Raw genomic sequence first — 72,089 nt, 5'->3', positions numbered from 1 at the left:
AGGAATCTAATCTGTAACCAGTCATGGGTATCGCACATGACTAGGCAGCAATTCTTTCCGTTGTGCATGGAATTGTCATAAGCCAGTGGCCGACTGACTGCAGCTAACAACAAAAACAGGAAACTAAGACACCTTCAAACCAGAATGTTCTGTCAAGCCCTTTACCTTGTCAATGGGAACTGTATTTGCCTGCTAGGAAGAGCAAAAAACCTGCTCTCTCCATCTATGGAGTGGAAGCAGCTAGTATATTTATTTATTTTTCGACGGCAGTGGGTGGGTATATATTAAATATTTGAGAAGGGAAGAAAGAAATTTGCAGAAGGGCTTTTCCCAACATACATACAGGCTAGATTAAAAATGTTTAATAGTTCAAACCCTCTCTAACTGTCCACCCGAATTCGGTCCTGATCCCTTCCAGAAGCCTCTGTTTCAGAAGGCATTAAACATAGGTGCCTTTCATCTTAATGTAATGTAATATGTCATGAAATAATGAAAAGAAAATTGGCAAACATGCTTTGCAACCTATATTATTTTATCACACTTCGTTTTTAGCTATCTTTCTCTAAATAGCCAGTTTGCTGAAGTCTTGTTTAACTTTTTAAAAGGCCATTTTACGTTCTTAATAATGTATGCTAATCGTGTTCATTTGAATGTAGTAAATATATCATAAAAATATTCAAATGCATAAACACAGATTCAGCTAATCTCGCAAATTGCTGGCTTATGGTGCTTTAAAATTTCTCATTCAGTGAATTTACTAGCACAAGAAAATTTGTTAATAAGCCCTTTCCACATTAAAAGAAAACGTTAATAGTGCCTTATAAAGAATTTTGAATGTTACACGTCTATCATACCAAGTAGGTATTTTTTCAGAAGAACTTGATTTTTAAAAATTTTTATTGAATTAAAAAAAATGTGTTTTCTTGAATCACGTAATAACAGGAGCCAGTAAAAGACAGGAGCATCGTCAATAGATGGCGATATCGCTCTTCAGGAGCGCCCGGGGAGCGCCTTCACAGTTTATGACCGTAGCCATTAGCATGCTAAACATGGCAATATCCGTCAAGTTTTTTCATTTCATTTTTTTTAATACTTCATTGCACTCATGCTACATATTTCCAAAAAAGAAAAGTGGAAAAAAAATACGTAAGCCTTAAAGGCGTTATGGGTCCGTTTTCCTCTTTTTTAAGGATGTATGATTTTGGTGCTGGGGCTGTGGGCTGAAGTAAGAGATGTGACTGTGAACGCGTTAATGCAGGAGTCTTTCATTCACTATCAGGCGTCGAAATTTTAGTTTGATATAGTAAACTTTTAATAAATCAGCAATCATCTCTCAATGTGAACACAGTTTTAACAAAGTTTTTCAAGAAATTACTAAGAAGAAAAGGTATTTGACTCTTAATGTATCTCCTTTCCTAGGAAGGTGAGGTTTCAGTTTGTGACAGCAGGGTTTCTTCCCTGAAGGATTCGGATGTTAGGGGGAGAAAACAAAACGAACTTTTCAAAGCTCTTCTGTAAAATCATACATGGTCCAGGTAATGCCTTTAGAAGTATAAAACTCTTTATGAACTGTTTGAATTTTATTCAGTTGGCTGGAGATGCCGCTAAAGTTGAGGTTGATGGGGCTACTATAAAAAGCCAAAACCCATTGTCTTTGAGTCTGTTTCAACTCAGGGCTACTGCTATGTGCCACAAAAATAAGCACTGACTATAAAAACAATGTGCTGACAGACGTAGGAGTAGAAATACAAGAGGCAGTGTTTTTGTTTTTGTTTTGTTTTGTTTTGATGGACAATGTTTTCTGCCTGTAACTCTCTTAGCTATGAAGAACTATTAATCACATGATGCAAACAAATGGGTTAAAGAAAATAGTTGCCATTGAGTCGATTCTGACTCATGATTAACCATGTGTGACAGTACAACTGTGCTTCATAGGGTTTTCAGTGGCTGATTTTTCACAAGTAGATTGCCAGGTCTTTCTTCCAAGGCACCTCTGGGTGGACCAGAATTTCAAATCTTTCAGTTAGCAGTCAAGCACGTCAACACTTTGCACAACCAAACCAAAACCAAACCCATTGTCATTGAGTCAATTCCAACTCACAGCAACCCTATAGGAAGAGTATAGGGTTTCCACGGAGCAGCTGGTGGATGTGAACTGCTGACCTTTTTTTTTTAGCAGACAAGCTCTTTAACCACTGTGCCACCAGGGCTCCAGTGACTCCCCAAAAAACCTATGTTAATTACCAATAATTAGTTTTGACAATTCTGAGCAGTCAAAAGTATATCATTACCTTATTAATATTACTAAAATAATATGTATCAATTTCAAAGGGATTACTGAAAATTTTGTTTTTTTTTTAACTTTTTTCCTATTAATTTCCAAACAAAAACCAAAATTTACATCAGTCCTGCTCCGCGCCACTAAATCCGTGACAGTGTTCTTCCTATGACATGCATTCATCATATATGCAAAATATCCTCAGTGGAAAACACTGCCTATTTAAAAGTTCCTCTTTAACAGCTGTTTTCAAATATCATCTACTGCCTATGGTAGGTTTCTTTAAGTGGATCACTTCATTCATTCATTCACTCAACATCTATTTAAAAGAGTATGTACTATGTTTCAGGCACTGTGCTAGGCACGCTCTCCCACCCCTACAGGCACAGCAGAAATCCCTTCCTTTCTTTCACAGTCCATAAAGAGAGATACGTGAACTCACGTTATTAATGCCCTGTAAACGCAAGGACCAGACGTAGGAGTTACTCTTCTGACTTCCACATAAGCTTATTCCAAGAACAGAAAAGATCTGTATTTCCTTTGTAGACTGTACTGACTATTGCTCAAGGCAGGTCTCAAGTACTGTCACCAGTTTGCTAGTATGTTTACTAAGCGTCAGATTTATTGGTTTCGAGTTCTACTTATGCCAGCCACACCAGATATCATGATTATATCATTTGACTACTCAAAAATACATGAATGCAAAAAGACAGTTGTTGTTTCTTTGAAAACTACTTTAAAAACTAATTTTTTGAAGAGACTAAAAAAGGCAAGTTGGTTAAAAGAGTTGTCTTTATTAAAAATAGCCATGACAACTGCAAAAATCTGTTCAAGCAAAAGAAAGGTATGAAGATTTTTAGAAGAAAAAATCTAGAAACATTTTTCAGATGCCTTATTTATACTCTATACTTACAGAGGAGCTCTGGTGGGATAACAGTTAAGCACCCAGCTGCTAATCCGGAGGTTGACAGTTTGAACCTAACCAGAGGCTCCGTAAGAGAAAGACAGGAAATTTGCTCTGTATAGATTGCAGTCTAGAAAATGACCCCACGGCACCCAGAACAAGTTCTTTTTGTACCTCAGAGAAACTGAAACTGTACTTAGAATATATATATAGTATTTTATGCAGACAAGCTGATGGGAAACTCCCAGAAGCTGGTCCATGCTTGAAGAAAATGCGTTGGCCTATGTCAAAGACTGAAATATATGTACAAACATCTGTAAATGAATGTATCAATTTGTATTTTAGCACTTAACAACAACAAATCATGAAGTGGTTGGTAAAGGACAAAGTATGTTTAAAAAAGATTAATGTATGTCTGTGCTGTTTTGGAAAACCCTGTTGGATTAGTGGTTAAGAGCTGCATCGGATAACCAAAACCTCAGTAGTTCGAATCCACCTGGGCTCCTTGGAAAGTCTATGGAGCAGCTCTACTCTGTCCTGTAGGGTCACTATGAGTCATAACTCAACAGCATCTGTATGCTGATTTAAGCTACCTGGTATTGCAGTGGTTAAACACTAGGCTGCTAACCTTAAGGTCACCATTTCAAACTCACCAGCTGCTCTGCAGGAGAAAAATGTGGCAGTCTGCTTCTGTAAAGATTACAGCTTTGGAAACCCCATGAGGCAGTTCGACTCTGTCCTTTAGGGTCACTATTAGATGGAATTGACTCAAAGGCAATGGATTTTAATGCTGTTTTTATGATTCTTTTAGGTTAACTCATTATGAAGGTGAAGCATGAAAGATCGACCTCAGTATTATGTATACACAGGAGATAAGTTCCGCCCTTGTCAGGGAAGAACAAAACGAAACAGGAAATTGTTTTTTCCTTGTTGCCTGATTTTGTTTTGCTGAAACACAATGTCTTATTTATATATATATGAGTACATATATATATATATATATATATATGTGAAAAACCAAACACTTTGCCATCAAGTTGATTCCAACTCATAGCAACCCTATAGGACAGAGTAGAGCTGCCCCATAGTGTTTCCAAGGAGGGGCTGGTGACCTTCTGGTCAGCAGCCTAGCTCTTAATCACTAAACCACCAAGGTTCCATATACATAAGGAGTGAGGAAGTAAATATAAAAACTTCATTTCTAACCTGTTTTCAACCATTTAAGCCTGTATGTTATGTGTTTAAAACAATTATATACTTAAAAACAGTATACTTAGAGATGCCAAGCTGTCACTGAGGATAAAGGAATGGATAGGAGGTCCGTATCTCTAATAAGGTATCTAGGTCTTGTGCTTTGATATTGGAGCTCTCCAATATTCTGATGTTTAGCAAATTATAGTGACTAGCTTAACAACTATGGGCAATTTTCTAGGACAGGGAAGGGATACCAAATCTGATGCCCTTTACTGACAAACCTATATTAGTTATTTGTTTCATTAGTATGTTTTATCTATTTATCTATTTATGGGGCTGTTTTATCTAAGTACAATGGGTATCTAAGTACAACGAAAATGCTCCTTAGAAGCAAGGATGGTGAGACTAGTCTCACATACATTGGGCATGTTGTCAGGAGGGATCAGTCCCTGGAGAAGGACATAATGCTTGGTAAAGTAGAGGGTCATCAAAAAAGAGGAAGACCCTCAACGTGATGGATTGACACAGTGGCTGCAAGAATGGGCTCAAGCATAACAATTATGAGGATGGCGCAGGACCAGGCAGTGTTTCATTCTGTTTGCACCGGGTCAGTATGCGTCAGAACCAACTCGATGGCACCTAACAACAACAACAGTCTAAGACTCAGTAATGGTTATAACTTCTTATAGTAAATATTAAAAATATTCAGGAATACCATTTATTCATCTAGTCAACAAATATTTATTTTGTGACCAAAGTAGTAATAATCCCAAATTTCGGGAAGTTTATAGACTACAGAGGGAGAAAAGCATTAAAGAAATAATCACAAATACCTTATAATTTCAGAATTGCCATGAAGTTAACTCAGTGTCTAGTTAGCTATCTACACTACATTTAATTCTAGAATTTAAGATTTTTTTTATTATGCAATTTATTTTTAAGAATGTCTCCATTTTGCCATAGCTAAAATAGCAAATGGAAACCCTGGTGGCGTAGTGATTAAGTGCAAAGCCTGCTAAACAAAAGGTCAAAAGGTCAGCAGTTTGAATCCACCAGGCGCTCCTTGGAAACTCACAGAATCAACTCACAGCAATGGGTGATTTTAAAATAGCAAATAATAGGGGGAAATGACAGAAGAGCACAACTTTTTTTTAACGCTTCTTTTTGAGGTAGTAACTTTAATACTTTCAGCCAGTGAAAGAAATTTGTCTAGGCCTTTCCATGTGGCAAGTAATTGAAAACAATATTGAATGCCTTGTACGAAGTGCCCTGTAATTTAGGCAACTTAAATATTTTCACAGTAAATGATTTGCACTTTCTTCACTCATATAGTGGAAGAGTTTGAAAAACATCCTTGAATGCATTTTAAAAATGAAAGGGACCCTTATGTAAAAGAGTCAGTTTGTATAAACATTTGAAAGTTTAAGACATTTTAAAGTAATTTTTGATACAATTAAACTTAGGAGAACATATAATACATGTTACAGCATTTGAGTGTATGTATTTGATGTTTTCAACTGAATATTCTTAGATAGATTCCTTCTGTTTTCTAAATTAAGGTGAAGGATAAAGAGAAAAGAAAGGAAGAAATAATAGAAGAGAGAGAGATGATGTTATAATCAATTATTTTTCATTTGCATAATTAGCAAGATTTTTTGAAGGAATTATCTTAGTTCTGATCAGGTGGACAGGGGCAAGAATGTAAATATTTCAAAGGGCTTTCTGGCTGGTTCAGATTCTCCTGGAAGAAAAATTTCTTCTGTAATTAAAGATTATTTTCTATAAAAAATAATCTCACATTTCATTACGTATTTAGTTGAAAATTGGTATAATATTTTTGCACATACAAGTCAAGCTTAGATTAGTTTTTTTTTTTTTTTTGTAATTAGTAATGGTCACAGTAATACACCATTACAGTCAGCTTTTGAAAAATATGAGTCTATCAAGTGAAAATAAACACGATTTTTCTCTCTGCAAACCTCAATTTTCAATACTACTTCTCCCAAATTCAGTTAATAGTTGTCAGTGAATCCTATGTATTTGTGCAATTCATTTTATATATAAGTTAATGAATGTAAGTTGAGTCATACTATAAAACTGTAAAACAATACTATAAAACTGTAAAACACTGAGTTAACTTCATGGCAATTCTGAAATTATAATTCTATGTATTTCTGGTATGTAAAAATATCTTAGTTACAACGTTTATACTAATTTATATTTTTACAGAACATTCTTACCTAAATTATTCCAGAAATCAAATAAGCTGTGTAGTTAGAAAACAAATCAATCTAATTTATTTTACTAGGTGAATTCTCCAAAAATATGAAAAAAAAAATTGTTTAGGAAATATGTCTTGAATACTTACTCTGTAATAGGTAATTGCTACCTAAGTATTAAAGATTTAGATGTAAAAAGGGCAGACGTGATTATTTTCTATTATAGTCTACAGGCAGCTTTTGTTATTAACTATTTTCAAGGCAACCACCAGCTCATGGCAACTGCATGTACAATGGAATCAAAATCTGTGCGATCACCATGACCCATTAGGGATTGAACCATTGTGATCCAGAGGGTTTTCACTGACTAACTTCAGAAGTAGATCCCCAGGCCCTTTTTCCATACCCTACAGTCTAGAAAAAAAAAAAAAAAAGAGAAGTAAAATATATTTAAAAATGCCAAAGTTGACATTTAAATAGATGTATTATACTAAAGTCAAAAGCAGGTAGAATGATGATAGAGTAAACAATAACCTCTGTAATGGACTTAGCACTTGCTATATGTCAGGTGCCCTGGTGCTGCAGTGGTTGAGAGCTGGGCTGCTAATGGAAAGGTTGGCAGTTCAAACCCATCAGCTGCTCCACGGGAAAAGGATGTGGCAATCTGCTTCTGTAAAGATTTACAGTCTTGGAAACCATACGGGTCAGTTCTATTCTATCCTGTAGGGTTGTTATGAGTATGAATCAGCTGGACGGCATCCGGTTTTATTGCGTTTATGTGTCAGGTAAAGGAGCCCTGGTTGGACAGTGGTTAAGTTCTTGGCTGCTAACCTAAAGGCCAGTGGTTTGAACCCATTTAGCAATTCGGTAAGAGACAAGTGTGGCAGTCTGCTTCCCTAAAGATTTACAGCTTTGGAAACTCTATGGGGCAGTTCTATTCTGTCCTATAGGGTCACTATGAGTTGGAATTGACTCCATGGCAATGGGTTTTTAATGTGTCAGGTACTATAAAATTTCCTTATTTTAATTATCTCATTTAACATTCATAACATTTATATCTTTTTAAAATGCTCAAAGCATTTAATAAGAATTACTTGAGTCTTGAAATCATTCTATGAGATAAATTTAGCAGGCACTGCTGTTCTTTTACTAATGAGAAAACTGAGATCCAGAGTGGCCAGACGCCTTTACAATGGCCACACAGCCAAAAAGGAAAACAAATCTGGCTTAATTTCTTAAAAAAAAAAAAAAAAATCCATTCTTCCTTCAGGTCATTGACCTCACTTGTAAACCAAAATTTTTAATATTTTAATGACTCTGGCATAGTCTTAAATGTGCCCTTTTCCTCTATCTTTACTGTTTCTTTAGGACTGCCAGAGTCCTGAAGCTCTAATCATTTGAACCAAATCACAAAAAAAAAACATAGTAACACATTTTTAAAATATCTACCTACATATGTAATCTGACATTTCTGCTTAACAGACAAAAATGAGCTATTCTTTACAACATAAGTTTTGCAAATTTCCCTAATAAACCAATTGGCTGGTAACTTTAAATTACATTGCTGAATTATTTCCTCACTGTCTTTGACATGCTATCCCCCTCACCAGGAAAATAAAACTTGTAAATTACACTTTTATATATATATTATTGTTGAACGCCATAATTTCCCACAAAACTTAAAATGTTAGACTGGAAGAAACTGCTGAATAAGCTCACTGCTCATCTATCCATCCACTCATTCAACAATTAAACAGCATGTAGTTTCCATTTTAATCACATTATGGTCAGCTAATAAGATATAGATGATAGATTAGATAGATAGATGATAGATGATAGATGATAGATGATAGATAGATAGATAGATAGATAGATAGATAGATAGATAGATAGATAGATAGATAGATAGATAGATAGATAGATAGATAGATAGATAGATAGATAGATAGATAGATAGATAGATAGATAGATAGATAGATAGATAGATAGATAGATAGATAGATAGATAGATAGATAGATAGATAGATAGATAGATAGATAGATAGATAGATAGATAGATAGATAGATAGATAGATAGATAGATAGATAGATAGATAGATAGACAGACAAGATAGATAGGTAGGTAGGTAGGTAGATTGATAGGTAGGTAGGTAGGTAGATATACTTGATATACTAATATGTACTACAGTAGCACACACAACAGTAATTACAAATGTAATATTATTTTGACTTTTCTGTTCAGGAGGATACCCAGATATGGCTAGATAAAAATAAGTCACTAATTCTGAATAAAATATTTAATTAAAATTTTCTGCATCAAATGAGTATAAACAATAGTTTTTAGTCCTTTGTTAAGAACTATAAAATGTGTGAGATTTTACCCTGTTGTGAATTGAGCATATTATCCTGCTGCAGTTTTTCATATGTTGGCAGAACACATGAGATGCTTGGGTCAGAGATAAAGAACTTTATTACTCTCATCACAGCAGTTAGCATGAGCTTCATGGTCACATCAGTTCTTCTTGTCCCTCAGGTATCATGAGGGCATTGAGGAGGTGGTCCAGGTGAATGCTGAACACACAGTGGGTTTATGCCTCAAGCCAGGAACTCCAAGTTTTAGAAACCCTCAATCTAATAAGAAGGCTGCTAACACATCTGCCCTATGTTTGTCCTAGAAGACACATTATCTTTATTATACTGTTTATGATATTAATTCTATCCTTTACCCTTGAGGAGTCACTATTTCTAACTTCTAAGGCAGATTGCTGTAAAACATTTGGGATAATCTAGAACAAAACTCCCAATACCTCTTCTCAAGACATTTAGAAATCCAACAAAGAGAAGTGCCTCTGAACAATTTGTCTAACAGCCAAAAAACATTTTGAATATAAATACTTTAGTCATTCTACTTCATTCTAATGTAACAAGTTATTAGTTTTATTGTTTTTGAAAGTCAAATTGATTGTTCTATGTGAATTGAAAATAGAAAGTTAATTCATAACGTAGAAAAAATCATACATTTTAATGAAGTAAATACTATTTTTTATTGTCTATATTAATATAAAATTTAAGGTACTACCAGCTTTCATTTAAAACCCATTTATATACACTTGTAGAAGTGCATTAATTTACTATGAAATGGTAGCCTTTGAAAATATTGGTGTAAAAACTACAAACAAAAAGAATAACAGAATAAATGTAATACTAACATTAAATTGATAGTTGCAGCACAACAAAAGAAGGAAAGATAGGATTTTTATGGGATTTAGATGAGAAAGAGACCTGGAAATTCTGTTTTTCTCTATTTCTTCTTACTTAACTTTCATAAGAAGTATGCTTCTACTATTTCTACAAAATCTTGTGAAAAGTCTCAGTGTTTTTCAACTTCAGTGTAATGTGAATTTTATTTGCATGTTAGTGTTGACGAATATGGCTTTTAAAATGTTTACAATTCCTGTGGAGAGAATGAAGATTATAAGATAAAATACAGAAACCTAGCTATGCATCTAGCTAAGCCAGAGTTCTTCAACATATTTTAATGACTAACAAAACAACATTTTCTCTCTCCAGTTTTAACCATCTGTATATTCTAGCCCCAAAAGTATTGATTTAGATATTTTATTTAGAATATTGGCTTTACATTAGGCTCTCTATTTCACTTTAAAATATTCATTTTAAAACCATTATATTACTTAACACTAAACTAAAAGCCTCCTTGATGATTCAAAATGATAACTGTTTTTAGGAAAAGGAATTTGTTTACATTAAAAAAATATATATTTAAATTAATACACATACTCTTGAGTGTTACTGCATCGTTTGTGGTAAAATGCTCTTCATGGAACACCGATATATGTTTACCAAAAATCTTCAGTACATCAGATGTTTCTTTTACGTTAATACCTAAAATAGACACATGCATTTGGCCCCTGATCATTGGCAATTACTTATTTTATTTTTTTATTATTTTACTTTTTAAAGAAGAGGTGATTTCACTAAAAGAAAAAAATACATAAAATGTCTGCACATATTATTAAATATGATTCTGAAACAACATTGATATATCCATAAAACTATATATGCTACCAAAATGTTCATTCTACCTTTTTAAATCTATGTTCTATGTCTCTTGACAAAAAGATATATTTGGATATTTGTTATGCTAATAAAATTTTTACATATATATTCATATGTATATCTATCTATCCATCTCTCTATCATCTATCTGTTTATCTATCATCTATCTACCTATCATCTATACATATGTATATATGTCAGTATAATACCTGATATTTTTTATTGTGAGTTAAAAGTTTTGAAGCATCCATGAAGGGACACCAAATATCATATCACTCATAAGAAAAATAACCAAATAAATCAAAATATAGAAACATTAGCCTGGAGGCCCAAATAGGTATGTTGTGGACTATACATAATTATATATGTAGATCTATCTATATGCTATACACAATGAATATAACATAGATGGTCACATTTTGCAATCTCAGTTTTTTCATCTCTGTGCGTCATAGCTTTGTTCATAGGAATAAATGAAATAAACTGTTTAATACCCTTACAAAATGTCTAGCAGATACTTTTTTTTTCAAGACATATGCTGCTAATGATGATTAAGATGACTCTTGAGTGATTTTACTTCTTTTCTTAGCTGGATGAGTGATAAGTTGTGGGTCTATGAAGAATCAAAGAGGAGCTATAAAAGAGGTTCACTTGCAAGTTACATGCATTATGTGGAGTAAAATAACATTTGTGTCATAATATATTTATCCAGAAAGAGTCAGATATATATATATATTTTTATATCAGCCAGTGTTATTTCCAAAGCATGCTATCATTTCTTTTTTAAAAAACATTTTGAGGGCAGTGGAGAGACAGCTGGGTATACATAAAATGTCACTAATGACCTTATTTCTATATATCAATGTCTATAAAGAGTGACTCTAGGGTACCAAAATCCTGTTACCTAATTACTTAAATCAACATACAGAAGATTCAATAGACCTCCACTTAGGTAGTAATAGAAGCTCTAGAGTGTTTATCTTATCTTGTCTGCTTTTGTCTGAGGTGGATTAAACAGCGTGTGCTTTCTGATCTCTCTGGGTCTCTGGGAGTCACTAATGAACTGAAAGCCTCACTTTTGTCGAGAATCATCCAGAATAGGGTAGAAGGGATGTGGGAGGGAGGGAGTGATAACCAAAGACTGAAGGCGGTGCTGCTCTGAGGGTGGATTGATTAGTGTGTTGTTTTCTGATATGTCTGGGAGCCACTGAAGGATTAAAATCCAGTTTTTACCTGAAGAAGGAGCCCTGGTAACTCCGTGGTTAAAGTGTTCGGCTGTTAAATGAAAGATTGGCAGTTTGAACCCAGCAACCACTATGTGGGAGGAATATGTGCCAGTCTGTTCCTGTAAAGACTTATGATTTTGGAAGCCCTATGGTACCATTCTACTCTGTCCTATAGGGTTGCTATGAATCAGAATCGATTCAATGGTAGTGGGTTTGGACTTTGGTTTTATTACCTGAACCCAGGTTTTTACAGGGAGGGAGAGGGAGTAGTAAGCAAATTCTGAAGGCTGTGGCCATGTAAGGGATTATTGCAGAAATTAGTACTTTGGAAAGCACTATGTATTTAGAGGAATTCAGAAAGCTAGCCACTTGTAAAATTCTAATGTTCCAGCTTCAACTGCAACCACATGAAAGCATCATAAGGTCCAAAAAGAAATTGGGGATTATGACCTATTGACATGAACAAGACAAAGGGAGAGAAATGGCTATCATGGGTGCCCAAATAATGAACAAATTGGAAAAATATAACAATATTAAACAGGCTCGAAAAAAGAAAAAGCTAAATAAAAACAACAAAGAACTGAAGAGTATCAGTAAAACAATGCATGAACAAAACAATAAAATAGACACTCTAAAAAGAAACAAAAGAGAGATACTGAAAAGGGAAGATGAAATGAGAAAAAATACATTGGAATAATTTAGCAGGAGATTTGAGCTGGCAGAAGAAAGAATCTGTGATCTAGAGGACAAAATAAAATTATGAAGGCTGATGTACAACAAGAGAGAAGTGTTATTCTCTGTATACTGTTCTCTATAATGCTGAGCAGCCTAATGGAAATGTAGGATACCATCAAGTAAACTAACTTGTGGTCATGGGAATCCCAGAAAGTGGTGAGAAAGAGAAAAGGACAACAAGAATATTTGAAGAAATAATGGCAGAAAACTATCCAAATATGGTGAAGGACATGAATCTACAATATCCAAGAAGCTCAACAAACTCCAGGTGGGATAAATCAAAAGAGATCCAAATCTAGACACAGTATAAAAAAAGCTCTCAAAAACAAAAAGAGAAAATCCTGAAACACAAAAAAGCAAATATTCTACCTCCTAAGGATAACTAATAAGATGACTTAATCTTATTTCTTAAGATGATTTCTCCTCAGAAACCTTGGAGGTCAGAAGGCAGTGGAATAACGTATCTAAAGTCCTGAAAGGCAAAAACTGTCAGTCAAGAATACTATATCTGGAAAACCTGTCCTTCAAGAATATGTGCAAAAGTAAGATATTCCCAGATGAATAAAAGGTGAGAGAGTTTGTAAACACTAGACCTGCCCTATAAAAAATGCTAAAAAGTAGCCCTACAGATAAGAAAAAGGACACTAGATGAAAACTTGAAAATGTACATTGAAAAAAAGATCTGCAAAAGGTAATTAAGTGGGTAAGGTCTAAGGTATGTTGGGTTGGTAATTCCAGTTGTTATGTCCTCCATGCTATATAATAACAAATGCATAAAAATAATATAAATTTATATTACAGGGCACATGATAGATAAAGATGTAACAGGTGATAACAACATAAATGGTAGGATAAGAGTAGAAATGGTATAGGAATAGCGTTTTGGTATGTTACTGAAGTTAAGTTGGTATCAATTTAAACCAGGTCCTTATAAATTTAAGTTAAATGTTAAACATAATCTTCATGGCAACTGCAAAGAAAATACCTTTAAAATACACAAAAGAAGAAAAAGAGAAAGAAATCAAAACAGTTTACTACAAAAAAACCAACAAAACACAAGTGTTGTCAGTATTGGATAAAATGAAAGACAAATTAGTTATAAGACATACCAAAAGCAAATAACAGAATGGCAGAAGTAAAAAAAAAAAAAAAAAAACTAAAAAAAAAGAAGTAAATCCTTTTTGGTAATTACCGTGAATGTAAATACAATAAACACTCAAATCAAAAAACAGTATGACAGCAAGATTCAAAAAAAAAGAAGAAATTTTATTATATATTGTCTACCACAGGCATATCTTATGCCCAATGACACAAATAGTTTGAAAGTGAGAGAATGAAAAACATATATTATGAAATAACAACCGAAAGTGATCAAATATGACAATTTTAATATCAGACAAAACAGACTATAAGTCAAAATCTGTTGTAAGAGTCAGGAATGTAAAAAAGAACATTATATACTGGCAAAATGGTAAATTCACTGAAAGGTTATAACAATTACAGTTTATATATGCACCTGACATTAAACCAGCACCAGTCTCCACAGAGTGGATTCTGACTCACGGTGACCCCTGGTGTTTCAGAGTAGAACACGCTCTGTAGAGTTTTCAATGGCTGTGATCTTGCAGAAGTAGCCTGTCAGGTCTTTCTGTCAAGGCACTTCTCAGAGGATTTAAACTGCCAATTTTTGCGTTAGTTCCTGTGTGCAAAACTGTGCCACTTAGGGATGCACCTAACATTAAAAAAAAAAAAACCAAAAAATTGGTGCCTCAAAATACATAAAACAAACACTGACAGAGTTGAAGGGAAAAATAGACCGTTCTAAAGTAATAGATGAAGACTTTCATACACTACTTTCAATAATGGCCAGAACATCTGAAAAGAAGGTCAATAAAAAGAGGATTTTAACTACTCTATAAATCAATTAGACCTTACAGGCATATATAGGATACGCCACACAACATAGATTCTTCTCAAATGCATCTGGATCATTCTCCAGGAGAAGCCATACTCTAGGTCACGAAGTAATTCTTAACAAGTTAAAAAATGAAATCATACAAAGCATCTTCTCTGGCCACAATTGAGTGAATTATGAATTAGTAATTAAAACTACAAACCCACTGCTGTCAAGTCGATTCCAACTCATAGCGAGCCCATAGTGTTCCAAGGCTGTAAAGGTTTGTGGAAGCAGACTGCCACCTCTTTCTCCCACAGAGCCATTGGAGGGTTCAAAACACAGACCTTTCAGTGAGCAGTCATGTGCTTTAACTGCTGCATCACCAGGAGTCCTGAAATTAGTAGCAGAAAACAAAAATGGAAATGCACAAATATGTGGGAATTAAACGACGCCTTTATTAAACAAGTGAGTCAAGGACTAAATTGAGAGGGAAATTAAAAAAAAAAAAAAAACTACTTAGAGTCCAATAAAAATGAAAGCACAACATACCCAAATTTGGAGTACAGCAAAGGTGTGCTTAGATGGAAATTATAGCAGTAAATACCTACAATAAAACAAAAGATCGTTCTCAAATAAATCCTCTAACTTTACAACTTCAGGAACAAGAAAATGAAGATCAAACCCAATTCAAAGCTATAATAAGAAAATAACAAGGACTAGAACAGAGATAAGTCAAATAGAAAATAGAAAAATGAGACAGTGAATCAATTAAACCAGAAGTTATTTATTTTTTTAAAGATCAATCAAATTGGTAAAGTTTTGGCTAGACTGGCAATGAAAAAGAGAAAAATAGAAGTGGGCACATTACAACCAACCCTACGGAAATGAAAAGAATCTTAAGATAATACTATGATCAATTTTACTCCAACAAAATAGGTAGCCTAGATACCAAACGATCTCTATTTTGAGTGTGGTCATGAAAGAGAGGAATGAGTCATAAATTCCTACAAAAATCTCTGCAATGTGGAAGAGTTCTGACCCGATAGATCCAATGGGGTACAGATCACAGGCATTTGTAGAAGACATGTCACTGGCAGTGATATCCAATTCTCTACAACAGAGACATGATTTAGGTTGAAATGAATACTTGATTTACTTTGTCTATTATGGACCAAATGTTTTTTGATTCATCTCTCCACAATGTTGAGCATTCCTAGAAAAACTCCACTGTCGGTGAAAACGGTAAATTCAGAAGCGGATTCAGCAAGTCCTTTCAGGAGCATTAACTTGCGTTTAAGTATCCTGGAGTTCAAACGTGTCTTCCAACACGCCATGTTGCTGCTATGGAAGAGCTCCATCCGAAGAGTTCTGAAAAAAAAAGTGAAAGTGGAGCCTTCTCCAAAGGGGTAGAATTTGAAACAGAGACTCCTTGTTGGGACCTAGAATAGGAGATGATCTAATACGCTTAGGAAAAGGTTAAATTGGGCTGCTGTAATATTTTGGATTAATAGTTTGATTAAATTAACCAGTCTATTTGAATGTGATCTCTGTTTTGAGCTAAGAGTGACCATTATATTTTGACAATGCAAAGATCAAAAATATGCTAATTTATGCTTATCAACAGTCTCTTCGTCTTGATTATTTTCCTTCTTTTAGCAAGCTATTATTTCCTCAAGAAGATTTACAAGTAGCGTTCACTGGTCACGACGAACCTCCAATTATCTGGCTTTCATGCAGTGTGTATTATTATCTCATTATCAAGCTGTCTTTTTTGCTTTTTTTTTTTACTCGTTCAAGTTATTTGTTTATTACAATTAGGCCACTCCAAATTTCCTTAATTATTTTAAATGGCACTTTCATTAGCACTAACACATTTTCTCATAAAGTTATTATTATTTTTTTTAATTTTTATTAAGCTTCAAGTGAACATTTACCATTCCAATCAGTCTGTCACATGTAGGTTTACATACATCTTACTCCCTTCTCCCACTTGCTCTCCCCCTATTCAGTCAGCCCTTACAGTCTCTCATTTCGTGCCAATTTTGCCATCTTCCCTCTCTCTCTATCTTCCCATCCCCCCTCCAGTCAAGAGTTGCCAACACACTCTCCCGTGTCCACCTGATTTAATTAGCTCACTCTTCATCAGCATCTCTCTCCCCCCCGCTGACCAGTCCTTTTCATGCCTGATGATTTGTCTTCGGGGATGGTTCCTGTCCTGTGCCATCAGAAGGTCTGGGGAGCATTGTCTCTGGGATTCCTCTAGTCACAATCATACCATTAGGTGTGGTCTTTTAGTGAGAATTTGGGGTCTGTATCCCATTGGTCTCCTGCTCCCTCAGGAGTTGTCTGTTGTGCTCCCTGACAGGACAGACATCGATTGTGGCCGGGCACCAACTAGTTCTTCTGGTCTCAGGATAATGTAGGTCTCTGGTTCATGTGGCCCTTTCTGTCTCTTGGGTTCTTAGTTGTCGTGTGCCCTTGGTGTTCTTCCTTTGCCTTTGCTCCAGGTGGGTTGAGACCAATTAATGTATTTTAGATGGCCGCCTGTTGGCATTTAGGACCCCAGGCGCCACAATTCAAAGTGGGATGCAGAGTGTTTTCATAATAGAATTGTTTTGCCCATTGACTTAGAAGTCCCCTCAAACCAAGTTCCCCAGACCCCACCCCTTGCTTCGCTGACCTTTGAAGCTTTCATTTTATCCCGGAAACCTCTTTACTTTTAATCCAGTTCAATTAGGCTGACCTTCCTTGTTTTGAGTGTTGTCTTTCCCTTCACCTAAAGCAGTTCTTATCTACAGATTGATCAATAAAATGCCCTCTCCCTCCCTCCCTCTCTCCCCCCTTTGTAACCACATACGTATGTGTTCTTCTCCGTTTTTTCTATTTCTCAAGATCTTATAATAGTGGTCTTATACAATATTTGTCCTTTTGCAACTGACTCATTTCGCTCAGCATAATGCCTTCCAGATTCCTCCATGTTATGAAATGTTTCAGAGATTTGTCACTGTTCTTTATCGATGCGTAGTATTCCATTGTGTGAATATACCACAATTTATTTACCCATTCATCCAATGCCGGACATCTTGGTTGCTTCCAGCTTTTTGCTATTGTAAAGAGAGCTGCAATAAACATGGGTGTGCATATATCTGTTTGTGTGAAGGCTCTTGTATCTTTAGGGTATATTCTGAGGAGTGGGATTTCTGGGTTGTATGGTAGTTCTATTTCTAACTGTTTAAGATAACGCCAGATGGATTTCCAAAGTGGTTGTACCATTTTACATTCCCACCAGCGCTGTATAAGAGTTCCAATCTCTCCGCAGCCTCTCCAACATTTATTATTTTGTGTTTTTTGAATTAATGCCAGTCTAGTTGGTGTGAGATGGAATCTCATCGTAGTTTTAATTTGCATTTCTCTAATGGCTAATGATTGAGAGCATTTTCTCATGTATCTGTTGGCTGCCTGAATATCTTCCTTAGTGAAATGTGTGTTCATATCCTTTGCCCACTTCTTGACTGGGTTGTTTGTCTTTTTGTGGTTGAGTTTTGACAGAGTCATGTAGATTTTAGAGATCAGGCACTGGTCGGAGATGTCATAGCTGAATATTCTTTCCCAGTCTGTAGGTGGTCTTTTTACTCTTTTGGTGAAGTCTTTAGATGAGCATAGGTGTTTGATTTTTAGGAGCTCCCTGTTATCTGGTTTCTCTTCATCATTTTTGGTAATGTTTTGTAGTCTGTTTATGCCCTGTATTAGGGCTCCTAGGGTAGATTCTATTTTTTCTTCCATGATTTTTATCGTTTTAGTCTTTATGTTTAGGTCTTTGATCCACTTGGAGTTAGTTTTTGTGCATGGTGTGAGGTATGGGTCCTGTTTCATTCTTTTGCAAATGGATATCCAGTTATGCCAGCACCATTTGTTAAAAAGACTATTATTTCCCCAATTGACTGACACTGGTCCTTTGTCAAATATCAGCTGCTCATACGTGGATGGATTTATATCTGGATTCTCAATTCTGTTCCATTGGTCTATGTGCCTGTTGTTGTACCAGTACCAGGCTGTTTTGACTACTGTAGCTATATAATAGGTTCTGAAATCAGGTAGGGTGAGGCCTCCCACTTTCTTCTTCTTTTTCAGTAATGTTTTGCTTATCCGGGGGTTCTTTCCTTTCCATATGAAATTAGTGATTTGTTTCTCTATCCCCTTAAAGTATGACATTGGTATTTGGATTGGAAGTGCGTTATATGTATAAATGGCTTTTGGTAGAATAGACATTTTTACTATGTTAAGTCTTCCTATCCATGAGCAGGGTATGTTTTTCCACTTAAGTATGTCCTTTTGAATTTCTTGTAGCAGAGTTTTATAGTTTTCTTTGTATAGGTCTTTTACATCCTGGGTAAGATTTATCCCTAAGTATTTTACCTTCTTGGGGGCTACTGTGAATGGTATTGAGTTGGTTGTTTCCTCTTCGGTGTTCTTTTTGTTGATGTAGAGGAATCCAAGTGATTTTTGTATGTTTATTTTATATCCTGAGACTCTTCCAAACTCTTCTATTAGTTTCAGTAGTTTTCTGGAGGATTCCTTAGGGTTTTCCATGTATACGATCATTTCATCTGCAAATAGTGATAGCTTTTTTTTTACTTCCTCCTTACCAATCTGGATACACTTTATTTCTTTGTCTAGCCTAATTGCCCTGGCTAGGACTTCAAGTACGATGTTGAATAAGAGCGGTGATAAAGGGCATCCTTGTCTAGTTCCCGTTCTCAAGGGAAATGCTTTCAGGTTCTCTCCATTTAGAGTGATATTGGCCGTTGGCTTTGCATATATGCCCTTTATTATGTTGAGGAATTTTCCTTCAATTCCTATTTTGGTGAGAGTTTTTATCATAAATGGGTGTTGAACTTTGTCAAATGCCTTTTCTGCATCTATTGATAAGATGATGTGGTTTTTATCTTTTGTTTTATTTATGTGATGGATTACATTAATGGTTTTTCTGATATTAAACCAGCCTTGCATACCTGGTATAAATCCCACTTGATCAGGGTGTATTATTTTTTTGATGTGTTGTTGGATTCTATTGGCTCGAATTTTGTTGAGGATTTTTGCATCTATGTTCATGAGGGATATAGGTCTAAAATTTTCTTTTTTTGTAATGTCTTTACCTGGTTTTGGTATCAGGGAGATGGTAGCTTCATAGAATGAGTTGGGTGGTATTCCGTCTTTTTCTATACTTTGAAATACCTTCAATAGTAATGGTGTTAAGTCTTCTCTGAAGGTTTGGTAGAACTCTGCAGTGAAGCCATCTGGGCCAGGACTTTTTTTTTGTTGCAAGTTTTTTGATTACCATTTCAATCTCTTTTTTTGTTATGGGTCTATTTAGTTGTTCTACTTCTGAATGTGTTAGTTTAGGTAGGTAGTATTGTTCCAAGAATTTATCCATTTCTTCTAGGTTTTCAAATTTGTTAGAGTACAATTTTATGTAGTAATCTGATATGATTCTTTTGATTTCATTTGGTTCTGTTGTGATGTGGTCCTTCTCGTTTCTTATTCGGGTTATTTGTTTCCTTTCCTGTTTTTCTTTAGTTAGTCTAGCCAGTGGTTTATCAATTTTGTTAATTTTTTCAAAGAACCAGCTTTTGGCTTTGTTAATTCTTTCAATTGTTTTTCTGTTCTCTAATTCATTTAGTTCAGCTCTAATTTTTATTATTTGTTTTCTTCTGGTGCCTGATGGGTTCTTTTGTTGCTCACTTTCTATTTGTTCAAGTTGTTGGGACAGTTCTCTGATTTTGGCTCTTTCTTCTTTTTGTATGTGTGCATTTATCGATATAAATTGGCCTCTGAGCACTGCTTTTGCTGTGTCCCAGAGGTTTTGATAGGAAGTATTTTCATTCTCGTTGCTTTCTAAGAATTTCCTTATTCCCTCCTTGATGTCTTCTATAACCCAGTCTTTTTTCAGGAGGGTATTGTTCATTTTCCAAGTATTTGATTTCTTTTCCCTAGTTTTTCTGTTATTGATTTCTAGCTTCATTGCCTTGTGGTCTGAGAAGATGCTTTGTAATATTTTGATGTTTTGGATTCTGCAAAGATTTGTTTTATGACCTAATATGTGGTCTATTCTAGAGAATGTTCCATGTGCACTAGAAAAAAAAGTATATTTTGCAGCAGTTGGGTGGAGAGTTCTGTATAAGTCAATGAGGTCAAGTTGGTTGATTGTTGTAAGTAGGTCTTCCGTGTCTCTATTGAGCTTCTTACTGGATGTCCTGTCCTTTTCCGAAAGTGGTGTGTTGAAGTCTCCTACTATATATGTGGAGGTGTCTATCTCACTTTTCAATTCTGTTAAAATTTGATTTATGTATCTTGCAGCCCTGTCATTAGGTGCGTAAATATTTAATATGGTTATGTCTTCCTGATCAATTGTCCCTTTTATCATTATATAGTGTCCTTCTTTATCCTTTGTGGCGGATTTAAGTCTTAAGTCTATTTTGTCAGAAATTAATATTGCTACTCCTCTTCTTTTTTGCTTATTGTTTGCTTGATATATTTTTTTCCATCCTTTGAGTTTTAGTTTGTTTGTGTCTCTAAGTCTAAGGTGTGTCTCTTGTAGGCAGCATATAGATGGATAGTGTTTTTTTATCCAGTCCGTGACTCTCTGTCTCTTTATTGGTGCATTTAGTCCCTTTACATTCAGCGTAATTATAGATAAGTAAGTTTTTAGTGCTGTCATTTTGATGCCTTTTCATGTGTGTTGTTGGCCATTTCATTTTTCCACATGCTTTTTTGTGCTGAGACGTTTTTCTTAGTAGCTTGTGAGATCCTCATTTTCATAATGTTTAACTTTGTGTTTATTGAGTCGTTACGTTTTTCTTGGCTTTTTTCTTGAGTTATGGAATTGATATTCCTTTTTGTGGTTACCTTTTTATTTACCCCTATTTTTCTAAGTAAAAACCTAACTTGTATCCTTCTATATCGCCTTGTATCACTCTCCATCTGGCAGTTCAATGTCTCCTATATTTAGTCCCTCTTTTTGATTGTTGTGATCGTTTATCTATTGATTTCCATGATTTCCTGTTGTGTGTATTATTTTATTTATTTATTTTTTAGAATTAGTCTTAATTTGTTTGTTTTTGTGCTTTCCCTATTTGAGTTGCGTTGATATCAGGACGTTCTGTTTTGTGACCTTGTATTGTGCTGGTACCTGATATTATTGGTCATCCGGCCAAACAATCTCCTTTAGCATTTCTTGCAGTCTTGGTTTAGTTTTTGCAAATTCTCTAAACTTGTGTTTATCTGTAAATATCTTAATTCCTCCTTCATATTTCAGAGAGAGTTTTGCTGGATATATGATCCTTGGTTGGCAGTTTTTCTCCTTCAGTGCTCTGTATATGTCGTCCCATTCCCTTCTTGCCTGCATGGTTTCTGCTGAGTAGTCTGAACTTATTCTTATTGATTCTCCCTTGAAGGAAACCTTTCTTTTCTCCCTGGCTGCTTTTAAAATTTTCTGTTTGTCTTTGGTTTTGGCAAGTTTGATGATAATATGTCTTGGTGTTTTTCTTTTTGGATCAATCTTAAATGGGGTTCGATGAGCATCTTGGATAGATATCCTTTCGACTTTCATGATGTCAGGGAAGTTTTGTGTCAGGAGTTCTTCAACTATTTTCTCTGTGTTTTCTGTGCTCCCTCCCTGTTCTGGGACTCCAATCACTCGCAAGTTATCCTTCTTGATAGAGTCCCACATGATTCTTAAGGTTTCTTCATTTTTTTTAATTCTTTTATCTGATTTTTTTTCAGCTATGTTGGTGTTGTTTCCCTGGTCCTCCAGAAGTCCAGTCTACATTCTAATTGCTCAAGTCTGCTCCTCTGACTTTCTATTGCGTTGTCAAATTCTGTAATTTTATTGTTAATCTTTTGGATTTCTACATGCTGTCTCTCTATGGATTCTTGCAACTTGTTAATTTTTCCACTATGTTCTTGAATAATCTTTTTGAGTTCTTCAACAGTTTTATCAGTGTGTTCCTTGGCTTTTTCTGCATTTATCCTAATTTCATTTGTGATATCTTTAAGCATTCTGTAAATTAGTTTTTTATATTCTGTATCTGATAATTCCAGGATTGTATCTTCATTTGGGAAAGATTTTGATTCTTTTGTTTGAGGGGTTGTAGAAGCTGTCATGGTCTGTTTCTTTATGTGGTTTGATATGGACTGCTGTCTCCCAGCCATCACTGGGAAACTAGATTTTCCAAGTAGTCGGCTAAAAAAAAAAATGCAGTCAGATCCCTATCTGAATTCTCCCTCTGGCTCCGGGTATTCGGATGTTAATGGGGCCGCCTGGGGAGGGTGGGGGAGGGATCTGAGAGCTAGAAGTGTAGCACCACAGAATATAGAGCTGAACACCGTTCACGCTCCGCCCCCGTTCGCCAAAATCCAGGCGGGATGGGTCCCCGGCTAGGACACTGCTTTCCTTGCTCGGAAACCAGTCACTTCCTCCCGGGCACTTCTCCCTCCGGTGCGCGGCACTGCTCGCGGGCACTGGGTGGGCGTTATCCGCACGAATGGGTGGGCCCGCCCCCAGGGTCTATTCAGGCGATTATAATTGGGCCCCGCGGTCACGCCCCGCCCGTGCGCGCGCCCAAATCCCAGTAGGACGACTTCCGGGTTGGGACGCTGCTTTTCCCGTTCCGGAACCAGTCACTTCCTCCCGGGGACTTCTCCTTCCGGTGCGCCACACCTCTCGCGCGAACTGGGTGGGTGTCACCGGCACGGCCAAGTGGGCCCGCCCCCTGGGTCAATTCAGGGTAATAAAAATGGACCCTGCGCTAACGCCCCGCCCACGTTGGCGCCCAAATCCCAGCAGGACAGCACCCTGTCTGGGATGCTGCTTTCCCCGCTTCGGGACCAATCATTTCCTCCCGGGGACTTCTCGTTCCGGTGCGCCACACCTCTTGCGCGAACTGGGTGGGCGCCACTCACACGACCAGGTGGGCCCGCCCCCTGGGTCAATTCAGGGTAATAAAAATGGACCCCGCGCTCACGCCCTGCCCGCGCGCACGCCCAGATCCCAGCGGAATGGCTCTCCGTCTGAGATGCTACTTTCCCCGCTTTGAGACCAGTCACTTCCGGGGATTTCTCCCTCCGGTGTGCCGTGCCACACACGTGGACTGGGTGTGCGTCCTCCTGCACGAACGTGTGGGCCCCGCCCCGGGGTCACTTTAGGGAAATATAGTTGACCCCCCCCCGCTTGCCCCCTGTCGGCTTCTCGCCTAACTCCTGGCGGGACGGCACCCCAGCTGGGATGCTGTTCTCCCCACTCCCAGGTCAGTCACTGCCTCCCGGGTGCTTCTCCCTCCGGCTGCGCCGCTACGCTGCGCGCGCCAACCAGCTAGACTTCCTCCCAGGATTGGTTCGGGGGAAAGGGGTGGGCCCCCTTTCTGTGCCGTCTGCCCCCCTGGGTTCTGCCCCAGATCAGGCTCCGAAGGTCACCTGCCTGGTACGCTGGCTCCTGGTTCTGAAAACAGTCGCTGTCTGCCCATATTTGTTCGTTTTCCGTCTCTAAGTCTGTGCTTGTTGTTCAGAGTTCGTAGATTGTTATGTATGTGATCGATTCCCTTGTTTTTCCGAGTCTTTGTTGCAAGAGGGATCCGCGGTAGCATCCACCTAGTCCGCCATCTTGGCCCCGCTCCTCCCCATCTCATAAAATTATTTGTGAAAAAAAATCAAACTTGCTCTTAAATACCATATAGTCAAAGAAACCAGATTTAAGATGGTAACCTGCCAATCTAAGCTCTTGGTTTATATCTGTCAAATGCACTTCTTAAGAGTCTTGCTTTCCTTATCTGTAAAATTAAATATTTACTCTACAAAGTTTTTAAGCTCAAAATATTGTGGATGTCTCTTTGGCCACGTTGTTATATACAGAAAATAGGTAGGTAGGTAGATAGAAAAAGAGCACTGGTGGGACAGTGGTTATGTACTGGGCTTCTAACCAAAAGGTTGGCTGTTAGAACCTGCCAGTTGCTCCACAGGAGAAAGATGTGCCTGTCCGCTTCCGTAAAGATCACAGCCTTGAAAGTCATATGAGGCAGTTCTATTCTATTTGGTCATTATGAATCAGAATCGACTCAACGGCAAGATGTTAGGTAGATAGGTCCAAAAAACAAAATCATTGTAAATTCCAACTCATAGAGACCCTCTAGGACAGAGTAGAACTTCCCCATAGAGTTTACAAGGAGCACCTGGTGGATTCAAACTGCCAACTTTTTGTTTAGCAGCCTAGCTCTTAACCACTATGCGACCAGGGTTTCCAGGTAGGTAGGTAGCTGCCATCGAGTCTTGATTCATGACGTCCTTATGATAAAACATAACAAAATAGCATAATTGAGCACTGTGTCATCCACACGCTCTCCAGCACATTTGAGTTCATCGTTGTAGTTATTGTGCCAGTCCATCTTATGAAGGGTCTCATTCCTCCTTTCTGGCCCTCTACTTCACAAAACATCATGTCACCTTTCAGTGTTTAATCTCTTCTGGTGACATTTCCAAAGCAAGTGAATTGGGCAACACTCTGTTGTAATTCATAGAGTTTTTATTGACTGATTTAAGCAGTAGATCCCTAGGCCTTTCTTCCTGGTCTTAGTCTGGAAGTTCCCCTGAAATTTGTACACCATACGTGGCCCTGCAGATATTTGAAATACCATTTGTATAGCTTCTGGGATCACAGCAATGCATGAACACCTAGGGTACACCAAACTGACAGATAGGTGGAAAATAATGGAAATCTAAAAGGGTTTAAAAATTAAAGTTTTAGTTCATTAAATGATGTTAGGTAGCTGATAGTTCTTGTAAAAGATTAGCCCCTGTGGATATCAATTTCTTCATCCCTGGTGAGTCAGTGATTCTAAATGTTATTATCTTTTTCAGAATGTATGATGATGGTTTCTGCTGCAATCTTAAATACTTGTACCTTATTTCATATCTGCAGATACCATGATTAACTTTCTGACTGATTTGCATAGCCTCATTTTAATATAATTTTAATGTCATTTTTTTTTTTTTTTTACTAATTAACGAAAATCACATAATGAATTAGACAAATTCAAGATCTCAGTGAGAATCAGGATATCCTCTATAGAAACGTTAGACTAAAAAAGAGTTTTGCAGCACGCATAGAATTTGGATATTTAAAGAGGATGGCCAAGTTATTTAGGCAGTTTGGTTAATGAAGCTGGGGATAGGGGTGCAGTGAATCAGAACAGACTCTTACATTCTGATTTTTGTTGTTAGGTGCTGTCGAGTCAGTTCTGACTCTTAGTAATCCTATAGGACAGAGTAGAACTGCCCCATAGGGTTTCGAAAGAGCGGCTGGTGGATTTGAACTGCCTACCTTTTTTTTTTACCTTTTGGTTAGCAGATTACTTGGAGTTTATCTTCACAGATCAGAGAATATTTCCTTTATGATTAAAATATTTCCTCTTAAAGTAGGTAAAGTACAACTATCTAGCCTATTTCTTTTCACCTAACACTTACTGTATAGCCACAATACCCATCACACAGGAAAAGCCATCAAAAGTTTTGTTCTTGGAAATAAAACAAACCATATGTTCCAAATATGATCCATTCTATTGTGTCTTCCAAGTCATTGCCAGAATGAGAAAGGCCAGGGACATCACAAACGCAATTTACCTAACTATTCTGATTTTTCAAACCATATGTCATTACTCTGTAAGATAGCATAAGTCTCAGCAACTCCATCACAACTTCTCTCATTTTTCATAATCAACTCTAGATAATAGTGTTAACACAGTAATCACTTTGTCTTTTAAGATTTTATTACCAATTATTTTGCCTGTTAGGGTTATATTTAATTATTTGAAAGCTTCAGTATTGGCCATATTTTAAATATTTGTATATATCTGTCACTGCTTTATAGGTATATGTCTTAATAAATTCTAAACATCTCAAACAAAGAGAATCCCTTCTAGTTTCTGTGGAATTCTTATGAGTAGCTAAAAAGCTCAGCATTTTTCTAATATTCTGGGTTTTCAGGAAATGTTTCCAAACGTCAAACTTCTAGTTTGCCTACCAGTAAAGGGGAATATTGCCCTTGCCATGCACTTATTTTTCCTCACTAAGCTTTAAGAGTAGTTAGTCAAATGCTACTCATGGCAACACCATGTGACAGAGTAGAACTGCCCCCTAGGGTTTTTTTTTAGCTATAACTTTTATGGGAGCAGATTAACAGGCCATTCTCCATGGAGCAGCTGGGTAGGTTTGAACCACCCAGAACTGCCAACATTTTGGTTAGCAGCCAAGCATTTAACCCTTGTGCTACCAGGGCTCCTCACAAAAAAAAAAAAAAAAAAAATTTTCTGTAATTATTCACAGTTATGAGCTTTGGGAAGTGAAGCCCAGATTCCCAGGACTCCAGGGGATCATTTTGCAGTACACTGTACTGGGGCAGCTTAGCCACTATGAAGAGATTATACTTTGTCCTAAGGACTAAGTTTACAAGAATCCCTTGAACCACTTAGTTCAGGTACGCAAAATACAGGATTTGCAGAGTTGTGGGTATATAGCGCTTTATTAGTAAATGATTGATGAATGAATACAGAGTGAATCTATGAGCCATAGAAACCTTTTTTTTTTCTTCCTAAAACACGTTTAGAAAAAAAAAAAATTCATGATTTGTGTCTACATGGATGCCTTGGATAACTATTTATATATTTGTTTTTCTATAAAATGAGAATAATGTTGACTCGAGGGCAACAGGTTTTTTTTTAATGGGATATCTATAATGAAAAACTTATAATTAACATTAGAAACAAAGCTCATAATGTATGGCTACTAAGGTAAGCAAACATAGCTCCCAACTGCTCTGTTTAACACTCCCATTGCCTTGGAGTTGATTCTGACTCATAGCGACCCTATAGGACACAGTAGATCTGCCCCCATAGGGTTTCCAAGGAGCAGCTGGTGGATTCAAACTGCTGACCTTTTGGTTAGCAGCCAAACTCTTAATCATTAAACCACTAGGGTTTCCTCTGTAACTCTAAGCATCTCCATTTATCAAAATGAAACACGATTAGCCTTCTTTCTTTTGTCCAGCCCTGTTTGTATTGAAGTGACAAGTTACTCTTTATTTTTTTTATCTCCTACTGCTGGCTTGGAAGTTATATATCTTACTTTTATTATTAAATTATTGCATTTTTTATTTTTAACATGCAATCTTGATTTATCAAAGTCTGAAGTTAATCATTACTTTCTATCTTCCTTGTGAAAAATTCAACTGGCTTCGTTTTTTGTTATAGATATTATGCTAATGCTATTCCTGTCTAGAACTTTAAATCTAAATTATTTTTTAGCTCCTGACAATATTTTTGTAATCAATGTATTTTTTTTATAGCGAAAGCATATATCACTTCATTCTTTCAGTTCCATTTTTTTCTCTGAAGTACATAGTTTAATATTTTACAGCAATGGTGTGTCAGTTGAGAAAGAAATAATCTTCCATCTTGTTTGAATCACTGTGTATCTTACCCTATTTATGTCAGTAATTTTGCCTATATCATCATGTTATAAAACCAGAGCCCCTGCATACATAGCATGGCCCTGGCTAACTGCTGCTTTCCTGTCCTCTTCTCCAATCACAAGGCCCCATCCATTCCATTGCAACACCATAGGAATCTAGGCTGTTTCCGGACAAGTCAACACACATTTCCATTTACCAGGGTTTTGCACTTGCTAAAAAAAAGTTCTTCTCTCAAATGTCCACATGGCTCACTCAGTTCTTTCAAACCTCTGCTCAAATGCCACTTTATCAGAGAATCATTCCCTGCTCATCCCATATATACTGTACCCATTCCGTTACTCTCTCTTACTTTGCTTTTATCCACTTTACACCAATTTCACTACTTGTTTTCATTATATTTGTATTGATTTTGTTGTTTTAAACCACCAGAATGTTAAAAAAAAAAAAAAACTCAATAGAGTAGAAAAATCAGTTTGTTAACTGATGTATCCTAAGTGTCTAGGACAGTTCATGGAACATGGTAGAAAATAAGTATTTTTAATGAATAAATGAATTTGAAAGAACTCTAAACACAGTAAAATGCAAGGAAGAATTTAAAACCTTATCCGAAAGATTTTGTTTCTAGACCACAAAATTAACTGCATGAGGGTTTCTCTGATCTAAACTTTATCTTCCCACATATATTCACACAATGAATAAAAATTTTATTGTTTCCTATTTCATCAGATGTGGAACATTACCCTGGGTATCTTCAATTGACATAGAATTATATTTTCTAACTTTTCCAACTCCTACATTTCTCATATTCAAAGTAAATTAAATAGAGTTATGGCTAATTTATATACCAAAAACCAAACCTACTGCAGTCGAGTCAATTCCAACTCATGTTCATGGGAAACCCAAACATGGGTACCAAAGACGAAACAAGAAAAAAATGTCAAAGCACAAGGAATAGGAGATTATGATGCAAACTTATTGCAAAATAAGTATCATAGCAATTCCATTTAAAGCTCTGTGTTATAGAAATACGTAATTTTAAACAATGGCCTTTATTTTAAGCAATAAAATCTTAAGCTTAATGGTAGTTTAAAAAAGAGTTTTGAAATGATACCACTGACTGATTTAGAGGTTTACAGTAAAAGAAAAAAAAAGCAAAAATATATTTTAGGATCTCCGGTTTCCTGATGTAATAATGATAGTCCACTGGTCAGTTTGTTAATTTAAATCAGAGTGAGTATGTGCTATATGACTATAAATACATGCAGAGTGTAAGTTCTTAGAATACAGTGTATCTCTTTTTATTTTCATCAGGTTTAGAACAACTTGTAAATATGTGATTATAGTCTTTATAATTAGCATTCGGCTATTCAAGAGTCCATGTCAAAATTCATTATTTATAACCTATGGGTTTTTTAGATTAATATTTAAATGACTTTCCCTGTTTTTAGAAATAAGTAAAATGTAACTGGGAAAAATAACCTGGGTTTCTTTTTGACTTCTTTTTTGTCATTAACATTTTAAATATTACAGTTTATTTTCAAATGCTATAAGACATGATTTCTCATAAAAAATAATTTTAATAGTCTTTTAATGAAAGGTGATCCCTTTGTATTTATTACCAATAAACTAGAAAATATATTTTCAAAACGTATACAGTTATGTTTTTCTTGTTATTTGTTGTCAAACCAGCTCCAATTCATAATGAATAGGGTCAAAGCTTTGAATGGTACTGCACCGTCTTCACAATCATTGGCATCCTTGAATCCATTGTTTTGGCCATCATTTGTACCTTCCAACCTCGGTGACTCATCCTCCAGCGCTATACTGGACAGTATTCTGCTGTGTTCTAGAAGGTATTCTTTGACTAATTTTCAGAAGTAGACTGCTAGATCATTTTTCCTAGTCTGTCTTAGTCTGAAAGTTCTGTGAAACTGTCCACCAGGGGTGACCCTGCTGATATTTGCAATACTATTGACAAAGCTTCCAGCATAACAGCAACAAGCAATTGCAAACCACCACAGTAGGGCAAACTGACAGATGAGTGGTGGATACAGATTTAGGGAGCAAAAATAAATTCCTGAGTGTGACACACATAGAATAATATATAAATATGTATTTGGAGAGATGTGAACAGGTATATACTTTTCTTAAAGCTAAAGACTGAGCCAAAAAACCAAACCCAGTGCCATCGAGTCGATCCCGACTCATAGCGACCCTATAGGACAGAGTAGAACTGCCCCATAGAGTTTCCAAGGAGTGCCTGGCGGATTCGAACTGCCAGCCTTTTGGTTAGCAGCCCTAGCACTTAGCCACTACGCCACCTGGGTTTCCACAAAGACTGAGCAGTCCAATAAATATTTCGACTCAAATTTACTTCTGATCTGTTTGGTTTAAAGGAGGAGTTTATGTTGACATTTATAAGTCTTTCCAAAAACCAAGACTTTGAGTCGATTCTGACTTATAGTGACCCAATAAGAAGGGAGTAGAACTCCTCATAGAGGTTCCAAGAAGTGCCTGGTGGATTGGAACGGCAGACCTTTTGGTTATCAGCCATAGCACTTGACCACTATGCCACCAGGGTTTTCTTTCCAAAAACACACCTACCATAATTGCTAGGGAGTAGATTAGAAAGATTGCTCAGGTTTCTGGGCATTTCTTGGGAGAGATAAAGCATATAAATGGATTTGATGATAGAACTAGGAGTGCATAGAAATCAAAGGTTATAGTTAGATTCCCAGAAAGGCTATTTGTTCACATTACTGCCTATTTCTAACTTTTCTATTCTCTTTCCTATGTCCTTTTGGGATACATTTTGTTTTTTGCTTCATTTGCTAAACATATATAATTATATTTTAAACTTGCTTATGTCCTGGTGGGAAAAGTCCCAGATCAGAAAAACTCAATATTACAATGTTCACTTTAATATTAGATAAAATCTGAAAATATTCAAAAATATATGATGTTCGACATAAAATCTCACACTTCTTGTATTTTTTTTTTCTTCATATTAGGCTTTGACTCAATCAACTTGACCTGATTATGTTGCTAGAAATTTAAGTTAAACAGCCAGAGAAATATGTTCACAATTACACATTCTCAAAATTAATAACTTAAAAATGCATACTAAATTAAGCATTGGCATTTATCCCTCAATTGACTTATTTTTGCAAGATAAGTATTATTCTTTTACCCTAGTTGAATTGAGACTACCTGAATATATTCAGTTTACCTCATTATTTAGTATCAATATGTGTTAACCAATAAAGTCTACTAGTGTATGAACCTGGAAGTATTCCCTAAATGGTCAAATCAAAATGATAGTGAACGGTTGATAGCATCGATACTTTTTTCGTTAGAAAAATAGATCCAAATATGAGTGAATTTCCAAATAAAAAATATTCAGGTATCTTGTTAATTCTTTGTATATTTAATAGCAAAATAATTTAAATATGTAAAAGTAAGTTTACGTAAGCCGTTACTGACATAGTTGCATGGACTTTATTCCCATTCCTTTAAGCATGTTGTCATACTCCTAGCCCACAATTTCAGCAGATGACTTGTCTCAAATTTTACAGAGGAAAAAAAAATGAAGTTAATACTATAACTTCCCACAGTTATAGATACATCAGGAGAATCTAGCAATTCTTTCTGCTAGTTTCATGTTTGCTGTTTCTGCCTATATCTGAGCTACTGTTTTTTTTTTTTTTTTTTGGTTAATGCCACCATCGCATTTCTTTAACCTCACTTTACTGTATTTTCAAGGTTTCCCTTCTTATATCATCTTTGTGAATATACTCAATTCTGTGCCTCATTCTAGTCATCACCTTACTTCTTTATTTTACATCCAATTACTTTCACAAAGAAGACTCCACTCATTATCCATTCCTTTTTATCCATTCTCTCTTTAACACACAGCCAGTTGCTTTTCATTCAAAGCAATCCATCGGCATAACACCATTGCTTGACTATTTTGTAGAATGAGATATTGTTAAGCATCATGATTTTTTTTCCATGAACCACTGTCTTCCCTAATTACTTATTTTTAAAGCTTATCCTCTATTTTCTTACTGTTAATTTCCTTTGGAAAGATCTTCTGCCCAGAACAAAATACTGAGTCTGATTTTCAAAGAATCTAAATCCATGCTTTTCCTGAATCATCTTGTTTACTCTCCTGATTTCAAACAATGGAGCTACATTACTATTTGAATGATCATTATGGAGGTCACAGAAAAATCAATACTTTTGCAACTTCGAATATTTGATTCTGCCTTCTGTTCTTAAACTTTGTTTTTTTTTTATTTGATCAAAAATAGAGACATGAGCTCAGAGACTGCTAATTTTATGTAAAGCTGAATAAAATATCACTGAATCTCTTTTAGCTTATCTACTAAACGGAATAAATATATATTAAAAGCCATTGCCTTCAAGTCAATTCTGACTCATGGAGAGCACGTGTTAGAGAGTAGAACTGCTCCAAAGGATTTTCGTGGCTGTAATCTTTACAGAAGCAGATCCCTAGACCTTTCTTCTGAGGTGCCACTGGGTGGATTTAAACTGCCCACCTAATACCTTGAAAAATACTTTACAAAACCAAAACCAATCCCATTGCCATGGAGTCAATTCCGACTCACGGTGATCCTATAGGACAGAGTAGAGCTGCCTCATAGGGTTTCCAAGGAGCAGCTGGTGGATTCAAATTGCTGAGATTTTGGTTAGCAGCCAAGCTCTTAACCACTGTGTCCCCAGGGCTCCAAAAAGGCTACCCATAGCCATGGAGTCAATGCTGACTCATAGCAACCCTATGGGACAGAGTAGAACTGCCCCACAGGGTTTCCAGTGACTGGTGGATTTGAACTGTTGACCTTTTGCTTAGCAGCTGAACTCTTAACCACTGTGCTACAAGGGCACCAACATTAATGTAATCAAAGTAAAAATAATAATAGGACTTTTAATTATATTCTTTCTTTACCTTTGGAAGACAGACACCACATTATTTGACAAGGCCTAGGTGATTGTCTCTCCAACTAGTGAAGGATTAAAAATTCAACTTACATAAAATGAAGTAAATCAGAAAGAGGTTTTCTTAAAGGGGGAAAAAAAAATCAGTCTAAAAGCCTCCTTACTGAGTTTTGGCCAGGTTTACAAATAAAATTCTTTTAATTGTCTCCTGCAGTCAGGTAATTGCCTTTCTCATTTTCAAATTCTGTTCAGGTTGTTTCCACTGTTCCTTAAAATATATTCAACTAGAAATATTTTAAAATAAAAAAAAAGTCATTAAGTTTTATTTTAGGAGAAAATAAGAACCCATTTTTACTTTTTTACAGTTTAGAAGTTAATATTAACAATTCTAAATCATAAAAAGCACCCATTTTTCTTATATTTGGAATTTCAGAGTTAAAAATTCAATATAAGTCAAACTGAAATATTTTATAGATCTGAGTGTTTAGAAAGAAGATATATTTCTAGGTATTTTAATTTATTCCAGAATTTTATTAGTAAGAATACTGACTCCTAATTATAAATTATAATTATTTGTAGCTGAATAGCTAGGGATTAAAACATTTTTTGGAAAACATTTCAAAATGATTTCTGTCTGGTTTTCTTTCACAAACGTTTCCTCATACTCACCTATTTAGTGTTCTTTATGCAATAATGCAGAGTTGATTAGACCAGGCTAGATTATGGTTTTCTTTTTGAAAGGATATTTATGCTCATTATGTGAACATTTTTACTGTATTGTGTATTTCTGGTCATCTCCAGTGGTTAGACATCCGATCTTCCTGGATAGCTATCAGAATAATATGACTCTAATAAAAACTTAGTGTAGTTACAACTAAGGCAGCTTTGAGTTCTTCACTCCACATTTCTCTGCCAGACTCCAACCCTAAGAAGTTTGACAATTTCTTATTTTTTTTCTCTTTCTACTAATTAATTTTACATAAAGAAGAGGAAAATGTTTAACTAAACATAGGTTTACGAAGCTGAGATAGCCTTTCTTTAGAAAAATCATGTAGCTGTGGCTGAGACACAAAAACTTGTGAAATATTTAACAGTAAAATGACTCATTAGGAACAGTTAAAAGCGTAACACCTGACAACATACCAGGGCCCCTGCCCTGCACATCTGTGCTCTCATCTTCACCAGAGCTATGACAAGGTAAGTTCCTCACTTTCAGCACCCGTATCATCTGTTGTTTCTAGCCTCAACTCTGTGTGGTTTTGAAGATGATAACCCACCCAACCCAGTGCCATCGAGTTGATTCCGACTTATGGAGACCCTATAGGACAGAGTAGAACTGCCCCATAGAGTTTCCAAGGAGTGCCTGGTGGATTTGATCTGCCAACCCTTTGGTTAGCAGCCATAGCACTTCACCACTATGCCACCAGGGTTTCCTTGAAGATAGTGAGACAGAAATGGAAAAAAAAAAATTCTGTCCATTCATAATCAGGATTATTCTAATATGTCAGTTCTTAATACAATAATATTACTAATAAGAAGCTATATTTCATATCAAAAAATGATATGAAAATTGCTTTCATGTATATTAAATTATGTGAAATTCACAATAATCCTGTGATTTGCATAGTGCAGGCATAATGAATACCACCAAAAAGGTAGAGAGGAAGGATCAGAAATGTCTATGAACTTAGGTTGTAAAGTTTAGTTGCCAAAGAGTTTGTAGAAGGATCACATTGTCTTTTTTTAAATAAACTTTTATTTCTACTAAATAATGCTGTGTCTCAAATATTATTACTACTGATTGTATTTATAATAAATATAAATTTTAACTAAAGTTTCAAGCAGCTGATCATTTTAACAGTGTATCAGCTGAAATCACTGGGGGCAGATATGAGGAACTTTTTAAACATTTTATTTTAAATTTAATAAATAGTCATCCTTGACAACAATATGACATAATATTGAGAAACAAATAAAAATAAGGAAGATTATGAGAAAAACATAGAGAAATTATTAAATAATGCTAAATAAAACTCAAATGATGGTGAAATTATGGAGGGAGAAAGAGAAGCAGAGAATGAGAAAGAAAAAGGCATGAGGGAATTAAGAGCATGGAGTCCAATACCCAGGAGCAGCGGTTTAAATCCTGGTCCTGCCACTTACTAGCTATCTAACCTTACACTGTTGCTTAACCTTTCTGCACCTTAATTTTATTATTAGTAATATAGGTAACTATATTTCCTAATTCATAAGGTTGTTAGGTAAATTAATGAATTAACATTTGTGAAGAACATAACAATTTCTGGGTAACCAAGCAATTTAAATGTTTGTAAAATAAAAACAAAATAGATTAGAACTGTAATATTTGTAATGTTTATTACTGTGTTTTTATTGGAGTTCTTTTATTTCAATATTAAATCTGTGAAATACATCCATGTTGTATGATTGTTTGTCCATTTCCCTTTCCGCATAGTATTCCATTGCATGAATATATACCATTTTATTTTTAATCCTTTCTCCAGTTGATATACATCTATATTAAAAAAATCCAGTTTAATGTTATTATAAATAATGCTGCTATGAGAACAGAGAACCCCTGAGGGAGCAGGAAAACAGTGGGAAAACACAGACCCCAAATTCTCATAAAAAGACCAGACTTAATGGTCTGGCTGAGACTAGAAGAATCCCAGTGGTCATGGTCCCCAAATCTTCTGTTGCTCCAGGACAGGAACCATTCCCAAAGACAACTCATCAGACATGGAAGGGACTGGACAATGGGTTGGAGAGAGATGCTGATGAAGAGTGAGCTACTTGTATCAGGTGGACACTTGAGACTGTGTTGGCATCTCCTGTCTGGAGGGGAGATAGGAGGATAGAGAGGGTTAGAAACTGGCAAAACCATCACGAAAGGAGAGACTGGAAGGAGGGAACAGGCTGACTCATTAGGGGGAGAGTAAGTGGGAGTATGGAGTAAGGTGTATATAAGCTTTTATGTGACAGACTGACTTGATTTGTAAACTTTCACTTAAAGCACAATAAAAAGTATTTAAAAAATAAATACATAATGCCGCTATGAAAAAATTTTACGTATTTATTGGTGTTTATGCACACTCATTTTGCTGCATAAACAACTAAAAGAATTGCTGGTTCTTAATGTAAATTTGTACTTAGTTCTATAGGCACACTCAGATTTCTAAAAGAGTTGTACCATTTAACATTTTCATTAACAATATATAAGAGCTCCTGTTTGTTCCATGTTCTCACCAACAGCTCTTGGTGTAGCTTTTTAATTTTAGGTCTCTGTGTTTTGGTATTTTACTGTGGTTTTTAATTTGTGTCCCTAAATGACAACTTATGTTGAGTTCTGTTATGGATTAAATCGTGTCCCCCCAAAAGATATACTTATGTTCTAAGCATTGTACCTTTGAATGTGACATTTTTTGAAAATGGAGTCTTTCTTTAAAAATGTTATCTGTTAGACTAACAAAAATCATATTGAAGTAGGGTGGGGCCTAGTTCCTTTTGAATGATGACTTATAAAATGGGAGAACAGACATGGAAAAACATGGGGAGACAACACCATGTAAAGATGGATCTAAAAGTCAAGAAATGCCAAAATTGCTAGGAGCCACCAAAAGCCAGCAGACAGGCATGAAACAATTTCTTTTGCAAAGTCCACAGAAGGAATCAACATGACTGATACACCCATTTTTCTTCAGTTATTAAGTGCTGTCATGTGGCCCCTGACACCTTAGGATCCAATTTCCCATTGCATTTAGGTTTCCCAATTCAGTGTCTCTAGTTTCCACTGTAAGACCTGATGAACAGAGAAGAGCTCTTAAAGGATGCCAGATATTCCCTCCCAAATTTATTTCTCATGGTGAAATATGCCTCCCCTGTACTCTCCTGGGATGGGTAATCAGATCTTACATGATAAATAAATTCTAACATTAATATCTCCCTAATCCATTGGATATTTTCCTCTCCAGTATTCCGAGGTAGTTAAATTTCAACTTCATTTAGTGTAGATCTACTTTTTGCTGCATGTTTCAGCCAGCCAACTGCACAAACTGTTATAGTCCTATCTAGCTCCTCAAGCTAAAACATTAAATCTAGAATCACTGCTTATCAGGCCCATATCAATAAATTAGCCCTGGCCCAACATTAGGTTTCTTCCATCATCACTCTACACCTTTTATATATATCCATTCCCACATGCATTCCCTAGATTTCTGCCTATATTAAAAAAAAAAAAAAAAGCTAAAACAAATTTTTCAGGATGCAGAAAAATAATACTCAATGAAAACTCAAAATCATGGTGTTATTTTGAACTGTAGCACTCCTCATGCATCACACATTGTGCCTTACCTTTGGAGCTCATGTTGATTTCTATGTTTCAGTGTTGAGGCAGAAGTCCTTCCTTTGTTTGGAAAATATCAGTTTCTGTACTTAAGGCCTTCTACTGATTGGATGAGAACCACATCCTTTGGAGTGTAAACTGTTTTACTTAAAATCAAATGATTTAAATGTTAACTGTATGTAAATACCTTTATCTGAGCTAGTGTTTGACCAAATATCTAAGCACCATAGCCCAGGGAAGTTGACACATAGAAATAATTACACCCATATTAACCATCTGAAGATCTTAACTCTGCATGATTGGGAAAATTATCAGTGTATAAAGATTTTCTCTAGGACCATTTCTATTCATTCTATATAAATAGCAGTACCGTGGTGAGAGCTCCAAGGATGGAGATCCAGTTGGTAGATGAACAGTTCAGTTATTAGGTGATAGGTTGGACATATTTATAATTCCTATTGTTCTTCATTCCTACCTGCAGTTCTGAGCTTTCATTGAGTATCATTTTCCTTCATCCTGAAATTTTTTTTGGAGTATTTTCTATAGTGTGGGTTTTCTTATGTCCCAGGTGAGAGTAAGTAAAAATCTTAAGTATTTATCAAAGCTCTTCCACCTTGGATGACCCAGAACTCCAACTTCCGTCTCCCAGTACGCCCAACTGCTAAAGTGTTTCCTTATATCTTTATGATCCTAATTATTTTGTTCTAACAAAACAAAACAGCTTTCATGTAATGCAAGTTACTTCCATTAGTGTCTAGTTGTTCATTCTGTCACTTTCATTACTTTTGGCTCCCTTTTTGCAAAAGGAATTATGAAGTCATTCAAAGATTGTTACACGACTTTGTTTCAGATTCGGTTCTAAAGAATTAAGTTCAGCTTATAGGTATATAGATTGTTAAAAATGAAACAGAGTTTGTATAAAATAAAAGAGGATGTTTATTCAGATTCAAAGATTTGCAAATTGGGAAGCACCAAAATTAAAGCTCAAAGTGGTATTCTGAAGAGGTACCATATGCTCACGTATTTATCAGTTCTTTGTACAGGGTGAGGAAAGTCAGTCATGCATAAGATTGGTTGACATTCAATATGCTCTGTAAGATTCATTTACCAAGAATTTCTGTTGGCTGGATTACTCAATCTTCATAAAATTCATTCTGTTCAACATAAGCAGTCTCTGTGAGTCAGAACCAACTCAACAGCACCTATCAATAACAACACTCAATCTTAGCCACTGTTTCCTGCATTCTAGAGCTGGTTTCTTCTGTTTCTTGGAACATTCTGAGTGGGCGACCTTAAAATGTTACAGAACAAGTTATCTTCATAAAAAATGTGGTCATAGGTCACGTACTCTGAAAAATAGAAACAGGGACCTAGGACAAAATGGAGTCCAATTCAGACCCATGTCAGCAACTTTAGTTATGCCATGTGGCTCAGTTTTAGAGTGTTCTTTCATACTTCCCCCTTTTGATCATGAATCTATGTAGCAATTCATTGATCACCATTGTAAGAGCATTTTCTTCTGTGTGGACTTCTCATTGAATTAATCTTTTTATAAAGTGGATCTTTCATCAACCTTTTCACCATAATTCAGATGCTTTGCTTCTGGTATTCTCCAGTTGGGAAATGTTTGTAGCAAGACCACATTTGGAGGAACAACCTAACATCCAAAAAGACTAACTCAAGGTGTGAGGTTGCTTTACTCTAAGAACTTAGTTTCTTCAAGATAGATAACCCTGTGCATAGAATGGGGAACTATAATTTGGTTACAGACATTAGACAGGCATTTCACACAACATATAATTAGACTCACAATAATTATTATAGCAATTAAGATTAACCTGATTTTTAGTGCAGAGGTCAACCAGGAACCAATACTATCGGGTAACTAATTGAAGATACCTAAAAAGGGAGAATTAAGCATAAAAGGTATTGAATGTATCAAGTAGCCTGCTGTCAGATTTTTATAATATCTTATTTCCCTGGTAGTATTTATCCAGGTGCAACAAGAAATATTTGCAATGCAACAAATTCTTCCTTATTGGGCTAGAAGGAAATAAAGAGCTATCCTATTGTCCAATACAGCCTTAACAAGAGATTCTGAAGGCTTTTGTTGGGCTGACATTCCCCATCTGCAATATCATCAACAATTTGAACTATTGCAGCAGATAACTTGCAAATAGATTTTTCAAGCTGAGGAATGCCATAGTTGGGAAGAAGTGCTCAGAGTGATGCCCATACCATCTCAGGTCTTTTGGCTATTGGATTATGTTATGGCATAAAGTCTCTCTTATTCTGAATTAGGATCTTTATATCACTAGCCCAGTGTATACTTTCATTATAGGAGTGGACATTTAAAGGAACTCCTAAAAGATGAATTGTTCATTGAATCATCATGTTCCATCTATTTAAGCAGGGTAATGCTCAGCCATGAGGCTTGTCACTTGACTTCAGTTCCTTTATTGTGGAATAATTTGATCCTTCCACAAAAATACATACCCATAAGGAGCAAAGATCAGGTTGCTTCCAGTGTTATTGTGTGGAAAGGAAATGGTTTGACTGATTTGCTAAAGACAATTTTCTGATAAAAAGTAGTTACAAATGGACAAGTGTTGCATCCTTAGTGGCTGCCAGAGTCTAATACAGAGGGAGAACAAGTTGCTTAAATCTGTTTTATTTACCATTAGGCAATTTGGTAGTTTTGTTGCCTCTACCAACTATAGGCATTTTGACAACTATGATAAGGAAAGGTCTTTTGCCCCAGATCAATTCTGTATTTTTTTCTACGATTTACAGTAGATTAAAGCATGTTACCAGAGGTTGGGTAAACAATCCAAGGGGAAGCCACAGTCTAACATGTATGGCTCGTTTTAAAGGTAATGTTGAAGTTAAGGGTAACATTATGTATTAGACTATAATTTAAGATCTGAATTTTCATGCCCAGATCATAATCCAGCATCCAGTTGCTGTTACTACTTACCAATTAGGCTCATTTTTTTAAAAATATATTTTCTCTCCAAGCATTAGATGAAATTGTTAGGAATAGAAGAATAAGGCTTAAATGGATTTTCATGGTGAATAAAACTACCAGGAAATAAGGCTAATAGCATAAGTATAGCTGCAACTACTAGGCAAAGTCCACAAAATTCAGCAACAGCTGTTAAATAATTCCATTGGTATGCAAAAATTGAGTGATTGGAAAGATTTTGTAAATGTCTTTAATAATCTATGCAGTAAAATGTATCCTTCTGTCACTGCGGAGTGTGGTGGGGGTACCCCATTATATTATGATATTCTCTAGAACCTTCTTAACAACAAAGGTGGCAGCTTCTTGGTGAGTGGCATAAGCTTCAACCCAATGAAAGAACATACAAATCATTACCAAGAAGAATTTATATACCATAGAAGGAGAAAGTTGAAAGAAATCCATCTGGCATTCCAACATTGGACCTAGAGATGAAAAAATTCTCCTGGCGATGTCTCAAAAGCTTGTTTGAATTGTGTTTTTGACACGTATGACATTGTTCATAGACGTGTTTGGTTGCATAGCTGAAACTCCTCTACCAAAAATTTCTTTTTTCCATAATTAGGATAATTTTATCAATGGCATAGTGGCTTAGAGAATGAATTGTACACAGACTAGGCACATTTAAACTTTCTGGTAGTATAGGTTCTTCATTTGACCCATCTATAACTTTAGATTTTTGTCATGTTTGCACTCTTGTGATTTCCCTTCATTTAATTCCTCATTAGGTGCTTGTGATTGTTTAGTGGCCAATTAATAGCGTGGAATTTACATGTTAGGGGCAGTGACTTTATTCAACTCATGCATAGGCACAGGCTGAACAGTAACATTTGCAGCAGCTCTAGCAACATGATCTGTGAAAGCATTTCTTTTAACTTCAAGAGAGCTTTATAATATATCAGTGTAAGTAGTTACAGTATATCCAGCTTGGTAAGAACCATTGTTGTTGTTGTTAGTTGTCATCGGGTTGATTCTGACTCATAGTGACCTTATGTAAAACAGAATGAAACACTGCCTTGTCCTGTGGCATACTCACAATCATTGCTATGCTTAAGCTCATTGTTGCAGCCACTGTGTCAATCCATCTCGTTGAGGTTCTTCCTCTTTTTCACTGACCCCCTACTTTACCAAACATGACATCCTTCTCCAGGGACTGATCCCTCCTGACAACATGTCCAAAGTATGTGAGACATAGTTTCACCATTCTTGCTTCTAAGGAGCATTCTTGTTGTACCTCTTCCGAGACAGATTTGTTTATTCCTTCAGCAGTCCATGCTATATTCAATATTCTTCTCCAACACCACAACTGAAAGGTGTCAGTTCTTCTTCGTTCTTCCTTATTCATTGTCCAGCTTTCACATGCATACAAGGTGACTGAAAACACAATGGCTTGAGTTAGGCCCACCTTAGTCTTCAAGGTGACATCTTTGCTTTTCAATGCTTTAAAGAGACCTTTTGCAGAAGATTTACCCAGTGCAATGCATCTTTTGATTTCTTGACTGCTGCTTCCATGGGTGTTGATTGTGGAGCCAAGTAAAATGAAAACCTTGACCACTTTAATCTTTTCGCTGTTTATCATGATGTTGCTTATTGGTCCAGTTGTGAGAACTTTTGTTTTCTTTGCGTTGAGATGTAATCCATACTGAAGGCCGTGGTCTTTGATCTTCATCAGTAAGTGCTTCAAGTCCTCTTCACTTTCAACAGGCAAGGTTGTGTCATCTGCATAACGCAGGTTGTTAACGAGTCTTCATCCAATCCTGATGCCCCATTCTTCTTCATATAGTCCAACTTCTGAAATTATTTACTCAGCATACAGATTGAATAAATATGGTGAAAGGACCACTAGAAGTCCTTAAATGAGACCCATCAGTAAATAAAACAAGATCTGGATTATGTAAAATATCCTCTTTAATATTTGCCCTAGTAACTAACAATTGTTCAGTCAAATCAAGGCAACCATAGTCAGGAATTCTGCCATAAGGCAAAGGTGAGAGAGTAGCAAGATTAAGTAGTCTGCTGCAACACATATAAATGCACAGAGAGAATGAAAGAATTTCACAAGTAAGTCTGCTAACTGAGAAATGTTGAGTAACTAAGAATTTAATAAGGATTCTACCGAATATACAATGACCACATCTAAATCATTTTCCCTAACAATGTCAGCAGTGGCTTCAATCAGTTTAGCACTAGCTGCAACTGCTCTCAAGGAAGATGGAAAGTCTATGACTACAAGATCTAATTGGAGACTATAATATCCAATAGGTCTCTGTTGATTTCTATGTGATAGAGTAAGGATTCCTAAGGCATTTCCTTTTTTTTTTCATGAACAAGTAATGAAAAGTTTTGTCAAAGCTAGATAGGCTTTGGCAGTGGGTTTTTAGATAGGCTTAAAGCCAGGGGAATGGTTAGGGTCCTCTTAAGTTCATGGAAATGTTTTATTTGTTTGGAAGTCCATTGAAGAGACTCTGTGCTCTCGGATTTAAGCAAAGCATAGAGTAGTTGAGCAATCAAAGATGTTTGGAATTCAGTTGCTGCAGTAACCACAATGGCCCAAAAACATCTAAGATTTCTTTTTTGTTTTTGCATTTTTCAATACAAATGGCATGAAGTCTTTGTGGGTCTAATTGGATCCCCTGTGGAGTTAGAATATGATCTAAATATTTAACTTGGGTTTAAAAAAATTGAAGTTTATCTTTAGAGGCTTTGTGCCCTCTAGCATTCAATCAATTAAGCAAATACATAGAATCTTCTTCACAGTCTGAGGCATTCCTGGAACAATGTAGCAAATAATCAACATTTTGAATGAGGAGAAAATTATTTGGAAACATTAGGTCCTCTAAATCAGCTTTTAACACTAGGGGGAAATAGCTGGGAAATTCAGTAAAGTCCTGAGGCATGATGGTTCAGGTATATTGGCATCAGTCCCAAGCAAAGGCAAATAAATATTGACTGTCAGTGTGGACCAGGATACTAAAGAGAGCAGTACATCATCCTACTGGTGGCACAGTGGTTAAGAGCTCAGGTTGCTAACCAAAAAGATTGGCAGTTTGAATCCACCAGCTGCTCCTTGGAAATCATTTGTGGGTAGTTCTACTCTATCCAATACAGTTACGATGAGTAGAATTGACTCCACAACAAAGGGTTTTTTTGTTTTGTTTTTTAACTTAGGTCTACTACAGTAAAGACCATAGTCTCTGGGGGTATTCGAGACAACAAAAGATAAAGATTTGGAACTATTGGAAATCAGGGAATCACCAGATTATTGACAGTCCTAAGGCCTTGGAAAATCTCCATCTCTTTCCATAAGATTTCTTAACTGGAAAAATTGGGACATTACATGGACTAGTATAAGGTATCATTAAGCCTTTTATTAATTAATTCCTCAATTATAGGGCTTAACCGTTGAATTGTCCCGTCTTAGTGGGTATTGAAAAATCCTGGAATTGGTTTAATTAAGTCAATTTGAACTTTAATTGGTTGTGCACTATGTATTCTTCCCACATTTGTGGAGGAAGAAGCCCATAACAATGGGACAGAGAGAATAACTATAGGAGCTCTTGTTCTAAACTAGAGGGATCCTTATCCATTATCACAGCCTCTAGGTGACACAAGAGGTCTATTAGGGGTTTCTCCTGAAATTGTGGGAATATTTCTCCCCCTTTTTATCAAAGACTATAGAGCACTCCCACTTACTTAGTAAATCTTGGCCTGAAAGATTGACAACAGTAGGATCACAAAATAGGGAGGAGTGGCTTTCAGAAAATGGCCCTAAGGACACTGACACTGGCATAAATTGGGGTGTATGTTTCACAATATTAACGACCCTTACATTAGCATCTACAGCTTTATTATTCCGATGAAGAAGGCTGCTTAAAAGTGAGATGTTTATGGATGAAAGGGTGGCATCAGTGTCTATTAAAAAGACAGTGTTCTTCATTTATTTTTAAGGTGGTTTCACCTTTGTTGTTTAAGAGTAAGGCCCTAAGGCCTTGGAAAATCTCCATCTCTTTCCATAAGATTTCTTAACTGGAAAAATTGGGACATTACATGGACTAGGACCCCATCAATAGATGGGTTTTCATTCAGTCATTGTTGAGTTTTGCAACTTATTTTTCAATTTACAGCAGTCCTTTTTCCAGTGTCAAGGTTTTGTGCAATGATGGAACACTCCAGAATAGGGAGGTCTAGGATTATTGCCTCTAAAAGAGGTTTGCAGCTGTTGAAGCTGCAGATCCATGATGTGATTTTGTTTCTTTGATTTGTCAGACACTGGCCCTTCTCTTCAGCTATATTAATAAGTTCAATTATGGGAATAGTCTCTCAGTTCAGTTAATGGTGCATTACTAAGGCTGCTGATTCTGATTTGAGACTATTGATAAACATAGACTAGAAAGCTCTTCTGGCATTTGCAAGCTTTAGACCGGAGGACTCAGAAAGCCTTAGTGAGACTTTCTGTAAAGTTATACAGAAACTTACAAGGTTCTTGTTTGCATTCCTGAATCTCTTCCCAATAAATTTTACAGGGGAAAGCCTCTGGAATTATGACTAGTAGTTATTTATTTTATTTTACTTTTAGTGATAGCCTATGATTTATCATAACAGGCTGCTGAATTCATATGATTTTGGGGACCAATTGAATTATTGGATCTTTACAATCGGTGAAACAAATCCAAATTTGTGTCTCTTCTCATCTGACTAGCGTATGCATTAACTCATACAGATCAACCAGACTAGGATGTTAAGCCTGAATTAAAATGCAGAATTCCTCTTTAAATTTTTGAGGGTCCTCAATGGTTTTTGAAAACACCATAGCTATTGCTATTTCTCTTTAGAATGGGGAGAGAAAATAATCACAGAGAGTTTGTTCTCTCACCCATCAACTGGTTTGATCTTAAAGGGCATCTGAGACAAAATAGGAGGTTTAGTGTCAAAAGACCTATCATAATTTGCAAATGGCATTTGAGACAGACCAGGGCACTTTCCAGGATATATAGGGAGATTAGAGTACAAAGATAGAGGGATAGAAGATGGGTCAGAAAGAGTAAACTCAACTGTCTTGTGTGTTTCCTCCTTAAGAGACTTAATCTTGGTTAATTTGAGTACTGTATCATGTAAAGAGGAAACCCTGGTGGCATAGTGGTTAAGTGCTACAGCTGCTAACCAAAGGTTCGGCAGTTCAAATCCACCAGGAGCTCCTTGGAAACTCTGAGGGGCAGTTCTACTCTGCCCTATAGGGTTGTTATGAGTCAGAATTGACTCGATGGCACTGGGTTTGGTTTTTTGGTGGTTTATCATGTAAAAAAAAAAAAAAATTTTTTTTAATCATGTAAAGGAGCCAATTTTGAATCGTTGACATGTTTTATAAGCTTCTAAATACCGATCAATGTAAGCATTGTAAACCTTTTGTTTAGTTATATTCTCTAATTAAAATCCCAGGAATACCAGTTTTGTCAATTCAAATGAACTCTAAAATGGCCACCAGTCAGATGAAATGTCTTTGGTCAGGGAATACCAGAGTTTTAACTAGAAACACGATGGAAGCCCATAAGTCTTGGATATGTAGCAGAAGATGCTCTAGGGAAATTTGCAGGCTTAGATTCAGCAGAAACCACTACCCTGCAAAAAGACAGCTACAAATGCCTGCAGGCACAACCCAAAATCTGAATAAAAGGGAGCTCAGCTGCAACATACATAGATGGAAATCCAGAGGCAAGAGGACTCACAAAATGGCCTCTTAAGCTTCTCACTGAGGTGGAGAGTTTGAAGAACCCAGTGGGATCCTTTACTCATGTCTGATGAGGACTTTGAGGCCTTAGGCTGTCACTTCAGTCCCACTTCTGGCACTAAGTAACTAGTAAAAATGAAACACAATTTCTGCAAAATTAGAGTTTATCCAGATTCAAAGATTTGCAAATCAGAAATCATCAAAATTAAAGTTCAAAATGATGCCCTGAAGAGGGAGCACAAGTGCACGTCTTGTATTAGAAAATTTTACATAGATGGTGGGGAGAGAGATGGTGCATTTAATTGATTATATTCAACATGCTCTGTAAGATTCATTTATCATGAATTTATATTGGTTGGGGTACTAAAGCTTAGCCAAAATTTCCTGCATTCCAGAGCTGATTTCTTCTGTTTCCTGCAGCATTATAGGTGGACCACCTCAGAATGCTGCAGAACGAGTTATCTTGGTTGAAAATATGGTTATAGGTCATGTACTCCAAAAAGCAGAAGCAGGGGCCTGGGACAAGATGGAATCTGATTCAGACCTGTCAGCCATTTTAAATATGTCAAGAACCTCAGTTTTAGAGTACTCTTTTACAAAAAACTGCTGGAAAAAAATGCAGGCATCTTCATAATCTAGAATCTGAGTAGCAATAGATCAATATTTTGTATTAGAAATATAAAATAACCCTATTATCTTATACCATTGTTTTTTAGAGCACAAAGAATATTCATCAATCTACGGTAATATAAATAAATTTTTCCAGTTTTTGCTTTTAAAGAACATATTTATTGATGGTTTGTATTTTAATAGGGAGAATAACATGCAACTATCAAGCATTTAAAATTGAATTACTGTAAATTGTTTTCTTTAAAGCCAACATAAAGATGATTTCTAATGGGTAAATAGCATTTTTTCAGGTGCTTCATGCATCAAAGGATACCCTGGAAAATACATTTGACATGTGTAGGCATGCACCAGAGAAGATTTGAAAAGATAAGCGATAATGCATGCTGCTTATTTCAGAGTAGTCTCACTGCTTTACCAAAAATTGAAAATGGAAAGAACAATATTTTTTACACACATCAGAAACACAAACCAACTTATAGATTTCCATACAACTTTAAATGTGTTAATGTTTGCATTAATATTCATTAGTCATGCAGCACAAATTTCATAGCAAAGAGCTTTATTAGTGTATAATTGCACTATGAAAATGCAAACAGCTAGAAAAACCAGTCTCTCAGCTGAAAAAAAAAATTGCAACTGAATAATATTGCCTGTGACCCAAAACTTACAATTCATTTCTGTACCTGAGGTGTGTGAAAGTGCCCAATTTTTTCCCCAGCAGTTCATAGGAAATACTTTCAATCTCAGACTTTCACAGCTCCTTGAATTTTGAAAACCCCACCAGCACTTAAGCAGGTTGCTGTCAAGCTTTCCAAATATTTATAAAGCTGTGAACCTTGTAGTAAAATTTTAGGCTTGTATACCATTTAAAGTGGAATTTATTTGTATCCAGAGGACTAAAACAGTCACATATAGCTCAAAATGCTAACAGTCAAAACATATTAAAATTCAATGTTGACACTGAAAGAACCAACGCTTTTATAAAACAAATGCAAAAATGTTTGTTCTTTAATTCAACTATGGAAATTAAAATGGTAATTTTATATTTATGGTTAGAAATATTGAATAACAAAGCTGGACAGGGGCTTTAGAAGTGGTACCTAATATTTATACTCTAAGCAGCTAAAAGAAAAATAAAATTAAAAAAAGATTTAAATTAGTGAGCTTTGTCTCTATTTACTAGTAACAAGGAACGGTGATTTCATGAAATAGTAAAAACTATATATCTTTAGATTTTAATATAGTAACCATAAAATCAGTTTTATCTATCAAAATCATATTGTTATATTTGAGAGTTCAATTAAAAACATAGTGATTTACTTAAATTAAATATTTGTGTTAATCAAGCAAAAGGATGTTTGATGAGCTCAAATAGTAAAATAAAACAACGTAGAGCTGAGCTATCTGTCTTGGCCTAAAAGTTGAGACAGCATAACCATCATCTGTACGTTTCTTTGCAGTTCAAAAACTACTTATTGAAACCCTATCATCGTGATTTTTAATAACATTTGTTATTTTGCATAATTAATGATTTTGACATAACAGATTAATTTCTTAGAATATATTTTATGGACCCAAGTATGTTTGTGCTATACAATTTTAGAGGCCTTAATATAAAGTTAATTGAGTAAATTTTCAATTTAGCATAATCCCATAGCTTCCTTCCTGGATTTAATTAAGGATTTATTTTTATGATTAAATAAATTTTGCTGGCCAATTCCCAAATTAAAAAAAAACTAACACTTTAATATATATTTTTTCATTAAAATATGAATACATTCATATACTAGATTTAACATGTAAATTATATAACACGTATAGTTATATATTTTTCTGAAGAAATGTCGTTATCGATTTTAAGAAGATAAAATAAACATCAGGTATCTTTTAAATTTAGACCCTTTCTACACATGTAGGATCAATTATAATTGTTTTTTCAAGTAAACTATGTTCTTTTACCTTCTCTAGGTGTTGTTTTTTTTCTCTTCTCTAGGTGTTGTTAAATATAATAGGTTTTATACAATTAGGAATAAGTATTAACAATTACTGTTATTCCTCATATTTATACTCTGAAAAAGTTGCTGTTAATTATTTGCTAATCTGTCAATGTCATTAAGTGGAAGCTTATATTTATCCTCTGGAAAAGTTGCTGGTAATTATTTTCTAATCTGTCAATGTCATTATGTGGAAGCTTATGTATTATTTATCTAGATAATTTGGATTTATGTTTAAAATTTTTTTCTTATCATGATATAGTAAATCCGTGATAAAAATGAATTCTAATTTTCTCAGTGTTGCCTGTCTGATAGAGACAGCTAAAGCAACAAAAGCACTTGCTTAGTACCTGCAGGAAAATGCGCACACCCCACTGTATTTTATGGCAGATACTCTTTCCTTGGTATTTTCAGAGTCTCAGCTAAAGTGCCTAGTTCTGCGTTCATGCCTTTTGGTAATGCTTTGATATTGTGATATTTGAGATCATAGAGCTTATCTGTTCATGTTTAAAATCTGAATGTGAAAATGTATTTTGGGATATATTGCTCTCTGAGTAAAAAAATAAAAGGGATATTATAATAAATCCAACTTCATTAGAAGGTAAATGTAACTTCTGAATTTCTATTTTTATAAATAGGGAAACAATTGAAATTATATAAATTAATGATAAGAAATGCACAATTCAATATACTGATACATGACAGTGAAACAGCAGTATTGACAAATATGTTTTATATTTTTATAACTATTTTTAAACATATTAAGTATAATATGTAACATCTATTTTAGTTATAACTTAATGTGCTTCTTTACTAAATTCAGAAGATTTTCTGAACTATAAAAATATATTTATTTTAATAATAATTGTCTTAGATATTATGATAAAACATATCCTCATGGGTTTTAACTAAACCAATACTAGGTACTGTAGTAGGCTTAACAATGGTCCTCAAAACCCTGGTGGTGTAGTGGTTAAGTGCTATGGCCGCTAACCAAAAAGGTTGGCAGTTCGAATCTGCCAGGCGCTCCTTGGGAACTCTATGGGGCAGTTCTACTCTGTCCTGTAGGGCTGCTATGAGTCAGAATCGAATTGATGGTAGAGGGTTTTGGGTTTGAAATCCTGGAAATCTGTTAATATGCTACCATATACGGAAAAATGATTTTTTCAGCTGTGCATAAATTACAGTTTGTGAGATGGGGAGGTAATCCTGGATAATCTGTGTGGACCAATATAGTCACAAGGGTCCTTGTAAAGGGGAGGCAGAATTGTCAGAGTCAGAGAGAGAGAGATTAGAAGACATTACACTGATCGTGGCTGTGATCATGGATGATGGGGCCATGAGCTAAGAAATGCAAGTAGACTCTAGGAGCTAGAAAAGAAAACACATTACCTTCTACAGCCTACCAGAAAGATGCCACCTTGTTGATACTTTGATTTTAGCCCACTGAGATTTAAGTTGTACTTCTAACTTCAAGGGCTATAATTTTTGTTTGCTTATTTGTTTTGTTTTTCAGTCACTAAGTTTGAGGTTATTTGTTACAGCAGAGATAGGAATCTAAGACAAGTATCTTATTCATTCCCAAATTGGAGAAATACAGTTCGAATAATAAGTTGGATGAAGTCACTAAAAAAATAAATGAATAAACATGAAACAACAACAGGCCTTGAGATATGAGAATCCATATTTATTGTTATACATCATTTTAAATTTACATGTCTCACAGCAACCAAAAATTATAAGATTTGCAAACAAAAAAAAATTGTGGCATATACACAGAGAAAAAGGAAAAATAAAACAGGTAATAAGCACTACTTTGAGAAGATCCATATGTTGGAATTAGCAGAGATTTTAAAATAGTTACTATAAATAGGTTTAAAGAACTAAGGAAACTATGTTTATAGAACAAAGGGAAATATGATGACAATGATTTAACAAACAGAAAATATCAATTAAAACAATGGAAATTCTGGATTTAGTAAGTAAAGTAACAGAAATAAGAACTTTACTAGAAGAGGGCAATATGAGCTATTAAAAGAATCAATCAGAAAACTTGAAAAAATATCAATTTGAGTGTCTAAACTCAAAGACAAAAAGAAAAAAAATTAACAGAAATTTAGAGAAATGTGGGACACCATTAAGTACACCAATACATACATAATGGGACTGATAGAAGGATAGTAAAGAGGAAGGAGGCAGAAAAATTATTTGAAGAAATTGTGGCTGAAATCTTCTCAAATTTGATGAAAAACCTCAATATTCACATCCAGGAAGTTCATCAGGCCCCATATAGGACAAAAACAAAGAGTGCATCAAACTGTTGAAAGCCGAATATGAGGAGGAAATCTTTAAATGAGAAAGAGAAAAAAAAACTTGTCACATAAAATGGAACCCCAGTAAGATGAAGCGCTGACTTCTCATCATAACCAGTGGGGCCCAAAAGGCAGAAGAATGACATATTCAAAGTACTGAAAGAAAAATAAATAAAAAAGGAGACAAACAGATAAACAAATAGATACATAAATAAAACGAAAAGCCCATCAACCTAGAACCCTACATTCAGCAAAACTAGCTTTCAAAAAAATAAAGATGAGACGGAAACATTTCATATAAAGAAAAATTAGTTTGTGCCTAGCAGATCAACTTCACGAGAAATACAGAAGACCCCTCTTCATGCTGAAAGAAAGTGATACCAGACAGTAATTTGAATCCGTATGAGAATGTAAAGAATATCAGTAAAGATAGTTATGTTGATAATTATAAAAGGTGTTCTTAGGTGGTGCAAATGGTTAACTGCTTGACTACTAACTGAAAGGTGGTGGTATGAACCCACAAAGAGGTGCCTTGAAAGACAGGCCTGGTGATCTACTTCTGAAAAGCCACAGCCTTGAAAACCCTATGGAACAGTTCTACCCTGCACCCGTGTGATAGCCCTGTGTAGGAATCAACTCCATAGCAACTAACCACAACAACAACTACAATTATAAAGGACAGTTTAATTAAATTTTTATTCTCCTTTCTTCTATTAATGGATTTAATACAATTAAACGTTGCATAGAACACTATCCATGAAAATTGTCTCGTTGTGAAATGAATTAAAAAAAAAAAAAGATTTAACTATATGCTGTTGGATACATACCTTAGACCCAAGGGCACAAATAGGTTGAAATTAAAGGGCAGAAAAAAAAATATTTCCTACTAATAATAACCAATGAAGAGCTGGGGTAGCAATCTTTTTTTTTTTCTTAATTTTTATTGTGCTTTAAGTGAAAGTTTACAAATCAAGTCAGTCTCTCATACAAAAATTTATACACACCTTGCTGTATACTCCTAACTGCTCTCCCCTTAATGAGACAGTACACTCCTTCCCTCCACTCTCTCTTTTCATGTCCATTTGGCCAGCTTCTGACCCCCTCTTCCCTTCCATCTTCCCTCCAGACAGGAGATGCCAACATAGCCTATGTGTCTCTTTAATCCAAGAAGCTCACTCTTCACCAGTACCATTTTCTATCCCATTGTCCAGTCCAATCCCTGTCTGAAGTGTTGGCTTTGGGAATGGTTCCTGTCTTGGGCTAACAGTAGGTCTGGTGATCATGACCACTGGGGTCCTCCTAGTCTCAGTAAGACCATTAAGTCTGGTCTTTTTACGAGAATTTGGGGTATACATCCCACTTCTCTCCTGCTCACCCAGGGGTTCTCTGTTGTGTTCCTTGTCAGAGCAGTCATTGGTTGTAGCTGGGCATGATCTAGGTCTTCTGGTCCCAGGCTGATGTAGCCTCTGGTTTATGTGGCCCTTTCTGTCTCTCGGCGCATAATTACCTTGTGTCTCTGGTGTGGGGTGGAAATCTTAATATCAGACAAAGTAAACTTTAAGACAAATTATGTTAGAAGTGATAAAGATGGACAATAGATAGTGATAAAAGGTCCAATTTATCCAAAAGATTTAACAATCATATATATGCGTATATATATATATACACATACACATAAACATATATGTGCACACAATATTGAAGCATCTAAATATATAAAATAAACAGGGAAAGAATTAAAATGAGAAATAGGTCTACTATAGTTGGAGGCCTCAATATACCATTTTCAACATTAGGCAGAACATCTAAAAAGAAGATCAAGGAGGAAACAGAGGACCTGAATGACCCTGTAGACCAACCAGACTTAACAGACATACATAAAACATTTTGTCAAATGATGGCACGATATAAATTCTACTCCAGTGCACATGGACCATTCTTCAGTATAGACCATATTCTAGATCACAAATTAAATCTCAATAAATTTTAAAATACTGAAATCATAAAAAAAAATTTTCTCTGACCACATAGAGTAAAGCTAGGAATAAATAAAACTAAAAAACACAAAAACATATGGAAATTAACAACAATTAAACTACCAACGAGTCAAGGAAGAAATCACAAATTTCTTAAAATCAAATACAAATGAAAGCACAGTATACCAAAACCTGTGGGATGCAGCAAAAAAAAGTACACATAAGGAAACTTATAGCAATACATGACCTCATTAAAAAAAAAAACAAAAGATCTCAAATCAATAGCCTAACTCTACAACTTGAGGAACTAGAAGCATAAGAGCAAACTAGGCTGAAACCTACCAAGATAAAATTCCATAGAGCCTGCAAAAAAGCTTTTAGAGCGATAGAGGGATTTAGCAAAGTTTCAAGGATACAAGATCAATAAACAAAAATCAGTTAGATTTCCATACACCAACAGTAGAGATCTGAAAACAAGATTAAGAAAACAATTCCATTTACAATTTCTAAGAACAAATTTAACAAGGGATGTGAAAGACTTACACACTGAAGTTTTAAAACACTTTTGAAAGAAATTTGAGAAGGCTTAAATAAATGTAAAGATATTCCATGTTCATGGGTTGGGATAAGTAATTTTGTTAAGATGTCAATGCCACCCAAAGATGGCTATAGATTCAATGCAATCCCAGTCAAAATTCCAACAGCCTTCTTTATGGAAATGGAATCCTCCGTTTAATATGGAATTGCAAGAGACCCTGAATATCTAAAGCAATGTTGAAAGAGAACAAATTAGGACTCACACTTCCTGATTTTAAACCATAGTATATATTGCATTGAATAAGGGTAATGTTGCAAAGCCAATTAATGCAATTGCTGTCAATAAGTTGTACATCTGTACAAAGTTGAGCTGGCAAAGTTTATGTGATAGGTATATTTATAACAATGACAAAAAAAAAAAAAAAAAAGAGTAGCTGCTGAGGCTGATAATATACAACCTAAAACCTCCCGGGATTTGGTTTCTTATTTTTATGGGACATCTCAGCTAATTGGCCTACTATCATATTTCATGCTTCTGTTTTACCTTCTAGTTGGTTGGGTTTTTCATTGCATAGTATCTAGGGTCGTAAAAGCTTGCAATCAGCCATCCAAGGTGCCACAATGGGTGTTTATTTTTCTGGAGAAACAGAGGAAGAGAGTCAATAATAAGAGAAGGAAATGAAGTATGTGGCTAATCACCTATATAAACAATGGCCCCCTTTGCCATGGGACGAGAACTGGATTATGCCCAGATACCAATACTGAATATTTTGATCAAAGATTCTATGGTAAAATCCTGGTCACATGGGCGAAAAACGTAGTATATAATTCCAAATTTTCATAGAGTCCAGACTTTCTGAAGCCAAGGAGGCTGGATGAACTCCTGAAACTATTGCCCTGAGATAATTTTTAAACCAAAAAAAAAAAAAAAAATGCTTTCTTAAAACAAAATAATGGTTTAGCTTAAATAGTAAAGAATATATACCTTGAGAATTGTGCTATTTTAAGATCTATCTATACGGGATCAAACTGACAACATCATCTAGAAAGTTTGTTTATATAGGAAACTTAGAAAGCAATGTGTTTGTGTTCATGCTGTTGTTAGGTGCTGTCCAGTCTGTACCAACTTACAGGGACCCTGTGTACAACAGAATTAAACACTGCCCAGTCCTGCACCATCCTCATGATCTTTGTTATACTTGAGTGCATTGTTGCAGCCACTGTGTAATCCATCTCTTTGAGGGTCTTCCTCTTTTTCACTGACCCTCTGTTTTACTAAACATTTTGTCCTTCTCCAGGAACTGGTCCTTCCTGATAACATGTCAAAAGTACATGAGATGAAGTCTCATCATCCTGGCTTCCAAGGAGCACTGTGGCTGTATTTCTCCCAAGACAGACTTGTTCGTTCTTTTCGCAGTCCATGGTATATTCAATATCTTTTGCCAACACCATAATTCAAAGGTATCAATTCTTCTTTGGTTTCCCTTATTCATTGTCCAACTTTTGCATGCATATGAGGCAATTAAAAATACCATTAAATTAATGAGGTGATTGAAAATATCACTATGTTAATAAAAAAAATGTTAATAAGGGGGAACAATTCAGAAAACGAGGGTGAAAATATTTGTACAACTAAAAGAATATAATCAATGTCAGTGAATTGTACTTGTAAAAAATATTGAATCAGTGTATTTTCTGCTGTGTATATTCTCAACATCAACAACAAAAATAAATTACTAAAAAGGTAAATAAAAACTGTATTGTTGAGCCTATAAGATGAAATATATTGACAGTAACAGTACAAAGTGGGAGTTGTGGATAAAGCTATTTTGGAGAAAGAAAATTATATGAGAGTCAAATCCACAGGGAAATTGATATATATATATATATATATATATACCCTCTAAGTATGTGTGTATATATATATATATATATATACATACATACTTTGAATCTTTGGTAAAATTTCTATTTAAATAAATTCACTAGCTAGTTTCCTTCTTTCTCTTATCTTACTTCTAATATGAGATTGAAAATAAGATCTTCCACTTGATAAACAGAAAAAATTCTATGAGAATATACTGAAATGGTTTTACTTATACAGAAATAACTAATTAAAAAACTTTCTCATATAATTTAAAAATAATAATTATAGCTTCCAAATATAAAATAATTGAATTCATCACTTCAGGTAAATGTAAATCTCAGATATTAGAGCCTTTCAATCCATAACTTTTGTAAAAAATATATAACCAATTAACTATATACGTCGACTCCACTGCTCTGGATATCAGTGCCTCATTTTCTTTCATTTTAATATTGAAATTGTGGGTTGCTGATTTTCCTTGTTAACTTTAATATAGTTTTACTTAACTTACAGTTCTTTGTTTAGTATGAATGTGTGTTTGGTGAATTACAGTTTATAAAATACCTTGTGATCCTTGGAGGAGTACAAATCAGTAAACACGAAATAATAACAATAACTGACCTGATCATGTGATGAGCTAGTCTGTATTAACTACCCACTAGTTATGAAACAAAGAGCCCTAGTGGTGCAATGGCTAAGCACTTGGCTGCTAAGTAAAAGATCCATGGTTGAAGCCCACCAGCTCCTTCGTGGGAGAAAGTACCTGTAGATTTGCTCCAATAAAGATTTCAGCTTTGGAGATCCTATGGAGAAGCTCTACAGTGTGATATAGGGTCGCTACGAGTCTGATTCAACTTGATGGCACATACCAACAACAACAATAATTAATCACGCTCATTCAAAGAAATATTAGTCTCTTAGGCATCAATATTTATTTATAGAATTTCTTAATTCACTGCAATTCTAAGCACTTATGAATTAGAAATTTAAGCCTTAAAAATAAAAAAAATAGAACTTGCTATTTATTTTTTTCTTATTGCACAATTTTTCTAGGTTCTTCAGTTTACACACAAATTTAATATTTTCTCTGATCCTTTGACAATGTGCTTCATTTTAGTTCCTGTGAAAATGTTTATTAGCTTCCATGATACACTCCTCTCCCCATCCCCTTTTTGTCCTTTGACCTTGAATTTAGCTCCTGGTTATGGTTAGGACATCTTAAAGCATTATATACAAGCATCTGGCTTAATTCCATAATTAGAAACTTTTTAATTATATAATGTAATTATGATCATATATTATGTCTATCACTATTATTTGAGGTATATTTAACAAGTTCTATAATTATTTACAAATTAATAAAGATTGCTTATTTCATGTAAATTCAAGCAATCTGAAGCATATGTTATTGGATAAACATAGATAGGTTGCTTCAATGGACACTAATGTTTTACTCCACTCCATACCTTAAATATAATCACTCTTTTGCATGCTTGCTTCAATTAAGTATATAACACATATGTTAATTTTGTTTTATTTTTAAATTCATGGAAACATAATGCATATCTGTTGCTTCTTTTTTTTAATTTTAGTAACATCTCAGAAAACTTTCTTCCTTAATATATAAAATTATTATAATTTTGTACAATTTTCAATTTTCCACAGATACACAAAAATCTATTACTGTAAATCATCACAAGAAATATTCCTACAAGTACAATTGTTGAATCAAACAGCATAAGCATTTTTTCTATTTTGATAAGAATATTCATATAGTCATTCAAAAAGCTGTCCAGATTTTCTTTCTCATTACTGGCGCAGTGGTTAAGCATTTGGCTGCTAAACAAAAGATGGGCAGTTTGAAACCACAGCCACCCTTGGAAACCCTATGGGGCAGTTCTATTCTGTTCTGCAGGGGTGCTATGAGTTGGAATGGACTTGATGACAAAGGGAACTGATTGCATGATGATGGTTTTCTTACATGTTCCCTAAAATCAGATATTCTAAAAATTTAAATTTGTATCAATTTGATGAGCAAAAATACATTATTTAACTATTTCTACTATATTTTCTGATTATTACTGAAGTTGATTTTTTAAAATATGTTTATATGTTAGATCTGCTACTTAGTTGCTGGTTATCCTCAGACATGTCACGTAGTGTTTGTGAGCTCTAATTTCCTCATTGCTATAATGGTGGTAATGTGAATTTCTAAATCATCAAGCCTTCTTTAAAAATCAGTGAGATCAGGCAAGTGTCAGGGTCATAGGAGATACCCTGAGTTCTTGGTAACTTGTGGTTCTTATCTGGCATAGTTGGGAGATGCTGGGCTTCAGAATGCAGTCTAGATAGCAGAAACAAACGTCCTTCTATGACTGGGCCACTAGATGCAAGGTAGTTTGCAGACGGATACAAAAAATAAAGTAGATGACAAGAGCATAGCTACGAGTTTCTAGTTACTTAAACTAGGGCAGTGCCAACAAACAAGAAGATCACAGAAGATAGTTATTGGGGTAGTTAGCTGGTTGAAATAACTTTTTTTCTTACCAAAAATATGATAATAAAGAGATTCGTAAAGATTCTCTTGATGGAAACCAGCTCTTCTAGGCAATAGCTCTTAAAAGTACATTTGTATTTAGTGGTCTTGCTTGAATGCTTAGATTTGTTATTTTAATAATAATACTTTAAAATAATTTTTGATTTTCTATCTCATAAGTCCCTAGCTGTCCACCATAAAATCTTGAAGGAATAGGATATTAAATGAGTATGACATTCTCACAATGTAAGTAGGTATGGTACATTCTGTTTTATTCGTTTCAAACTCTGTAAGGTCATTATTTCCCTGATTTCTAGCTCCTGGCAGTAATGTATGTTGTGATACTAATAAATTAAAATTAACTCGAGTTGACTTAATAGAATTGAATCAAAAATTTAATGATGTTAGTTTTTGTTAAGAAAATGCATAGTAAAAATGAGTATTCTGTCTGCTTTCCTTTCTGTCAAACACTAGAATAAAAGGCCTAATTATTCGATGAGATTGAGAAGAGTTAACTGATTTAAGATTTAAAAATATAAATATTTAAAGAAAAAAATAGATCTATTTATCTGGACAGTAATTGAGTTAGTTAAAACAGTATGTAAATGTCTTTGTCTTAGAGTGGTTGATAAAAACCTGAGCTATAATGTGGTTGCCAAAAATCTAAATAAAGTTCATTACTACGTAATAAAACAGCTCAGCTTTAAAACTGGTGAGTTTATTGATTTTAGTGGCAAGGGATTTAAACGTATTTTCTTTGTTTGCAGTTAACTTCTTACTTTCTGAAACCAATATGTTTCTGCCAATAGAGAATTAGACATGCGAATATTATTATAATCAGACATAAAATGAAGTGTGGGCTCTTGGTGTGTTTATGATAAATTGCAGAAACAGCTTTTCTGTACTCTTTCAAGTGCAGAGGCTATCAAGGTAGGTTATTTTGAAACTTTTGTGATTTTTCTAGGCAATACACTTTCTTCAAAATGAGTGGACTTTAATTTCACTGTCAGTTAAATATCAGAGTCTAAAACTCATAGGTTCAATCTGGTCATGTTTTTTAACTTTTGCAATTTAAAGCAATAATAATAAAATCATACCTTATATCACAAGAAGCATTACTCTCTGTGCTTGTACATGAAATGAGGCAAGTGTGCAGAGAAGTTCTACAAATATATTTGTAGCTAGCAGTTTTCTAAAGGAGCCTTGGTGGTGCAGTGGGTAAAGCAATCAACTGCTAACCAAAAGGTTGGTGGTTCAAAACCAACAGGGCCTCTGCAGGAGAAAGATGTGGTAGTCTGCTTCCATAAAGATCGACAGCCTTGGAAACCCTATGAGTTAGAATCGACTCCATGGCATGGGTTTGGTTGTTTGTTATTGGGTTGATGGTGTTCTGGTAAATGTTTAACAACCAGCTCTCTGAGAAAAAAAGTCCTAGTTTATAGCAATTGCCAATTTCAAATACTAACACAATGCAACTGAACACAGAGTTGGAAAGAAATGTACAGTAACACATCATTATATAGTATTTACCCTAAACAGGTATACTTGACGTAAATAAACTCAAGTGCAGAGATAAAAACAAAATGTAGTAAAATAGTAGGAAGTGATGAGTTCTGAGTACTTATCACCTTTGTTTTTAATATAATTTATTTAATTTTAATTTTATAATGTAATTGTTAATAAAGGCTATATTTAAACTGGAAACCCTGGTGTTGTAGTGGTTAAGAGCTCAGCTGCTAACCAAGAGGTCAGCAGTTCGAATCCACCAGGCGCTCCTTGGAAACTCTACAGCGTAGTTCTACGCTGTCCTAAGGGTCGCTATGAGCTGGAAGAGAACCAACGGCAACGTGTACTTAAACTGAGTCAGAGAAGTCCTAGTAATTTAATTACCAGTGCTTTGTGAGTGTGTATGGCCCATTTCAATACATCATTGTCTGCAATCATAGTTTTCCCAAAACCAATGTAATAAAAGACTTTCATAACTTCAGTGTTTGCATTTGATTCTTCAAAAAAAAAAAAAAAGAAAACTAGGCCAATAAATAGAAGAAATTTTAAACAAATATTTCATAATTCTTTGGCAAGACTATCATTTAAGAGTTTTAAATATTGAGGAGACGTACACACAGTTATCTTCAGATGGATGAGATTGTATTTTTCCAACAAGGGTTTCTGGATAACCCAGATAGAATGTTATTAGGTTGCTTTGTTATATTGAATTTTTAAAAACTTGTAAACTCTTGTGCTCATAATTACACAAACACATTCAAGACTGATCATATGAATGATCAGGAATGAGAAAGAAAGGAACACAGAATTAACTGTAAAGTTAGTTTTCAAAGTAACTGGAGGGTGATTCTACTAACCAGGATAGGTAACCATGGCAGGGATGCTGTGTGTTAACCAAAACACATTTTCTTTTCCTACTGGCTGCTGAATTACACTACTCTTCCAGTCTTCCTTGTATGGCTGACTTTTGGCTATAAGAATTTGGGCAAAAAAAATGAAATATACCACTTCTAGGCCTTACCTAAAGAGGACGGTGGTAACGTGGTAAAACACTCAATTTCTGACTGAAATTTCTACGGTTTGAACCCACCAGCTGCTTTGCAGCAGTCTGATTCAGTAAAAATTTACATCCTTGGAAACCTTGTGGGACAGTTCTATTTTGTCCTGTAAGGCCACTAGGAGTTGGAATTGGCTCGATGGCAATTTTTTTTTCACCCTTACCTAGGCGCCGAGGTGGTGCAGTAGGTTAAGTGTTAGACTGCTAACTGAAAGGTCAGTGTTTTGAACCCATCAGCCCCTCCATAGAAGAAAGATGTAGCAATCAGCTTCTGTAAGAATTTATAGTCTTAGGAACCCTACTAGGCAGTTCTACTCTACTTACGGGGTCACTGTGAGTTGGAATGAGCTCCATGGCAATGGGTTTGTGTTTGTTGCTGTTGTCATTTGGTTCTATTAAGTTAGTTCTGACACTTAGTGACCCTACATACAAACCGAGGGAACACTGCCCGGTTCCGTGCTAAACTCCCAATCCTTGCTATGTTTGAGCCCGTTGCAGCCGCTTGTTAATCCATTTCATTGAAGGTATTCCTCTTTTTCACCGACCCTCTACGACTCAACGGCACTAGGGTTAGGTTTTCTACTTTACCTAGCATGATTTTGATCTCCCGGAACTGGTCTCACCTGATAACATGTCCAAAGTATGTGAGACAGTCTCTCCATCCTCACCTACAAGGAGCTTCTGGCTGTACTTCTAGTGGGCCATAGTATATTCAATATTCTTTGTCAACACTGTACTGCAAACACATCAATTCTTCTTCAGCCTTCCTTATTCGCTGTCCAGCTTTTGCATGCATATGAGGCAATTGAAACAACCATGGCTTGAGTCAGGTGGGCCTTAGTCCTCAGAGTGACATTTTTGGATTTTAACATTTTTAAAGGGGTTTTTTGCAGCAGAGTTGCCCAGTGCAATACATTCTTTGGTCTCTTGACTGTTGTTTCCACTGGCGTTGATTGTGGATCCAAGTAAAATGAAGTACTTGACAACTTCAATATTTTTTTTGTTTATCATGATGCTGCTTATTGATCCAGCTGTATTTTTGTTTTCTTTATGTTGAGGTGCAATCCATATGGAAGGCTGTAGTCTCTAATCTTCATCAGTAAGGTCTTCAAGTCTTCTTCACTTTCAGCAAGCAAGGTTGTGTCATCTGTGTATCATAGGTTGCTATTGAGCCTTTCGCCAGTCCCGATGCCTCATTCTTCCTCATATAGTCCAGATTCTCAGGTCATTTGCTCAGCATACAGATAGAAAGAGTATGGTGAAAGGATACAACCCTAACAATGCACATCTTTCCTGATTTTAAACCTCCAAATATCCCCTTGTTCTGTTTGAACGACTGCCTCTTGGTCTGTGTACAGGTTTCACACAAGCACAATTAATGGTCCTAGAATTACCATTCTTCACTGTATTGTCAATAATTTGTTATGCTCCATACAGTTGGATGCCTTTGCATAATCGATATAACACAGCTGACGATCTTTCTGGTGTTCTCTGCTTTCAGCCAAGATCCATCTGACATAAGTAAAGATATCCCTCATTCTGCAGTTGGTCCCTGGCCTTGTTATAACTGATGATATTGAACTTCTTCACCATCTCTTTCCACAGATGTAATCCGTTTGATTCCTGTGTATTCCATCCAGCCTGGTCCATGTGTATACTCACCATTTATGTTGTTGAAAAAAGATGTTTGCAAAGAATAAGTCGTTGGTCTTGCAAAATTCTATCATATAATCTCTGGGGTCATTTCTATTGCCAAGGCCATATTTTCCAACTACTGACCCTTGTTCTTTATTTCCCACTTTCACATTCTAATCACCAGTAATTATCAATGCATCTTGTTTACATGTTTGATCAGTTTCAGACTGCAGAAATTGGTAAAAATCTTCAATTTCTTACATTGAAATTGGTTTGGGTTTAGGCCTTAAACCTATTAACAAATACGTATGTATGTTTGCTTTTGAAATTACTGAAAAAACAGAATCATATTTTTCCATTCAACATTAAAGCACTTAAGGAGACAGTGCACGAAAAGATTCATTTGTCAGAATACTGGATATCAGTTGTATATAAATTCAATATGATGTCTTATTCTCAACCACTAAGGCATTTTCCTCCTATGTCATTAATTTTGCGACTATTTTTGGCCTTTTCATGTATACCATTTTGTTTACTTAACAATATCAGATTTTTTTTTTTTTTACTTTATATCTACTGTGGAATCTACTGTTATCTAATTCATAGAAAAAATTCCAATAAATGAATGTTTATTCATGGATTTTATAGGAAATCAACAGGACTTCTAAGAGAAAGAGCTCAAATAAAAAATCAAAGACCTAGGTGTTACTAGTAGCCCTAACACATACTAGATGTGAAATTCAGTGAATTATTTGATCTCTCAATCAGTTGTCTTATTTTATAAATATATTTAAATTCATATATCAAAAATTGAGTATTTGAGTAACCAATGAGGTAATTCTTGGGAAAATACATAGTTATAAAATGTTAATGTGCCATTATGATTATTTTAATAACAAATATTCTTATTTCAAGTTGAGATGGTGCAAATGGCTAATGCTGACCTGCTAACCAAAGGTAGGAGGTTTAAGTCCACCCAGAGTCATCTTAGAAAAAGGCCTGGCAATCTACTTCCAAAAGGGTCAGCCATTGAAACCCTGTGGAGCACAACTCTATTCTGACACACATGGGGCTGCCATGAATAGGAGTTGACTGAATGGAACAGGAATAAAGATCATTAGATAAATCAGATTTTCTAAGACTAATCACTTAATCAAAAATTTTTAGTCTTCAACAAGAAACATAACCAGCAGTTTCACTGTAGTTTAATTACCAAAATAACCTAAAATCTAAATCTATCTTTCTAAGAACTTTTTTTTAGCAAGTTGCTGCATTTCAAATTTTTAGGACACATACATATATCTGTGTATAACAATTAATTCTCTTTTGGATTTTGTCAATTTTTTCTTTATTAAGTGATATTTGTTGTCACTATTAGAAGTATAATGAACATGAAGCTAATGATTATTGTAGCTTACTTATGTCTCTAAAGAGGAACAGGTGACTTTCTTCTGACAAGTTATATTTCATTGGCTTGTATTTGAATTAAGATTATTGTTATGTACACAAATATGTATTTTTAGTACATGTTCTTATGACATCCTAGGAAGTGTAGAAATTCTTAAATTGTATTGCTTGTTATTTCTATTGTGGTTATTTTATAATTCTTACTTTAAAAAAAGGCTATGATCACCTAAAAATTAATGTAGTTGAAAACTAGTTATCTCCAACTGTCTCTGTGAACTCTCTCTATTGATTTCTATTTTTAAACATCTTTCTTGCTATTTGAAAGATTATCGCCTTAGGAGACAAGTTGGGAGGCACTTTGCACAGGGGTTATGGGCAGCACCAGAAGTTATATTTTGGAATCAGATAGGTCATGTCACCATCATGCCCTATATATGTGCCCCTGGCCAAATTAGTTAAGCTCTTAAAGCTCTCAGTTTCTTCAGGTGTGGTAAGGCTAAACTAAGCCACCTCAGTGGATAAATCAAATAATATAGTTTAACATTTACTACATATGTATTGTATTTAAATCATATTGAATGTAATTAAATCATATGGTCTATGTTATTCTGGCTTATAGTTGAACACATCAGTATGAAGTACAGGTGGATGCATATAGAAATATTTATGGATACATGCACATACACGGTTTAGTATACACATGTATATTTTCTTCTTTTGTTAAACCAAAAGGCCCTAGAAGAAGAAAACTGTATTAGCAACTATTACTTGAATCTAGTTCTTGGCTTCTAACACCATTATTCAATAAAAGGAGTCAGAGTTTCTTGGAGAAATCACTGATTGTAGGGCTTGGAAGGGAATATATAAGATGAAATTTGTAACGCCAGGAAGTAAAGAAGTTCTCAAAACAAATAAACAAATCTCAGGATGATAGGGCTATGTCAAAGAAACACAGAAACCAAATGAGAGAGCTCTATATTGTTGGAAAAATATGAGACACAATATAAAGATACAGGATTGGATCATAATACAAAATCCATAATGATATAAATAAATGACAGAAAAAAAGAAGGAAGAAAGGCAGGAAGGGAGAAAGAGAAGGAAGGCAGAAGGAAGGGACAGAGGAAGAATAAACAAATATCTCACACAAAAAAAATATCCAAACGATTTATATAGATACTTCCCTCCCAAAGAGGAGGAGTATAAATCTCTTCTCCTTAAGGGATGCCTAGAATGGCTTTCTTCTAAAATGTGTAGTATGCAAGAGTAGGGAGAGAAGGGGTAACTTTACTGCAGAGAAACCTGACAAATTATACTTCAGCCCGGTGATCAAGGTCAACATGAATAGTGATAAGTCATGCTGATAGCAAGTACCCTGAGATGATGTAATAAGAATGGCAATTCACCTCTGTATTCTTCATCCACAAAACCCGTCATCCCAGTCTAATTATGAGAAAAGCACTGAACCCTAATCGAGGGATATGCTACAAAATCTCTTAGCAGCACTCTTAAAATGTCAAAGTCATGAAAAATAAGGAAAGTCTACAGAATTTGCACAGTCTAGAGGAGCAAAAGCAGATGTGATGACTAAATGTAATATGGTATCACGGAAGGGAATGGCTATTAAGAGTTTGAGATAATGGTGTAAGGAACATAAAGATGGATCAGTCTGAGTTTATTTACTAAAAAAAAAAAAAAACTCTTTGCTGTCAAGTTGATTCCGATTCATAATGACCCTATAGGACAAAGTAGAACTGCCCCGTAGTGTTTTCAAACAGCGTCTAGTGGATATGAACTACTGACCTTTTGGTTAGCAGCTGTAGCTCTTAACCACTATGCAACCATATTTTCTGAGTTTACTGATATGGGCCCACTTAGCACAGATTCTTCATTCAATGTTCCAGGAATGTTAGGAAAGGATCTAATAGTTTCTTTGCTTGGATTATGCCATGGCCTACACTAAATGAAATTGAAGTACCAAACGTGCCTTGGTATACTATAGAAAAATGTGTCCAAAGGCTTAGGGAAATTGGAGTTAGAATGGATTTATCGAGTTAGACCCACAGACCCACGCATGGAGTGCCCAGAGGACAGAGCCTAAGACACATTGAAGCATATTTGGGAATATTAATTAGGATTTTATTAGATGTAATTTGGGGGGAACATATATCTTAAAATAGTAAACATTTCCTTTTAACAAAGAAGTACTCCCCTTAGTTCTTTTCTATGTTCTATTACACCTATAAGGTCGCTATGAGTCGGAATCGACTCAACGGCATTGGGTTGTTTTGGGTATTATACCTTTTGATAAAATTTTTTTTCTTCAAATAAGTTTGCAAATATCTTAGATATTATCTGTATATTGTTGATAAAAATAAAAGATATAATTTTTCTTTTTGTTTCTTTCTGCTTATTTGTTGTTTATGTATTGAAATAAAAGTTGATCTTGTTTGTCTATTTTGTATGTAATACAACACTGGGCCTTTTAATCACTCCCGCTAATTCTACAGTCAGTTCTTCTAAAATGTCTATACTATTAAAACTTGGTAGAATAAATAATTTGTTAACATTCTTATTATATAAAATGGTTGATCTGGACCTTGAAATCATTGAAGTGCTCAAGACAGTGAAATTAAAGTCAGTTTTTATTTTCATACTGCATAGGTATGAATTAAGTTTAGAAACCTATCACATAATATGTAAATGTGTCAGAATCTTAATATGTTTAAAATCTATTTAAGAATTTTATTGTTGGTGTGCTATAAGGATATTTGAAAATAACAATATATTTATTTGAATATCTTTAGCCACTTTAATGCATTCATTTAGAATATTTTGTGTGGGATTATATATACACATGCTATTCTAATATAAATCCACACCCCCTTTATCACATTGTAAATAAATTACATTCCTCAAAATCGAAGGAGCTATTTGGAATCTTAACCCACAATATCTAACCAAATAGGTATCAATGAATTTAGGTTAAGGGAACCAAATTGGTAGAGGGATGGGACTACAAATCTGCATTCTTTCAGTACTCCTTAAATAAAATTTGTGAGAGCTTATCTGGAGTTTAAAGAAAATTGTAGCTATTACAATGATGCTGGCTCTAGCCTTTTATAGATTTTTGTCCTTTATGACTGCTCTGTTCCCTACAGTCTATCTGTGAAGTGCAGAAAAAGATCACAGTAGATGATTATACTAAGGCTCCAAAGCCACTGGAGTGTGAGATAATCTTCAGAGCTGAGAATTAGTGTCCCGGACAACCTAGCAGGAAACCAAAGGGGTTATTCCTTCAGTGAAATTTAAAGTCTAAGACACACATGAAACTATAGCTCTTTATTACTGCTCTTATCCATACTTTTGACCATTTGATTACATGTTAGTAAAAGTTCTTTATTCTTTCCTTCACTGATGCTGCTTAGTTGGTACAACATAAATTCCCAAGACTTAACATGTAGAACATTTCTTCAAAATAATATAGCTTTGAACATTAGCAATTCCATGCAAAGTTTAAAATAACAAGGTGATTCATTATTCATTCTTTGAAGTACACAGGGAGAAATCCAGTCAGGCTTGGATTTTTTCACTTTCCTAAATATGTTGTCAATACTCAAGGAAATGGATATTTTTCATGTGGAGTGGCCACACAGAATGTAGAAGAACATTATAATAGAATAAGTAAGGACATATTTAAAAAGAGGTTGTGTTTTGAATGTTATGTTGATCTAGGATAAAATGCTAAATCAAAATCAAGGGTCGTTTGCCATTTTTACTCTTGATAAAGAGGACATTTTTTACTTTTATATAAATGGTGTATTTACTATCTCATAAAAATGGAAGGGTATTTTAGTGTTATTTATAAATTGCTTCAATAATAATTTATATACTCAATTTTTATCTTAATTGACCCATAATAGGCACACCAATGAATCATTCATTGCTATTTTACAAACTTATTGGTTATTATATTTATGTTTGTGATTCAGTGTAACTTTGCCACTATGATGCTTAAGCCAATTCACAGTAAATAGCCTCACAGCTGTAATTAAATGATATGTCAAGTGCAGTTAAATTCCACACATATAATATTAAGGTTGACCTGAACTAAATGTCTCTAACTTTGACCATGTTTTGAAGGAACAAAACCCCATGCTTGTAACAACTTCAACTGTTTAGAAAGAGCCACCAAATATTTTATAAGTAAATATTATACAAATTATCATGAATTTATATAATTTATAAATTTATAAAATTCATAAATTATTGGTAGGTGCTGCTTAGTCGGTTCTGATTCAAAGTGACCCTATGTACAAAAGAATGAAATACTGTCGGGTCCTGCCATTCTCACAATAGTTATTATGCTTGAGTCCATTGTTGCAGCCACTGTGCCAATCCATTTTGTTGAGGCTCTTTCTCTTTTTCATAAATTATTATGAAGAGCAAATGTTAACTTTTATATAAAAAAAATCCCATATAGGGCATTTCTGCTCATGAAGTCCTACCCTATCCCACCCTAAGTTCCAGAAGCTTGGGGTACCATGATCAGCATCCTTCAGCTGCTGCTGTAGTCTTCGAGGCTCAGAGGCTTTCTTTGCCTACACAAACTTCTGTCATTCCCAGGCCACAGTGAGAAGTCCACTTAAGCAGGACAAGATGGCTCCATCAAGTGACCAAAATAATCAGATGACCTTCCAGTAGAAGAAAAAGCAGCATAAATAATGATATGGGACTCAAAAGACCAATATTTAGGGCTTTCCAAGAGCTTAGAAAAGAAATCAAGGAAAATGCAGAGGAAGTCAACAAAACATGGCCAAAATCAAGGAAAACACAGGTAGAACAGTAGAATTCAGGAAAATAATACAAGAACAAAACATCAAAGTAAACAATTAGAAATTATACAAAAACAGAAACTGGAAATCAGTTTCAGAAATGGACAGCTCAATAGAAGGTTTAGGAGCAAATTTGAAACAATGGAGGACAGAATCAGTGAGATTGAGGAGAAGTCCATGGATGTCCCTTTGTTTGAGAAAAAAAATAGAGAAAAGAATTAAGAAAACCTGAGAATTATGTGGGAGAGACATGATCAAGAACAAAAATTTGTGTGTGATTGGAGTTCCAGAACAGGGAAAGAAAATGGAAAATACAGAGAAAATTGTTGAAGATTTGCTGGTAGAAAACTCCCCAAATATCATGAAAAATGAAAAGCTGACCCTACAAGATGCTCAATGAACCCCATATAGAATAGACCCCAAAAGAAAGTCACCAAGACGTATCATAATCACACTTGCCAAAATCAAAGACAAAGAAAGAATTCTGAGAGCAGCTCCAGCAAAACGAAAAGTCACTTCCAAAGGGGAAATAATAAGACTAAACTCTGACTACTCAGCAGAAACTGTGCAGGCAAGAAGGCAATAGGATGACATATATAAAACCTTGAAACGAACAAACAAAAAAAGCTACTAACCCAGCATAATATATCCTACAAAACCCTCTCTCAAATACAATGATGAAATTAGGACATTTCCAGATAAACGGAAATTAAGGGAATTTGTAAAAACCAATCCGAATTTCCAAGAAATATTAAAGAGAGTCCTTCAGTTACAGAACTAACAATATCAGACAACAACTGGAGTTTAGAACACAGGGCAGCATCAGCCAGATACCGACCTAGGTGAAGAACGCTCAATAATAAAATGAAGTTAAAAGACTTAAAACAGGGGAAAAGAGATGTCAGTTGGTAAATATCGACAACATCAAAACAAAAAATGGGAGAATAAATGGCATAGGTATAGAACTTTCAAATGGAGGGGAAATAAAGGCAATATCAAGTAATAAAAGACTGGTTCAAATTTAGGAAGATAAGGGTAAATTTTAAGGTAACCATAAAGAAAGTCAACAAACCCACTCATCAGAATAAAAAAGAAGGAAAACATAAAAACCCAGTAAACACAAAATATATAATAACTAAAGAAAAGAAAAATCCAAAAGCAAAAGGAAGTAAGCAAGGAAAATAAGAGGAACAAAGAAAGTGTCAGCAGCATAAAAAAAGCACAACACATGACAGCAATAAACTCATATCTATTGGTAATCCTACTGATGTAAATGGCTTAAAATTACTTTTTTAATTAGAAATTATGCTTTTTGAATCTCCCTTTCGTGCATAACTTTTTCGTTTTGTTTTATAGGGTATAAATTATAGTTGGAAATATGAGCTACTGAACTCTCGCATGTCATTTAATTTTTAGAGAGTAAATTATACCAATGGACTATGGTTAACACAAGTGCTGATTTGGTTTTGTTTCTGTCACTTCTGCAATTTTCCTACCTGATTGCAAGTCCACTCGATGGAACTAGGAAATCAATACCCTGGGTGTAAAGACAACACCTTCTATGAAGAATCTGGTATCTGAACTGACCTGCTGGTATGCTTCAGAATAGCGGCATCATTAGGGTTGGTGTCACCCAGTGCGGTAACTCTTGGTGTCACCACCTCCCCTCCATAGGCCTCCTCCCATACTAGACCGTACAGAATCCTTAGTAATGTTCACTGTCAATTTTAGTTATAGAATAATATGTGATATAGTTCTAAATTGCTTAAATGTAATATTTTTTAGATTATATGAATACTAACGACAAAATTGTTTTGTAAAATATTTTTATATTAATTATAACATATTGATAACTGAGCAGAAGCCTTTTTTGATTTTTCTCCTTCTTTTCCTTTAATTACTATTGTATTCTTAAAAAAAGTTATTGATATAGCTTCACAAATACTACTTACCACAATATTGTAGCTAAAAACCCAGAAAATTTAACAGAAACAGTGACTATAAAAACACTGGAAGCAACGAAAACAGCGTGCATGGAGTGTGTTCAGATGAAACTACGTGATTTGAAGCATCATTGTAATTGGGTGATAATGACAGCTCTGACCAGAGCACATTAGAAGGTTCAAAAAGTAAATTAACATAGAGTTTTAGCCTTGTCAGTGTATTGATATATGTAAGCTGGGCTTACAAAAATGTTTTTTAGTTGTAACTAGCTATAGGGATATTTTTATAAAAAATAATAAATTTCTGCTGAAACACTGGGGAAAAAATCCCATTTGTGCACACATTTATATATAGCCTTTCAGTCAAATTCTCTAATTAGTGTTCTTTTTGGGAAAAACATAATAGAGCCATCCTTCCAATAATATGTTTTCAGAAAAGTAGGTTAAACACTGAAATGAAGATGTGACTTAGAAATTGACCAAATAAATTTCAAAAAATAAAAATTGAGAGCACTCTTCTGAGAGAAAGTAAAGACTAAGAAGCCTGAAAGTGTAGCAGCGGACAGCAGATCTACTTGTGATCACCCTAATCAAATTGACCACTCCTCAGAACATTCAATTTATTGCAATGATACTGAACATATTGCCACATCTCCCATGATTCAAAATATACATAATTGGAAATTGGACACAAGGGCAATTTAACACTTTTCGCTATTAATTATTGTGTAAGCACGAATTTCTCTTAGACTTTCCCAGGTTTTCCATATTGCTACAACATCATAAAAAAAAAAAAAAAAAATCGTCTAGGCAAATTATTTGAAAATACCCTGACTTTTTTCAGTTTTCTTTTGCCTTCACAAATATGTCTGCGCCTTCTAATGACTGTGGCATTTTCACAAGAATTGTCATTAAATATGATTTCAGGCATTAAAGTATCAAGCCAAGAATGACTAAAAATGACTAGAGGTGTTTAAAAAAAAAAAAAAAAGAGGTGTTAGGAAGTAGTAAAACACCTGCCATTCCAAACAGTCTTTACTTAATACAAACAGTGTCTGCTTTGTCTTTAAAAAAGGACCCCTTAATTATGTGGTGGAAACTCCAAGAAAACTCCCTGCTGTTTATAGAACTGAGCCTTCGGTGCTGACTGGCCTTTCAAGAACTGACAAGAAATAATAAAAAGTGATTTAAGGGGATATGAAAACAAATTCTTCATGCTGTATGATGCGCTATTTCAGAAATAGTGAATAATATACAATGGTAGGTAATTCTTTACCTCTATGCTGGTTATCTGATAAAGTATCTGTTTTCATTAAATCTTTATTTTGATTCTTTCAAGTACCTAAACTGCTCCTTATTTGAGATCTCTTTGTAAATAATATTAACTCAGCTTTTAGTCTAAGTACTGTTTGATAAGCTGCTGCTTCATTATTTTGCTTAGCCACCCACAATAACTTGAAACGTCTGTGCTCTTTTCCCGATAGTCATACGCACCAAATATCTAGAAAGTTAAGTTTTTGGAAAATTCCTGCTTAACTTTTTCAAGCATTTTAATTCTGCCATGGAATATCACACTTGAAAATATAATTTGGTTACACTTAAACGAGAATGAGCATAGAGAAAGAGAAAGTATTGTTATGGACAAGATGATACGCCATGCAAATCCTGCTCCAAGGCAGGACTTGTTGCCTCAGTGGCTGATCATGCTGTAATTGGCAGCCTTTCCTTCTCAACTTCTTCAC

Source organism: Elephas maximus, chromosome 5, assembly GCF_024166365.1.
Source record: "Elephas maximus indicus isolate mEleMax1 chromosome 5, mEleMax1 primary haplotype, whole genome shotgun sequence".
Lineage (NCBI taxonomy): Eukaryota > Metazoa > Chordata > Mammalia > Proboscidea > Elephantidae > Elephas > Elephas maximus.
Note: the sequence above shows the minus strand (reverse complement) of the source record.